The sequence below is a fragment of the Perognathus longimembris genome, chromosome 11, assembly GCF_023159225.1.
Source record: "Perognathus longimembris pacificus isolate PPM17 chromosome 11, ASM2315922v1, whole genome shotgun sequence".
In the NCBI taxonomy this organism is placed as follows: Eukaryota; Metazoa; Chordata; class Mammalia; order Rodentia; family Heteromyidae; genus Perognathus; species Perognathus longimembris.
In genome coordinates, this window is record NC_063171.1 from 37,521,335 (window position 1) to 37,593,423 (window position 72,089).

The 72,089-nt window shown below is 38.3% G+C and overlaps 4 protein-coding genes and 1 non-coding gene across 6 annotated transcripts; 2 read left to right on the forward strand and 3 right to left on the reverse strand.

Annotated features, from left to right (window-relative positions):
* Positions 1–1,378: 1,378 nt before the first annotated feature.
* Fcer1a (Fc epsilon receptor Ia) lies at positions 1,379–17,671 on the reverse strand. Of its 2 annotated transcripts, XR_007212523.1 has the most exons (7): positions 17,594–17,671; positions 16,944–16,964; positions 15,627–15,881; positions 13,567–13,824; positions 11,569–11,855; positions 5,153–5,157; positions 1,379–1,389 (listed from the first exon to the last, which is right to left on the reverse strand). XR_007212523.1 is itself a non-coding variant. In XM_048356918.1 (5 exons), exons 1-5 carry the CDS (start codon positions 17,646–17,648, stop codon positions 11,683–11,685), a joined length of 762 nt encoding a protein of 253 aa, XP_048212875.1. In that variant the 5' UTR covers positions 17,649–17,671; the 3' UTR covers positions 11,295–11,682. The 2 variants fall into 2 exon arrangements, 1 of the variants encoding a protein (XP_048212875.1); XM_048356918.1 differs by lacking the exons at positions 1,379–1,389; positions 5,153–5,157 and having other exon boundaries at positions 11,295–11,855.
* On the forward strand, positions 5,037–5,978 carry LOC125360163 (olfactory receptor 10J3-like). Its single transcript, XM_048358198.1, has one exon. It carries the CDS (start codon positions 5,037–5,039, stop codon positions 5,976–5,978), a length of 942 nt encoding a protein of 313 aa, XP_048214155.1.
* Positions 17,672–20,448: 2,777 nt separating the features above from the next.
* LOC125360345 lies at positions 20,449–20,555 on the reverse strand. Its single transcript, XR_007212730.1, has one exon. It is a non-coding gene; the product is annotated as a U6 spliceosomal RNA (small nuclear RNA).
* Positions 20,556–38,279: 17,724 nt separating this feature from the next.
* LOC125359669 (olfactory receptor 10J1-like) lies at positions 38,280–39,226 on the forward strand. Its single transcript, XM_048357511.1, has one exon. It carries the CDS (start codon positions 38,280–38,282, stop codon positions 39,210–39,212), a length of 933 nt encoding a protein of 310 aa, XP_048213468.1. The 3' UTR covers positions 39,213–39,226.
* Positions 39,227–41,953: 2,727 nt separating this feature from the next.
* Positions 41,954–45,192, reverse strand: LOC125360164 (mucosal pentraxin-like). Its single transcript, XM_048358199.1, has 2 exons — positions 45,129–45,192; positions 41,954–42,549 (listed from the first exon to the last, which is right to left on the reverse strand). The coding sequence occupies exons 1-2, from the start codon at positions 45,190–45,192 to the stop codon at positions 41,954–41,956; spliced, it is 660 nt and encodes a 219-aa protein (XP_048214156.1).
* Between the last annotated feature and the right edge of the window lie 26,897 nt (positions 45,193–72,089).

Here is a 72,089-nt window from a genome sequence, read left to right on the forward strand (position 1 = left end):
CTTTTGTACCCCAGAGATTGTTCCTAATAGCTTAGCAAGCTCCTCTTCCCAAGTGGTTCTCTCAAGATGGGATACCTCTGTAACAAGGTCTCCAGGCACTCTGTTGTTTACGTTGTGTCTTCTGCCATTGGTCATTTGGGAATAATGAATATTATTTTGGAAATAGATGCCCCACATTTGGGACAGAACTTTGATTACCTTATTAAGAATCTCCAATCCAGTTGTTGGTCTTTGACACAAAGAAAGCTTCTTTTAGCAGGTGAGATGATGAAACTCTGGAGGAACTTACTGTGTTATTTTCTGTCCTTCACTTGGGTCCCAGATCCAAGAGGACTGAGATAGTCATTATTCCTTTCCTATCTAAATGGTATGTTTTATATATGGATTTCTGTGTCATGTCTAATTCAGGGATACCTACTTGTAAGGATGCCTATTGCAAGTCTCTGCCCAGGAAGCTTCTATGATCCTGAAATAAGAAAGTTTGTGGACTAGCTCAGGAAAATATCATAGTTCTACAATGTGACCTAAAGTGAAGTTACTACTGGATTTTAAATAATTTTGTGACAGTCTTCTCCAGAATTCTTGGAAATTTTCTATAACTATAGGTCACAACTACAATCTATTGTTTTTTAGAAGCAAATATCTAGGGGGTATACCTATGACTCAGTCTTTAACCTAACGCTTTGTAAGTCATAAGGAACAAAGAGCTGGCTGGTGAGTGTCGCTTCCTTATTGCTAAGGATGGGAGAAGGGGTGTTACTTGAGTATACAGTCAACTATTCCATTCTGTGTGACAATCTGTCCAAGAAGAAAAGTGTGGTCTCTCATAGGAAAGAAAATGACATTAAGGAAATTGGAAATTATGTGAATGTAAAATTAGGTGAATTGGGTCTATACCGAAGGCTGGTCAAGAATCTGTGTTTGCAAACATAATTGCATCTCTGCCATTTTTCTCTTCTCACCTCTAGTATAATACTTAGACTTCATAACTAATGAACACATTAAATAGTGGATGAAATTATCTTCTGGATAAAATAATTTTTCTGGGTAAAAGCAAATAAATTTGGGGGGTTATATCAACCAAATATTAGCTAAAGTTATAAAAGATATGCGAAAAAAAATTTAGGGAAAGATGTAAAAATTCCATTCATCCAGGATTGGGTCAAAGGCAGATCTTTCCTTTGCTTTGCTTTGCTTTCTTTTTTTTCTCCTTCCTTTCCCTTCCTTCCTCTTCCCTTTCCTCTTTCTTTCTTGCTCATCCTGGGGCTTGAACTCTGGACCTGGGCACTGTCCCTAATCCTTTATTATGCCCAAGGCCAGTGCTCTACACTTAAGCCATGGCTACACTTCTGGCTTTTTGTGGTTCACTGGAGATTACAATTGAACAGACTTTCCTTCCCAAGCTGGCTTCAAACTGTGATCCTCAAATCTCAGCCTCCTGAGTAGCTAGGATTACACGTATCAGCCACCAGCAACCAGCTTATATGCTTTCTTTTGTGTGTCATTTATTTGAAAAAACATAAAAGGCAATGAAAATTCTAAACTCAAAGACATTAGCTGAATTTTGTCTATCTTTACATTCTCTATGTCATTCCCTCCTTATTTAATTTCCTAGAGCCTCTGTGAATAACCCTGCTCTCACCACTATTTAAATCTGCCACTACACCCTATCCCTTTACTGTTATTCAGTTAATTATTCCCACATGGTATTGAAGGCAAAAAATAATTTCAGAATGTATATAATTTACAGTTGATAATCCTCTGGAGGAATGAGTCAAAAAGAGTACTTCAGGCCACAGACATGAACAGGAACTCTGGTCAACAGAGTCTAATGAAGTGTTATAAACGATGTGCATGAATTTCTGTATATGAAAGTGCAATGAAACCGTGACTTAACATGAAAAAGGGCTCAAGCCATCAACTATAATATGACAAGGGATCTGGATATCATTTCTGATAAGGTAATATTTTTCTGACCTCAGGGAGGAACAAAATATTGAGCATTACCATGATAGGGATTAGAAGTAAAACTCAAATTTATGTCTACTTAATCTGTACCTATGTCAGAGTAGCATTGTGGAAGTGTATAAATCTGACCCATGCGCATGACTAAAAAGTTCTCAAAGAAAATGAAAAGGCCATATGTAAACATGGGAGGTAAACCAATAAATCTATAAAAACAAATTTGATGTATTCAAAGGCTTACAAATCCAGGAATGTGCCCCTAAATCTCTCATTAACAGTCCTTCTCTTACATATTTAAACTGACTCAGTCATGAAAAATAAAAAGGAAAACAACTAATACCATTTTTATTCATTAACCACTTCCTGCATGTCAAAGTTCAGGTGAAATTCTGCAAGTATATTAGCCTAGCTAATGTTTATGAAGCCTTTGTCTTATGTAACTATTATCAATTAATAAATCTGTGTGAAGGCTGTACTTACCACTTTTGGAGAGCTATTGAAGGAATTTATACAGTGAGCAGAAAGTATAAAAGAACATAATGGCTATATTTAAAAGGAAGACCTGGGTAGGGCCAGTGAAAGGAGGAAAATGGCTTAGGAGCCAATCTTAGTGACATAGGAGCAAGGATAGGTGTGCAATTTGGATGTAGAATGTATAATTAAAACAGGACTCTTTTCTTCTCAGTTTGTCTCACCACATGCTCTCCAGTTCTATCCATTTTCCTAAAAAGGATATAATAATTTCACTCTTCTTTATGACTGAAAAATTCCCCATTGTATATATGTACCATATTTTTTATATAATCATTGGTTGTTGGGTTAATAGTCTAGTTCCATATCTAGTGCTACCATGTGGTGTATGTGATTTACAATCTTACCATTTTTTTGCCTGAACCTGGGGCTTGAGTTCAGAGCCTGGGAGCTGTCCCTGAGCTTCTTTTGCTCAAAGCTAGTGCTCTATCACTTAAGCCACAGTGCTACTTCCAGCTTTTTCTGTCTGGTTTATTGGAGATAAGAGTCTCATGGGGACTTTACTGCCCTGGCTGGCTTTGTACTATGATCCTCAGATCTCAGCCTCCTGAGTAGCTAGGATTGCAGGCATGAGCCACCAGTGCCCAGTGATTTACTAATTTACTAAGTTTTAATTTTAGTTTGTCCAGCATCTTCAAACTGATTTTCATGGTGACTAAAATGTGGCATCCAGTCCTAAAAATATTACCAGTATAACAGAACTGTATAAGGGAAGATGCCATTTGGTTCAGGAAAGGGAAAAAGAAATGATAGCAGGGTAAATATTACAGGTGTATATTAGGTATGTAGGGAAATAACATACTGAAATGCCCCAAACCTGTTTGAATGGAGGGTTTGAAGAGGATGAGGGGGAAAGGTAAGAAAACGTTAACAACATTGGAGAGAATTGGTAAAATATCTTCTATGCATTTTGTAAGTTCACAATGAAGTCTCTTTGTGCATGTACTTGTGCTGATACAAAATGAAAATTAAAATGATATGTAGGAAAAAGAAAACAGGACAAAGAAGAGAGTATAGCAGACACTGACTTTGGGTTGAGTTCAAATGGAAGGGAAACAATTTAATTAATTCTGAGTTCTGTAAATGGAGTAATGGCACAAGGTTAAACCTGCCTGGGAGAGACCCTATGGTGGATTAACTTGGACACTGACAAAAAGTAGATGAGCATATTCCTTCCCATCTCTAACCCAGAGCACAATGTGCAAAAATGAAGCAAATAGCATGTCTGTTTTAGTCTGATGAGATAGCATTTTCTTTGCTGCCATACAAAGAAAAACCATGGCCAACCTGAAGGGACAGCACCCAGACTACTTCAATCCCTTTCTGTAGCAAGAGCCAGGAAAATAAGCTTACTAGCTACACTGTCTTGTGCCATTTTTTTCCCTGGTATTACAGGGTAGTTCTCACACAGTCTATGGGAAGACTAGATAAGGAAAGTTCTGTCTTTGCTAGTCTTTCATATAACAGGGGATGGTAAGTGCCAATCTTAGGAAGGTGATAGTTCCGGGAACTGAATTGAAGGGAACTTCTAGGACATCTGGCATTGAGCAGTGCTGCAGAGTAGAAACAGGGTGTGCTTCAGATCCCTTTCAAACCTTACCAGGTCACAGGTCATTGAAGCCTTGAGGAATTCAATAGGAATTGAGGATCCAAAGAGCAGGGCAATCTCCTTACCTTCCTAGTTCTTCACCCTGATAAATAGCACTCACTTGTTATGTAAGGCAACTATTTTGGGTATCTTATCTAAGGAAAAACATGCGCACATGTTCTTCTGCAATGTGGAGCCTAAGAGCCTCTAGATTTCTCCAAGTTGTTACAAGTGGAAGGATTCTTTTCTTGAAAGTTGCTTTTTATTCTTCTGTATGTCACTCTGTTCTCTGCATAAGCGACATTTTCTTTATTCATTGGTCTATGAAAGTCTAGGTTGTCTTCATAACCTTTGTATAATACTTAGTGCCTCAACACGAATATACAGACACCATTTTAAGGTAATGATTTCAATCTGAAGAAATAATAGCATGCTCAAAATCACTAATGCTTGAGGAAATGGAAATCAAACCACAGGGAGATAATGCTCAACTGTCAGGACCGATTATTTTTAAGGTATTACCAAGTAATAGAAACATTGAAAGGGTTTAAAAACCATTTTAAATACCTTAAAATGTAAACATAGAAGTACAATATAATCTAGAAATCGTAAATCTTGCTTTATAATTGATTTAAAAAAAAGAGATGAGGTCATTTAGCTGTTCTTACAAATGTCTTTCAACTTGTTCCTTATCAGTCTCCAATCTCCTTCGGTATGCTCATCCTTAGCATCCAAAGGTAACCTTTCTACAGTCCCAAAGAAGAGGGTAAGCATAAAAGAAAATGGTAGTATTAGCTAAAAACTGAGCATTGATTTGTCTGGGGTCTGGATCGTTGCTTCAAATGACCATGCTCTGCATGAAAGGCATGGTCCACGCTACTCTGTTTCATGGTTCACACAGCACATCTATTTTTGTTTTTTCCCTAGATCCTTCAAACATGTACCTGCCTCAATGTCAAAACTCAACTCCACTTTCGTGAATGAGTTCCTCTTTGAAGGTTTCTCCAGCTTTCAGTGGCAGCACAGGTTGACCTTCTTTGTGGTATTCCTGACATTGTACCTGCTGACTCTGTCTGGAAACGTGATTATTGTGACCATTATTCGCCTGGATCGTCACCTGCACACTCCCATGTACTTCTTCCTGAGCATGCTCTCCATCTCTGAGACCTGCTACACTGTGACCATCATTCCACGGATGCTCTTTGGCCTCCTCAGCCCTCAACAGACTATTTCTTTCCAGGACTGTGCCACCCAGCTCTTCTTCTATCTGACATTTGGCATCAACAACTGCTTCCTGCTCACAGCCATGGGATATGATCGCTATGTGGCCATCTGCAACCCCCTAAGATATTCAGTCATCATGGGTAAGGCAGCCTGTGTCTACTTGGCGACTGGGTCACTGGGAATTGGCCTGAGTATGGCCATTGTCCAGGTAACTTCTGTGTTTGGTCTGCCCTTTTGTGAGGGCTTTGTCATTTCCCACTTCTTCTGTGATGTAAGACCCCTGCTGAAGCTGTCCTGCACAGACACCACTGTCAATGAGATTATCAACTTCATTGTCAGTGTCTGTGTTCTTGTTCTGCCCATGTGCCTGGTGTTCATCTCCTATGTCCTCATCATCTCCACCATCCTTAAGATTGCTTCAGCTGAGGGGAGAAAGAAGGCCTTTGCCACCTGTGCCTCCCACCTCACCGTGGTCATCATCCACTATGGCTGTGCCTCTATTGTCTACCTCAAACCTAAGTCCCAGAGTTCCGTGGGGCAGGACAGACTCATCTCAGTGACCTACACTGTCATCACCCCCCTGCTGAACCCTGTTGTCTACAGCCTGAGGAATAAGGAGGTCAAAGATGCTGTGCGCAGAGTCCTAGGACTAAAAATCCTCTCACCTTAATTAGGATTGTTTGCTCAGGCACACACACTCACACACACACATACACACACACAATGTATATATATAATGTATATATTTATATTATATATAATTTATATATTTATATCTAATTTATGCTAATTCTATGGTGCCTTTAATTATGCAATCAAGAATTGCAGACTAGATGAGCTGAATTCAAAACAAGAAGCTTCCTGTTGATGCAGCCCCATTTCTCTCTTTTCTGCTCTAGCACAGTGGCAGTGAACAGGCATTCACAGGATTACACACGGATGGATTGCATCTCTGCACTACTCCTCCCTAGGGCACTCAGACACAATGGTGCAAAGCTATACACATTAGGAAAATCATCTTGGTTATTTATACAAATGTAGTGATGCATAGCTTCTGATAGGGTTCTAAAACATCACAACTAATGATTGTTTGACTCAGGATGTGTTTGTGTGCTCCCCAAGTGGTTGTGATGTTTTAGGAAGAACTCTTCATTGTTGATGGGAGTCTCAGAGGAAATACTTCAACCATTGCAGTAGTTGAGGGGGCCCCTGGGCCTCTCTGTCCAAGGCTTGCCTGTGTTTTTGTTTTGATACTATCTAAATCATACCACAACCAATAATCATCAAAGCCTTGGAAGATCATTCTTTTTTTTTTTTTTTTTTTTTTTTTTTTGGCCAGTCCTGGGCCTTGGACTCAGGGCCTGAGCACTTTCCCTGGCTTCTTCCCGCTCAAGGCTAGCACTCTGCCACTTGAGCCACAGCGCCGCTTCTGGCCGTTTTCTGTATATGTGGTGCTGGGGAATCGAACCTAGGGCCTCGTGTATCCGAGGCAGGCACTCTTGCCACTAGGCTATATCCCTAGCCCTGGAAGATCATTCTTGATATGAATAGACCTCACCAACTGCAAGTGTGGAATGAAATGTTGGAAAGCAGCAAGCAAGAAGAGAACATGGAGCAGGACTATCCACAGTTCTGAGATGCCATTATTAGGAAACGAAGGAAAGAGAGCATGCTGAAGAGTTGTCTTTAAAAAAAGGGGGAGGGCAGCTAGGACTATGGCCTAGTGGCAAGAGTGCTTGGCTCATATACATAAAATCCTGGGCTTGATTCCTCAGCACCACATATACAGAAAATGGCACTGTGGCTCAAGTGGCAGAATGCTAGCCTTGAGCAAAAAGAAGCCAAGGACAGTGCTCAGGCCCTGAGTTCAAAGCCCAGGACTGGCAAAAAAAAAAAGCCCCCAAAACCAAAAAAAAAAACAAACCAAAAAACATTTACCACAGTATTCAAGAGAATAGAGGTCTGAAGGAATGAAATGAAAGTAGAGTGCCTTCCGTAAGTTACACCTAAGCTCTCTGAAATAATGTTACAAATATTACAGCATCTACAGTTCTTACTAGTGGACAGAAGACAGACATTTGATTTGCAGATGTAACAGGAATATCCTAAACCAGCTGTAGTGAAATTCTCGAATATTCTTGGGTCCTTTTAACTTTAAATCTGAGTTCAAAACAGCATTTCATGTCTGAGCATCACATAAAATCAAAGTAGATGTTCTGGTGCAAGAAAAGTTCTCTCTCCCATCCTTTGCTCAGTGTGTGGAGCACATGTGCGCATCTGGAGTCAAACAGCTGTGGAGCATCCAGAATCTGCTTGATCCTGTGGCATCAAACTGCAGAGGCAAGCTCTCGTTTGTGAAAGAGTCATCGGTGTGTCTTTGTGTAGATTCATATTAGCTGCTTGGTAGAAAATTTTTTAAAAAGAAAGGAAAAGAAAAAGAACCTGGCATGTAAAAAATAAATAAAAGATAACTTTGCTCTGGTGTCTAAAGATCCATTAAAAAAAATGAAAGTTGGTCAAACCCAATTCAAGATTTTGTTTTTCTTAGTTATTCTTTTGAATCCAATTCAGAGATGTTGAACAAAGGCTTAACGGTTCAATGAAATAACTGAGTCTTTACTGAAAGAAGAGTTCAGTGGGTGTTGAAGTCTACCAGATCACATCTTCAGGCTCCACACATGTTGCCCACATGTGCTGGGAGAAACTTGGCTCCCAGCTCTCAGTGAGTCTCCCTCAGGAAATGTTTGTGCTGATTTTCTTCCATCCATTTCATTTATCTTTTCTCAGAACCTTTTCCTCCCAATGATGGATGCACTTATTTCAGTGTATTTACTGACTTTGAGACAATTAGGAAGAGTTCTTTACTATCTGGACACGTGAAGGGTCTGAGGATTGTGCTGACTGCATCTCATCTCAATTGCCTCCTTCATTCACACCCTAGTAGAATGCTGAGAGCCTCCTGCAATAAAACTTCCATATTCAAGTCTGTGTCTCCATTTTTTCTTGGGGCTCCCAATAATCCCATTTGTAGCACAGTAACTGAAGTGACAACTGGTTAGTTTTTATTCATGATAGATTCAGTAAAAAGAGCCAGTTGTTGCTTATTTTAACTTTTAAAAAGTTATTTAGTTGTTTATTAAGCTCTGCTTACTGTGACTCAATTTAGTTGTGAGTAATAAAATTTTATCTTTTTAGAGATAGTTTTAAAAATTCTGTATTTTTCACAGAATCCATAGAAGTGCACAGTTTTGCACTTATCTGTCCAGTGCTATTACACTGTTGACTGGTGGTGTTCTATTGACCATCTACAATAAAAGGAGATTGACTGTCTATATCTTTCTGATTTTCAAAGAGGGAAATAGTAACTTTTTTTAAAGAAATGATCTAGGACACATGTGTAAAGTCAAAGCTTTTGTATGAAAATGTTGTGGGGGCTGATGAAGAACCATGGACTTAGTAAATGACTGGAAGGAAGGCAGATAACCCAAGGGCAGAGGGTAGAAGAGAGCTCTACTCTCTTAGGCCCTGAAAAGTTCTGGGCTGTCAGTGCCTCTGCCTTTCACAACAGGAAGCTTTGCATAGAAGTTCAAAAGGCTGCTCTTTGTTTACTACTGAATGAGAAGATGAACACAGCTCTCCTTCAATGACTTAGTTCCTTAACATGCTTACCAGATGAATCTTTGTAGTGAATCTGTTCTGGAGTCAGTCTATCAATTTGTATCTTTCATTGGAGACAAGTAGGGAGCTAATGGGAACTCACAAGAAGGTGTAGTCACTAAAATGGAACAACCAAATTACTCTATATTGTAGCCTACACCAGAATTTATGTCTGAGGATAGATCAAAGGTGACAAATGAGGTCACATGGTAAATCAGAGATGACTTTCTGTCATCCCTATAATCCCTATAATATACTCTTTCTCTGGCATAGATTATATATAGTGTATATATGTAAATATATTCCTTATATAATCATATGTATAAGCTTATATAATCTATATGATTTTATACCTTATATATAATCTTGTACATATTCTAGTAAAAAGATCCATTTATGAATGGCATATCGTGCAGAGCCACTTATTTCTTATTTCTTGCTCCACATTCCTCCTGGAATAGAATATGAATTACTATCAAGAAGAAAAAAGCAAAGGTAGGCACAAGTCTGACACAAATTTGGAATTCAGATACACAAGAGAGCACCGTGCAGGAAGTGACCAATGCTTACAGCCTAGACTGCAGCCGGTGTGGCCACTGCTTGAGGGAAGCCTGCTGAGCATCTGTGCCTGGACTGAGACTGTGCATGACCTGGACTGAGACTGAGAGGGCAACGAGTCAACCCTGTCTGCACTGCAGGGACCTCAGAAACCATCTTGTCCAAACCTACCTTTGTAAAAAGAAAGAGTAAAATCTCAGTGGTTGGCAAGTCACCTGGTCCAATACCACCTCTAATTAGTAGCAGCTTGATCTTCCTTATCTCTGCTCTGGCCAAACCCTCCCCAAGCTTGGTCCAGGATGTGGCGGGAATTGGAGGCAGCCATGAACTATGACACCTAAGACCCTCGAAACTCTCAGAAATTGGATCTCAAGTTGTACTTCCTACCCATACTAAGTACTTCTCAGTCCTAATTCCCAGTCTTTTGGCCTCATACCCATGCTTGAGTTTGTTCTCTAGCTTAATGTTTGTGTGCTGATACATGGTAGGAAAGGGTATGGCTAAAGATGTCCTAAATAAGTGTGGTGGCAAGAATGTGATTTCAAAGCTGTGAACTGCTGTCGCCTCAGAGTAGAAGTAGGAGGAAATTTCCTGGCACAACATCAAGGAAGCCTCCTATGGGGTCATTTTCTTTCATACTGTTTCAAGGGTAATCTCTCATTCACCTTTGGGTCTTAATTCAAAAAGCTTCTTTACAAGCTATTGGGAATCTAGCAAAATTTTACCTCTGTGAAGCAAATAGAAAAAAATACAAGAGAATATGAAGGAGCTTTATAAGAGCCACCTGTCTTTAGAAATGGGTAAGAGAAAGCTCAAATAATTATTCCTCTATATTAGTTCCTCAGAACATTCCTTGGAAAAAACTGGAATTGAAAAATGAATTTATCCCTGTGATTTTTCTTCCCCATATATCCTTTTTCTGATACCCACAGTTGTCGAGGCCATCTGATATCAGTGGGTACCAGAAAATCATGCTCACCACTAACAGCATGTTCCTCTCTCCCTCATCCTTCACACACTTCCTAACTCTCCCGTTCAGTTAGTTATGGAAGTGGTAGTAACAGAGGTATATGGGATGACTAACATCACTTGTCTGTTAGAAATGAAGTATTTGACCCATGTTGTTCTAAGATGTTCTCAAATCACAAACCTAGAAAGTAAAAACAGTCCAGACTTGGTATGGCTTAGTCTCTTTCCCATGGTTCTTTTTTGCTTTTGTGGTAAAGGGGTTGTATCTCAGGATCTTACCCTTAGTGATACAGTGCTTTATCACTTGAGCCATATTCCCAGCTCTTTTTGCTTTCATTATTTTTCAGATAAGGTCTGCACTTTTGCTTGGGCTGGTGTCAGACAGCTATCTACCTACCGTAGCCTCCCAAAGGTTTGAATTATAGCCACATGCCAACATGCTCAGCTCTAATGAGTAACTTTTTATTCCATTCATTCTGTAAGACAGACTTGGGCCTTAAATAAATGAAAGAGAAAGTAAACAAACTAAAACTATGTAGAATAACTCATTTGATCCTACACCGTACTCAGAGGTGAGTGTTCTGATGACAACTGTTTGCTGGAAAAATCTCCAAAATGCTTAAGAGGCTCTATTGAGACAGAAGATAAAAGTTTGAGAGTTACTGGAGGGGTAAATCATTCACACACAAGTCCTGGACTGAACTTCATCTCTAGTATCCTGTGGCTCAAGACCAGCCCTATTGCTGTCAAGAACTAAAAGCTTGAAGTAAGTTGAAGATAGAGCAAAGAATTACCCACCTCATTAGTGTCCTCTCATCTTTATTCATTTCCAGCTCATGCTTATAATGGTTAAGAGATGACATTTGAAATCTAGGTCCTGATTGGTTTTTCTTCAAAAAGAAAATGAACTGAAAGTTTTGAATCTCTAAAAATATCTTGTTATGTAGTTTCATGTTTATTTTGTTTAAATTATGCATCTAATTTACAAACATTAATATGAAGCTACTCATTTCCCCACCAATGTTTATTGAGTTCTATTATAAGCCACTAACCAGTTACAGTTGGTTTAATGAAACAGATCTTTGAGTATGGGTGTCTCTGTGCATATTGTGAACTATGTTTGACATTTGCAAAGTTATTGAGTAGGCTGTAATGTATTGCTAGGGCAAACTGTTTCTTTAGTAATGACATTAGCTACTTTGAGGAGTGGACTTGTGTTGGCCACTTTTTCTGGTCTCCCGAATCTTCAGGATTGATTTGAACTGCTCCCGGGTTGAGAACAATATCCCTGTGTCCACAGCAAACAGCATGGCCACTGCCAATGGAATAATAACTTGGAGCCAGGAAAACCTGGATTGGTAAGCTAGAGAAGAATATAGATGAAAAAGAAATGTAATTCATATAAACAATTGAAGAATGAGATGTATATCTTCTTATGAGAGAACCCAAACACAGTCCCCCGTTTTTAGCATGCAATTTCATCTAGGAGCAAAGAGAAAATACCCAGGAGACTGAGTTTTACAGTCTGTCCTTCTTGGAGTGCTGAGGAAAGCTAAGGCTAAGTGTCCCCCAATAACCTCTGTTCAGCTCTTTGTCTATCCATTGTTTCTAAGGGAAGGTTATAGAAAAAAAAATGACTTCTTTCTTGGAGCTGAAATGACTAGCATCCACAGACACTCTAGAAATAAAAACAGGGGAGCCTGGGAGTGAGGGGAAGGAGGCAACCATCGGTGTCTTATTTCTTATCATTTCTTGCATGGCTACCATGTGAAATAAGGACGTTGGAATGGTTATGTTTCTTTTGAGGCAAGCACTCTACCACTAGGCCATATTCCCAGCTTGGTTATGTTTCTTTTGGATGATCCTTATGTGATGCTGTTATTCTAATTACCTAGTACTGATTTTTTTTCCCTTATTGCTCTAGAATTATAGAGTCTAGAAAGTCTCAGTCATAAATCACCTAGGGATGATATAAACTAGTGGTTCTCAACCAAGGTGGGCTTCACTTAACTGTCACTTAAAAGAGTTTTAAAAGGTTCTGATGCCCATGTCTCACCTTGAACCATTTAAACCAGATTCTAGAGAGGTGAATCATAGACAATAATATCTTTTGAAGTTCCTTAGATGATTCTAGTAGGATCTAGAATAACCCCCTCCTTTACTTTATGTATTGGGAGACCAGAGGCAATTAACTAGCAGTTTGGCCTCAAATTAGCAGTCTTGCCATCAGAGCTTAATTCTGACTTCGCTTATGTGCTTTTTCAGAGAATATTAAAAGCAAGACCAAGATAAAACATCTCATTCTTTTCCTTGCAAGGAAAATGCTATAAAGGCCCTTCCTTTTACATGAAGTTTGAATAGAGTAGTTCTTTTTTCTTTTAAGCTATAGAGGCAGCTCACCCACCTGTTCTCTCCTTATCAAGCATGCAGCTTACTGACTGTTTGGTTTCATTCTGCAGCCCCCTAACCAAGAATGGAATCGTCAAGCTTTGCACATCCCTTGTTACAACTTTGAAACTCACTTTCCATTTGATAAATAGGAGTGCTCTCCTCAGGGACAATAGGTAAGTTTGAGATCAAAACAGTAATCACAATCTATTATGCCTGGGCAGTGCTTAATAGTTTACAAAGCCACTTAACAAAATTACCTCATTAATCTTCATAAAATTCCATAGTGTGGGCAGTATTACTATTAGCATTTAACAAATAAGGAATTTACAGTTGAGACAGACACTGGCACCTAGGTCTCCTCATTGTGAGTCGGGCAGCATTTCCAAGCTAGTAGCATAACCCAGCTGGCTCCATTCTAATAGCTGCAAACACAGATGTTCCTTCTGCCTTCCCCACTGTGAACCGTTTTTCCTTAACAATTTCACCTTTTTTGTGCCAGTACTAGAGCTTGAACTCAGGGCCTGGGTGATGTTCCTTGGCTTTTTTTTTTAAGCTCAGGAATGGTACTCATCCATTTGAGTCATATCTCCACTTTCAGCTTTTTGCTGAGTCTTAGGCCCAGGCTACCCAGGATCCTTAGATCTCAGCCTCCTGAAGAGTTGGGATTACACACATAAACTCACCTTTTATCACAGTAATTTTGAGCCTCTCAGAGTGATATTCCAGGCGCCGAACTCTGCCATCACAGTGATAGGTACCACTGTCATTAAGTGAGGCACTGGTAATGGTGATGTTTGGGCTTTGGTACATGTACTTGAAAGCTACATCATCCTTGTAGTAGATCACCTTGTAGACATTCCAGTTCCTCCAGCCATGACACCTGATGAGAAAGGTCTCACCCTCTCTCACCATCTCAGCAGAGGACTGAAGGAGCAGCCAATCTGAAGAGCATTTGTTATGTTATTAATTTAACCATGAATGGAGGGAGGGAAGACAGAGAGGAAATATGGATAAATGATAGGTAGGCAGGTAGGTAGGTAGATGCATGGATAGATAGATAGGTGCATACATACATACATACATACATGCATGCATGCATGCATACAAGAGGTTATGCTTGAAATGTCAGAAATTACAAATTATCACTAATTTATTTCTTGACTCACAAGGGCAGCATTAATGAGCAAAGTAAGGCTTAGAGTCTGTCTCCTACACTAATGAATCTTCTCTCCTGAAGCCATGGAGTCTCTCACATGTTTCTTCTGAGCCTGTGAATGAAAGGCCCTGAGACCAGAATTTCCTTCAAATTTATTACAGTTAATTCTATTCACAAAACTGAGAGTTATAATTTAGGAGAATCTATTTTGTTCTCTCTCACCTCATAGAGGTTTCTTAGGTCTGCTCTTAACTTCAATATTTTCTTAAAACATACACAGAGGGCTGGGGATATGGCCTAGTGGCAAGAGTGCTTGCCTCCCATACATGAAGCCCTGGGTTTGATTCCCCAGCACCACATATATAGAAAATGTCCAGAAGTGGCGCTGTGGCTCAAGTGGCAGAGTTCTAGCCTTGAGCAAAAAGAAGCCAGGGACAGTGCTCAGGCCCTGAGTTCAAGGCCCAGGACTGGCAAAAAACAAAACAAAACAAAAAAACATGCACAGAAATTTTAATCATTTATTTGTTTAATTCTTTATTCAGTTTCCTCTTCTTTCAGGAAGTTGGAGATGATACCTTGCTGGTAATATACCTCCAATGGGTGACAAGATGCCGAGGACTACACAGACACTCAGCAAATACTTGTTATTAATGAGTCAGTAAAAGACAAGAGTCAGGTTCTAAGGCTAAGGTAGTAGTAAGAATTGTAAAACATTGATGATAGGAGAATTTTGTGTAGGGACATCATGGCTGACCTGTGCCAGCGTACTTGAGTTAGGAGACATCTTTGAGGTCTTTGGACTCTATAAAATATATCCATGACTGTTCCACCCAAAGAAATCATTCATTTGCTCCTTCAACATTTACTAATTAACCCCATATGCCTAAGTTTGCTGTGCTCATTGTTCACTGGGGGTAGGGAGGGAGAATATAAAGATGATAGACAAGTAAATATTGGTTTCAATTAGCCGTAGCTAACAAGGGGACCATAATGGGTAGCTTTCCTAATCAACTTAATATTCTGGTCATGGCATGTGGATTGTTCAGAGCAAATCTTTAAATCAGATCTTTTGACCCTATTCCAGAATTATATCTCTCTCAGCAATACCCGCATATCCATCATACCATTTTTCCACATAGCCGACATCTACATTTAAGCAAAAAAGACAGAGGAAATATAGCCAAAAGATATTGAAAGATGACTGGAATATTGAAAGTGGATATAAAAGGAGTGGGTTCTAGAAGACAAAAGAAACTGCACACCTGGTGCAAACCTGTAACTGTACCATATCGAAGGCGGAGGCAGGAGAGTTTTGTTTTAGGCCTTCTACACTACATAGTAAAACACTGTCCAAAAAAACAAACCAAAAAAAAAAAAAACACACAAAAGAGGAGGAGAATAAGAAAAAGGAAGAGGATGAAGAGCAAGATAAAAGGAAAGAAGAAGGATTGAGATGAAGAAGTTTAAATGAGAAGTTCCCAGTCTGCCCCAGGGGCTCTTTGTCTCTGAATAACTTCCTTTCTTCCCATCTGCAGAGGAGGCATTCCTCACATGGGAGACAGGCATTTCCAAATCCTGAGGACTTACCACTGAACACTTCCAGGTGCACAGATTCGCTTTGATAAAGTCCATTGATCTGGCATTTGTATTTCCCACTGTCTTCAAAGTTGGCATTCACGATGTCCAAACGTGAAGTCGTCACCTTAGAAATGGTGCCATTGTGGATCCACGTAAAGGGGCCAGCTTCAAGGGAGGTTTTCCCATGACATATAAGAGTCACATTGTCTCCTTTAAATATTCTATTCCATGGTGGCTCCAAAGTCACTGTAGCTTTCTGAGTGGCTTAAAGAAGATAACATTATGGGAAGAGATAAAGAAGTGAAAATAAAAACTCATAGGAAACCATCTAGGCTCACATGTACAAACATTCCAATAACTAACTAATGATCAGTTTCCCCTTATTGTGCGAATAAGATATAAGATGCTGTTCTAATTACTAGGGGAGGCATTAAAAAATAGAAGCCACAGTGTTGTGTCTCTAGGGAGCTCCCAACCTAGGGAGAGAGAACACAAATTAATTTACTAAATGACTTGGGATATCTCATTATATTTTTCTTCATTTCAACTTTACTATCCATAAGTGGGGACTGAAATCCCTTTGCAAAAAATATTGTCATACTTGATTATTTCTTGGTACAGTGGCAGATCATAGTAAGTGTTCATTAAAAACTTATTGAGGAAAATGGATACAGGAATAGGGGATAATAAACAAACTGAACTATTTGAAAGGTCTACATTTCCAAGATCTAAATTTTTATGGTTACTTAATTGCAAGCACATATAGAATACAAAATTTATATCAGTTCTTGAAGGTAGTAAGAGGTACCAAGAGACCTAGTCTGGAATAGAGCAAAAGGATGTGATGCGAATGTAAGCAGACAAGAGAGTAGCAAGATGGCAAAATGATGATACAGTCAAAGGTAAAATGTATTTAGATCCAAAAATCTTACAGTTGAGTCTAGCTTTTTGTCTTCTATGTTACCTCCATCAAGGCATTTAATGTGTTTTATACTCTGTTATAAAATACCAATATAATAATAATAGTAATAATAAATAATAATAATGTGAACTTGAATGAATATATGAAACCTGAAAGAGATGGTAAGTCATGTAAATGTATGGCTGAGGTGCTGCTGCCTTAAATAGAAGAGAAAGATGACTTGAGGGGGTGGGGGGGGCGGTGTTCAATGGGCTCAATGAACTGGAGGAAAGAAGAAAGACAGCAGGTGGAAATGAAAGGTGAGCACAAGAAGGAGCACAAGCGATGGGATGAAGAGAGGCAGTAAGGAGACAGCAAGGCCAAGACATGGTGAAAGGATGAGGGAACACAGACCGAGGACTTACCTGCCAGCATGCCGTCTGGAGCTGCAAAAGTCCAGAGAGGATAAATTAGCAACTTTGTCAAGTCTCCTGAGACTCTGGACTACTGAGATCTGTATACTGGGATGAATCCATACCTATGGAGTTTAAAGGACTAAATATCTTCTCAAAAAAAAATCGGCTGGGCTGGGGATATAGCCTAGTGGCAAGAGTGCCTGCCTCGGATACACGAGGCCCTAGGTTCAATTCCCCAGCACCACATATACAGAAAACGGCCAGGAGCGGCGCTGTGGCTCAAGTGGCAGAGTGCTAGCCTTGAGCGGGAAGAAGCCAGGGACAGTGCTCAGGCCCTGAGTCCAAGGCCCAGGACTGGCCAAAAAAAAAAAAAAAAAAAAAAATCGGCATAAATAAGAAGGAGCTCCTCCCTTTCCTTGATCCTCCTTCTTTAGCAGAGTTTGCACTCTGGGAGATGCCAGAGGATTGTAAAGAACCAAGCTCCTAGTTTGGCTTCCCCCTTAGGTGTTGTACATCTCTATTTCATCTCTTTCCCCAGAGTTCCTGAGAAATGACCCATGGTGTGCACAAGTAGTCGAAAAAGTCAACACTAAAACTCTCATGGTTACCACCCAGATCCATTTGGTTTTTGCATGATGGGTGACTAAACCTCTACTTACAGAAGAGCAGCGAAGCCATCTGCAGCAGTGCAGGCCATACCCTGGCAGTAGCCATCTCCTCTCTAGCTTTATGTGCCAACTGGGCTAGAAAGACTTATGGCTCCAAAAATAGGCTTGAAACCAAAAAGGGGAAGGAAACATTTTTTGTATCATATCTGGCCAACTCATCAGCCATGCCTCTTTCTCAAGAGACAATATTCAGGGTTGTATAAAATTTAGCATTTTTATATTGACCCCCTTTACTTTGCTCCTCATGTACGCTTGGAACTTGGTAAGGAAAGGAGCATGGTTCTAGACACAACCCCAAGGTTGCAACAATCATTATAACATTGTTAAAACAATCATGAAAAACTGTTTAATTTGCAACTTAGAAAAGTCCTACAAGTGAGAGCAGAGTGAAAGTCTAATTACTGAATACCTTAGCAGAAGCCAGGCACTATGCTAAATAAAACTGACATTTCTCACAAATATTTTTGGTAAATTGTGTTATCGCTATATTTTATAGATAAGAAAACTAGGTCTTAGGAAGGGTTATGAACTTGTTTTATGTTACCGTCTAGAACATGGAAAATTTGATATTCAATACATAAGATCTAACCCAAGTCAAGCTCTTACTCATTCTGACATAGCGTTTATGCATGTCTCATTGTGGCCAATCATCAGTAAAATGCCGTTGGAATTTTACTGATATATTTTAAGTAACAGCCCTCTTGTTGCTTAATTTCCTGCTGATCTACTTGGTTTACAAATGTACACATTTCTGAATGACTAATGATATACTATCTGACTGGTTAAACTGGAGATATTTTCCTAGACTCCTCCTCTACTGTGCCTTCTTTTGTGGGTGTCTGCTTGTGCTAGAACTTAAACTCAGGGCCAAAAGATGATTAGTAAATGTATCATCTTCTTTATTAAAGACATTTAGGAGAAATATGAATTTAATCTGGCTAAAGGGAGTTAGAAATCACCATATGATATTTTATTCAGTAGCTAGTATCTTGCACTAGTTATCTTGCCTAGCCAAACCAAGCAATTTCAATTCTCTCCGTAATCAGGAAGAAAAGAGCAGGATCAGGGAAGAACAGAACACAAATGTCCCAATGGATTGGAGGAAGGACTGAGAGGATATGGGTCTGAGCTGCTGTCTGTGTGACATTTGAATCCCTAGAGTCTGGACAGATCCCTAGACATTGAGACAGATCCTATTTTACTACTTGGTTGAGGATTTGTCCAGAGATGTTTGAATTTCCTTCTTCCTAGGACAGCGGCCCTACAATAAAATTGTCTTTCAGAGATTGACATTGACCAAGATGCATTACACTCACAAATGGATCTGTTGAATGGAAACCCCTTTGTATGACAATTTAAATAACAACAATTAGATATAATAAATATTTTAAGCTTTCAAAATAAAATAAAATTGTCCTTCAGAGACTGTCAGTTTTCTGTAGCTCACATCACTGACTGACTTCATTCAGGCTTTCCCTGAAGTCTGCACACTGTCCAAGTAGCTCCTACTTAGATGAGAACTGGGGAGAGCTCATGAAGAGGTACTAGCTCTGGTTTGAAGAATACGCTTTAGAGTTAGAGATTGCTTTGATTTTCTTTACCATTCTAAAGCTTTTGCAGAAGTGTTTAGCATTGAAATGAAGAAAATGTTTTGGTAACAATGACACCAAAGGCTTCACAAGTTCAGCAAAAGCAATCATTAAAAAAAATTCCAAATAAACAAGCCCTAGCACTTACTTGCCCAACCCTGAAAAGAAATCATCCCAAAACAATGGCCAACTACATGAACCTCAGAAAGAATAATATATGATTCCCAAAGTGCATAACTAACTACAGATACTCAAACAAAACTCAAATACAAAAGAACATGTAAACATTAAGACTAAACAAGAGCTCTACACTGCCCTAGCAGAATGGATTGACAAACTGGTTGAATTCTACAAGTTTTATGTGTAATTCCTAAAACATTTTACATCCTTCAAGTTTTATAACTACTATATGGATAGAATAATCTCATTTCTTATAGTTACCCTGCCTACAACAAGAATATGAGTTCATTCCAATTTACTTCCAAAGAGTTGGAAAGTACAGCTGTGATTCAAGTGGTAGATGGTTAGCCTTGAGCAGAAAAGCTCACAGACAGCACTCAGGCCCTGTGTTTGGCACAAAAGAAGGAAAAGACTATGAGTTTACTAAACTGAATAGGATATGTCTTTACCTCATTTCTAACTACAGGCTTTTGAATCCAGGTACACATGTACTCAATGCATCACAGCATTGCTATGACCAGTGGTGAAATTGAACTTAAATAGCCATGCACAAACAGGGACATGTAGACTAAGAAGTGTCTTTGTAGCTGAATTCAGAGTGAGAAGCTTTTGACAGGGACATTTGTGTTTTTGGATATATCTGGTAAAGGAGGCATCTGAACTCAGTTCATATAAATGCTTTGGTCTTTGTGGCCTTCTCCAAACTAGGGAAGCAGAAGGGCCAATCTGATGAGTGCTTGTTCTCTAAGTTATAGAACTTACTCTAATTGCATAGCAATTAGTAATATTAAATATGAAATAGTGAAAGAACAAAATAGCTATCTGTTCATGATATATACCTAATAAATCTCTCCCTAAGGTGTCTCCCTATGGAATAGGGATAAAGCTAAGTATGCCATGTATCTTATCTATTTTGGGATTTGGTCTGGTGAGGAAAGAGGAAACTAAATGATGAAGAAGATAAGCACCTGGTTGAAGACTTGTAGATATTAATCAAAGCACTAAGATTTGTATCCAGGAAATCTGGCTAAAGAGTTCACAGTCATGACTAGATAATATACAGATACATAAGATTTTAAAAATATATAGAATGCTACATAAATTGCATGTCATCCTTGCACAAGGGCCATGCTAATTTTTTTCATACCATCTAGTTTTAGTATATGTGAGACCAAAGTGAGCACCTGAGATACTTTCTTTTGTTGTGAGTTGTGATTGAATTACACAAGGACTCATAGTACCCATTCAAAACCTTTAGATTCCCAGGAGTCTATGATCTACAAATGGGAAATATTAATTTAGTTAATTCTAAGTCTTGTGATATAAGTTCCTTTTCTCAGCTTAAGGAGATGTGTACTTAATTCACAGCCACTGAGGCCTTCTCAAGCCACTTTTGTGGATGTTACCATTACTGTGTGCATTTTGCAAACATTTCTAAAAGGAAGACAGGGAAATCCTTGGCTTTGTTCCCCTTCTAGGCTAAAAGGGCACTAAGGCCTGGTCATCTTCCTTCTACTGCTAGCAACAGGAATGTGTTCAAGAAAGAGCTCTCACTAGCAGGTCCTGATTTTCAGGTAGATTTTCACATTAAATGCAATGGCTTTAGTACTTTTTACTTCTTGTCTTGACCTGAATGGTTGCCTTCATTTTAGGTCCAAAAGAATAATAATAATAAATCTGAGGGAAATAAATAGCAACTCCCAGAGACTGCCAAAGTAAATGTCACTAGGAAAGAGATGAAGACAGGAATTACACAGCTATAGCCTTGGGAGTATGTAGAGATTCTTCCCGCCGGAGAAGAAAAATGAGACTTCAAGAAATATTGCCAAGGATGATACTTTCCCTTCCATTTTTGGAGACTAATTTCTTTCTAACACAAAGGGAGAATCAGATGGGCTTTCTTTCCCCAGAAATTGTATTCAAATGGAGAAAAACTATAAAACACACTGCTAGCACTTGATTTCTTTTTTAAATACAAAATGATATTGTCACTCAAATCTAAAAGTGATCACACTACTTTCAATATTACAGACACATATAGCAGGTGCAAATATACTAGGGGCTTTTTATAGGCAGATCCTATCAGAGTTAGCAATTGAACACTGTCAATGAAACCAAACCATTCAGGTGTGTCTTCATGGCCATGAAAACTCAGTAAATTGGGGAAAGCTTTCCAACCTAGTGTTACAGTTCTTGGGCAACCTTCTAAACTGCTAAATATGGAGACAATTCTTCAATAGGCTCCCTTGATTTTTTTTCCCTCAGAGTAACACTGAGCATAGTCTATTTCACATCACAATCTGTTTTGTATCATGTATGGTGTGAACATCCATTAAATCAAGTTGTTTGACTTCAAGATGTGTGACCAGTTATTCACATGTTGTAGCTGAATGATCTTGTGGCATCTTGTTGTTAATGAAGGAATCTGAACATAATATGTTCTCAAATAAATTGACAATGACTTTGGCCTTATAAACACCATATTCCAGTGAAAAGACCGAATGGGCTTCAGACTTGCCTTCATGTCATCTAACAGACTTAGACATTAAGTGAGATGATCTTTCCTTGAAGATAGGAAGAATTGTCTTATGAGTCTGCTGAGGAAGATGCTCAAGGGATGTGTTGGTAGGAGAAAGTACTTTTAAATGCTAGCGTATTATAATTAAATTGCAAAAGAAAAAGGAAAGGAAAACGGAATCATTATCTGTGCAGATTTCAAAGAAATTAAGTGTAAGATTAATTGAGAGTCCAGGCTTTATAAACAGGGTCTTAGGTTTGTTTCTCAGCTTAGATCTCTTATTGGGACTATCTGGTGGTACTGAATTTCTCTTTGCCTCAGTCTGCTTAACTATAAAATGGAACCAATTGTACAAGAAATGTACCCACTGCCTTGCGTATGAAACTATAACCCCTCTGTATATAACTTTGACAATAAATAAGTAATTATTTTTTAAAAAAATGGAGGTTGCAATGGAACTCACTTTCAGCTTAAGTTCATATAATGAAGCTCTTAGAACAAAGCACAGCAGACAGGATGTGCTGTTTACATTAGCAGTTGCTGGGATAATAATTATTTTCAGAGTAGCAGAGAAGACAATTTCTCCACATTCATGCCAGTGAGAAAAATCCCTTCTCATACTCACAGGCCTGCGGGGGCAAGGGTAGAGAGCCAGAAGTTCACTGGCAGGTATGATTCTAGGCAGAAAAAATCCAGTTTTGCAGTTAACCCTCCAGTCAAATGTAGTACAGACTAGGTTTATTTTATGCATCCTAACAGAATTGCAGTTGAAAAAAAAAAATGAAACTAGCCTTCTCTTAGAAAAATTCCCTTAGGCTGTTAGCAGATAAGGACCTGAGGTCTTAGCCCAGCCCAAAACATTTACATTTTAATAGGTAACTGCTGAAGCCTTAATCTCTCAGCACCATGTCTAAACTGTATGGTGATGTGTTTCTAAGGAGGGGAAGGAAGTGGATATGAACTGGGTTTGAGGAAAAAGCTGAGAAGGGAAGAGTTCATTTGGAATCTTTTTTGTTTGTTTGTTTGTTCAGTCAGGGCAGGGCCTAAGTGCGGTCCCTGAGCTTTTTTGAACCATAGCTCTACTTTCCATTTTCTGGTGGTTAATTGGAAAATAGAGTCCTACAGACTTTTCTGCCAGAGCTGGTTTTGAACAGTGATTCTCAGTTCTCAGCCTCCTAAGTAGCTAGGAATTACAGGCATAAGCCACATGCTCCCAGCTTCAATCTGAATGTTCATCAATCATACTCCCTAAGGGAAGACTGGCAGGAAGTGTGTGTTTGTGTTTGTGTGTGTGTGTGTGTGTGTGTGTGTGTGTGTGTGTGTGTGTTGGAGATTGTTTGTCTCAGTGATGATTATATGAGAGACAGTCAAATGTTCTTGACTATCCCAGACAGCATTATATGCTGGTTCACCTTGGTTTTATACATTTGAGTGTCCAGTTTGATATTTTATAATTATTTGACTCTTGAAACTGACTTTGACAAATAAGTGCAAAGCATGTTGGGGACTTTTTTCATATAGAGTGGATTTTGCAGTAAATAGATTACCATGCATGTTGAAGGAAGATGATTCCTCACTTCTCCTGCAAAAGTATCCTTGAATCTTCCAATTTCCAAGAACCAGATCCCCAGCAGCTGTAGTGCTCTCCACACTGGGGCAGCCTCATCTCAGGCTAGCTTGTAGTGCTCACCATGGTCATATTTTCTTGTTGTAAAGTTTTCTCACTTTATTGCTTCTTTATATTAAAACTGCAAGTCATACTGATTTAAAAATATATTTCTATGTAGGTAACACAGAGACAGATCCAGAGTCAAGGACTCATCTTTAAAAATAAAATAAGGAATTTTAAACACAGTATGAAAAATTGAAATTTAAATTATATGAATTTGAGCACAAAAAGTCCTAACAAGTTATAAAGGACAAAAGCTAACAGATGAGATAAATATGAAATGCAGAAAACAACCGTCACTCATATACCTCACTACTCATATACCTCACTATTCCTTTTCTACAAATCTTTGCTACATACTATTTGATCTATTTATCAGAGTAATATTAGACCTTGATAGGGAAACTAGAAATACAGTTCATTCTACTAGGAATGATTGTTCAGCATTTATTTCCTCTTATTAGGGTAGCTGGGATGCATATAAAATGTCCTTCCATATGTGATATCCTCATTGTTTGTAGTCCTGCTTTAGAAGCACAGGCATGCCCTCAGTGCTATGAGACTTCTCTAGTACTAATCCCAATCACAATCCCCCCCGCCCCCAGCTCTCTTTCTCTCTCTCTGCTTCCTAGACACCATGAGATGTGCAATATCCTCTATACCTCATACACTTATAATTTTGTATTCTACATCATTGAATAGATTCCTGGTAGCTTACATTCTTTGTGGACTTGAAAAAGTACAAGTTCTCTACTAGTAAGATTCCACATACTTGTTACTTCAGAAAAACTATGGTAAGATTAGCTTCTCTCTATAGATATTCCATCTTTGGTTCTCCTTTGTCCAGTGCTCAGCTTTGGAAGATGTGTTCACACTACACTGTGACTGTTCCATTTTCCTGGAATCATACCTATACTAGGACACCATGCAACAGACTAACATTCATAGTAGTCACCTTGAACTACATACAGATAGTATGTTAAATCAGAATGAAACTGATCAAATAAAGTTCTTCTTACCTGGAGCCCCAAGTGGCCTGCAGCTACTTTCATGCCACCCATAGGAGAGAGAAATGTAATGGAGGAGGGAAGTGTGTGTGAAGTAAGGCAGTGGTAATACCCCAATGCAGCTGAAGTGTTGCTCAGGGTGGCATAAGTGTCTACTAAAGGCCCTTACATTAAAAGCTTTATATTTGGCCTATGGTACTATTGCAGGGGGAGGGGGAAGGGTGGTGATGGATCCTTTAAGAGTTGAGTCCAGGAGTGATCTCAGGTCGCTGGGATATATACCTGAAAGGAATATTGGGATCCTGGCTTCTCTCCCTCCTCCTCCACCTCCTCTTCCTTCTCTTCATTTTCTTCCTTGTCTTCCTCTTTGTCCTTCTCCTACTCTTCCTCCTCCCTTCTCTCTGTTTCCCTACGCCACATGAGGTGAGCAGTTTCCTCCACCACGGTGTTCTATACTGCCTTTTCATATGCCCTAAACCAGGACAACAGGGCCAACTGACCATGGAACAAAACCTCCAAAACTGGATGCCAAAACAATTTATTTTTCTCTTTTTGAGTTGATTATCTCAGGTTATTTTATTATAGTAACAAAATACTGACTAACACAGAGATCTTAGTTTTGTAAATTTTATAGAAATAGATAACTTATTCAGAGCCTTAGAGGGGCTCTTGCATGTGAGGGGTCATGACACCTAACTTTCCTAACTCCATCACTTACAGGTAAGCTCATCATTGACCAATGTTCTATCAGGAGAGTGTGAAGACATGCACAATGTCAAATGAAATATGATTACTAGTGTACATTTTTGAAGAAGGGGAAAGGGACAGAGAAAGGAGGAATGGAGTCCTTCACACTGTCACTTCCCAATAGTGTTCATTACAGTTTTCCTTTACTTCTCCCCAACAGGCAACATCTACAGGTTATTAGAGGTTTAAGAAAATGAATGAATTGAGGCTGTAATCAAAAACTAAAAGTTAGGGCTTGGCTTGTGACTTGAAAATTGAACTGAGTATTAGAGATGGGTGCACTATGAGAAAACTGAGGACATTTTGGTAAACAGTCTTACAGGCCAGTATTTCTCATAATTAGGGACTTGCAAATATGTTAATGAGAAAAGATGTAAATTTGTATTGGTAATGAAATAAATTAATATCCAAGTGTTATGGATTATTATGATGGCTTTTCTAACCCAAACTTGCCACTTTTAGTTCCTACATTTTGACTTTTTGCTAACAATTTACAGCTGTGACTGTCAAATTATCTGTTGCACCCATGAATGTGGTTTCTAGGGTTTTTCAAAGGCAGAAAACGGATAGAAGAATAAATCACCATAAAGTGTACTGTGTAATAGGCTTCGAAACACAACCTACCTTTTTAAATCATAGTTAATGGTGTAGTCACAGTACAAAAAGGACTACAGGGAAATTTTCTCTTCTTATGGTCCAAGGAGCTATAGTTAATTAGAAGGAATGCAAAATAGTAAATATATAATTATTTTGTGGTCTCATTTCCTAAACTGGATCTAGAGCAATTTGCTATGTATTTTAATATTGTCACAATTACTAACATTTCTTTAAGAGAAGGAGGAAGCTATTTTAGATTTATCAATGGCTATTTCCTTAAAGTTAGCACTTGAATATAGCTAACAAACTTACCAACAGGTCACTTTTTTGGTTAATTAAGTACTCTAATTTCAATGTTTCCAAAGTGAGAGTGTCTGTGGAAAACTCTAGGAATTGAGACTGAAGCTAAGTAAGCAAGAGGGAAAAGGATTAAAATGAATATAGAAATGTGTGTATGGGCAAAATCATGAAGGCCAGGAAGAGCTTTGTCAGGATATTTCCTGAAGGATAATGGAAAGCACTTAAAAAAAAACCCACCTATTTAAAGCAGGGGAACACACAGACACACACATAGTACACACTCATATGTATGTGCATGTACATATATGTATATGTACATATACATATTCATATTCCCTTGTTTATAACAATTGGAAGGCTTTACCTATATGTCAATATTTTATCTCTACACATACAAACAGGTATATATGCAGTTGTCCGGACTATAGACTTGGGAAGAAAGTTTAAATAAGATTTCAATGACAGTAAAATAGGATGATTAATCTAGAAAAGTGGTAGAGTTGAAGTATTTGAGCTATATTGACAGATTGGAATGTGAAGCAAGTATAAAACCCAGCCCCTCTTTCTGCTTTACTAAATAGGTGAGTGGTAATACTGCTTATCACATGGCAAAGGCTTAAGAAGGCTTTATCTAGGAAGGTACCAGATTTAGAGGAAAATCAAGTATCTCAGTTTGAAGGTGTTCTGGATTTCGATGTGTTTATTATATGTGTTTATACCAAATAGGCAGCTATAAAAGTTATGAGAACAGGAAAAAAGACAAGGACTAGAGACTTAAATTTGAGACTTATTAGCCTATGTCTAAAGTCCCTGTGTAAGATGAGGTCAACTAAAAGTAGAGAGAGGAGCTGAAGAACAAAGCATGTTCCAGAACACAGCCCTAAGGAATTCCAAAATTTTAAAGAGAATAGAAAGAAAAGAGCTGGAAAAGAGACTAGCGTGAGACTAGAGAACAATTAGCAAGTTAAGAGAACTCTCAGGAAACTGTATCATTACAGCTCAGAGGAGAGCACACTTCTGGAAAAATAGTCCATGACTAAATCTGTAGAGAGGTGAAGTAAGGTAAGAAAATAAAATGATTCTTTGGATCCAGCAGCAATACAGAAATCTCTGGGACTTCAGCAATGGCAGTGGAGTGGTACATGTGGAAATTAGGCTGAGTGGGCAGGAAACAGGTAGGAAGGGTGGAGTGGTACACATCTTTAGTCCTAACTTCTCAAGAGCCTGAGATCTGGTAGGTCAACTTTCAAACCCACCCAAGGCAGTGAATTTAGTGAGAGTCCATCTCCAAATTAAACATCAGGACTGGAGACATGGTTCACATGGTTGAACACCAGGCATGCAAGTGTGAGGCCTGGAATTCAAATCTGTGGTAGCAACAAAAAACTTTAAAATAAAAAATATTGCTGGATGCCAGTGCTCATGTCTGTAATCTGTGATACTCAGGAGGCTGAGATCTGAGGCTCACAGTTCAAAGCCAGCCCAGGTAGGAAAGTCCATGAGACTCTTCTATCCAATTAACTACAAAAAGGCTGTTGTGGTCTGTTGAGGTCTCTACCTTCTTTCTCTCCTTTTGTCCACTTAATCTTTCCTAGCACTCATGACTCGGTTTCCTAACAATGTCTAAGCCAAGAAAACTTGGCAGTGAAGAGCCTGTGTATAGCAAACTTTATCTTTCTGTGTCCCATTGTGCAAGTAACATCTCTGCTCGGTTGCTGTTCCTTGGTAGTACAAAACAAAAACATAGTAGGAAAATGGTGTTTGAACTAACTTCTCTGTTATAATGGCATTAATTCATGATTTGTGGATAATATAGGGACTAACTTCCTTCTCAGAAATGTACATTGGATCAAATTATACTCTATTGTTCGCTATTAGGCAGCTACCATGTGCATGATAATATTTTGAATACATATTTTGTAAAGTACAGAGGGATTCTCCTAAACATAGTAACTTTGTCAACAACTTGATTTCCAGAGGCAGAAATAATAATGAAGAAACTGGGATATATTCCAAACAATCACAAATAGAGAATATTAACAGTAATTGTTAATGTTCCAACTACTGGACACTGCACATTGTTCCAATGACTACTCAGAGGAATCCATGTAGTAGCTATAGCTAGCACCCCTTGTTTTCATGAAGCAGTGCATGACACAGTCAGGGTTTGAAATGAGGTTTGAATGGCCAGTAGTTTCAGACATGAGAAAGAAGGCTCTCAGCATAGTGTTCCAGCAGTATTGCCACAACATTTTGGATGATTGAACCATTCATTCCACTTGCGATAAGTTGAGAATTCATGTCTATATTTTTGGTGCCACGATTTATAAGACATTACACCAGTAGAGAACCTAATGGTAGGTAAAAAAAGAAAGAAGTGAAGGATATGAGAGAAGTATGCTAGGGTTTGCCTATGTTGCCCCATTTTAAGTGGCATTTACTTATGTGTCCCATGGTTTCAGTATACACAGACACTGAAAACAACTTCAGCCATTTTGCCCATGTTCCTGAAAAAGACCCCTCTTCCAGTGATGGAGACTCAAACAACAAGATGTTAGTAAGTAAGTTTTGTGCAATGAGGGCTGAGGAAACCTCAGGTAGATAGCTCCTTTTATTTTTTGAGGTACTGGGTGTTGAACTCAGGGTCTTGTGCTTGATCAGTAAGCGCTCTTCAACCTGAGCCACACCCTTTCTACAATGAAGAATCCACAAAGATATTCTACAACAATGCCTACTGACAAATGAGAAAGTATGATCAATCAGACAAATGGTGACAGCTATTAACAAGGGGACGGGGTGACATTGATCAAGATGCACTGTACTCACAAACTAACATGTTGGACTGAAACCCCTTTGTACAAGTACTTAAGGATAACTTTAAAGAGGTGGCACATCACAATCTTATGTTCACTTACAAGGCAGTAGTTACAACAAAATGAGGAGCTGACAGCGAATCATTACAATAGTTGTCTTTTTTCCCCTTTCATCCTTTGTCCTCTCCTCTAAGTGAAGAAGTAGATGCATTTGGAAGACAGAAGCATAGGTGGTGTGGTCACCAACCTTTACCTCCCAACACATATCAAGTGTTAATGATTTCATGTTTGTACCTCACAAGTTAAGCCTCCTTTCAAGACAGTTTTGTCTATGAAATGCAAAGTTTTGACTACATGTGCTCTAAGGTTATTTGTAGGTCTGACATCAAAACATTTTCTGGCAAGTAAGAATGTAAGAGTTCAAGAGGATAACAGCTAGTTACTTAGACAATATGGCCTTATGAGAGTGCCCCAAAAAGCACTAACACCTGCTGACTGCTAGATAAGTCTTATTCTCCTCTCTGGCCTCCAGGCTGACAGTACAGGACACACAGGAACCTCGCCTTCTGTGCCTGTGTCTCAAAGCTGACAGAGGTGAAAAGGAAAAGCAGCAGGCGGTGGTGACAGATTTGAAAGTGGAAGTTGAAGAAAGAAAGAAGTTGAAAGTGGAATAGCTAAAGGTAGTAGGAGTGATGTGAGTGGGGGACATTTGTTAAAAGTGACTGTAGAGGGGGTGTTATCCCCAGTTTCCTAATCAGTTTTTTTTTAATCATGTCTTGAAAATGTCATCAGTGTTGAAATAGAAAGAACTTTAGCTATAATCAATTTAAATTTCTTCATTTTATGGATTGAGAAGCCTGAACCCCACAGAATAGTTTGTATGAGCTACATACGTGAGCAATTAATCTGTGGCAGAGAACTAAAGTATGATGCTGCTGCCGTTTTGGTAGTGGTTGGTGTTTATGTTGCTGTTTAAGGGGAAGATTGAAGACTGAGGAAAGAACAAAGGACCAAGTACTCTTAAGAATTCTGTAGTCCAAGGAGGGAAAAAAAGCAATAAAAAAAAGAGTACATGTATCAACAAACAGAGTAATGAGTAGGTAATTAAATCAGCTTAGTGCAACAGAGAGCAGGTGGTTACTTTTGTTATTTAGGCTAATCACTTGTTGAAATGATGGGACAATGATGCTCTCTTGACAGTCTGAATTCACCAAGTCACCAGATTCAGTGGCTCTCGTGGGTCCCTTTGCAAAACAGATGTATACTATGTTCAAAATGCCCACACCTGCAAGCTCCTTCCCAGTAGAAATCACAGATGTAGTAATGTTTTGAACAGTAAATATTCTAGGCTGGTCATCTCCATATACTTTTCACTTCCTGGTGGATGTAAGCAATTAGTATGATGTATACCAGAAAGTTGCTTATTTTTCTTATATTACTTTATTCTTACCTATAAAAGCATGTATCATGGCATATGAAATAAGCATCTTTCCTTATCTGACTCCTCATCACATACTCATTGAAGTCAGTGGCTATATGAATTTGATTCATTGCCCCTTACCTGGTGCTTATCATGGGGTAAAGCATGTGTAAATCTTCAATAAGCATTAATTAGAGGGAATAAATGAGCAATTAACTCATTGATTATTCTATCAAGGTGTTGCAATACAGTAAGTCATCCTTACCTTCCTTAGAGGTAAATATATATATATGTGTGTGTGTGTGTGTGTGTTTCTGTGTGTCTGTGTGTATACCAAAGAACACTAAACTGTGCTGGACAATTCTTTATCTCCAAATGTTCATTCTTTGTGGGAATCACCAATTTCACATTTGCATCTGTACTTAGAAAGACCGGTCCCCAATACATAAGCTTTAGTTAACTCTAATGGTAATTCATATCATAGAATATTTTCCTTTATGACTGATGGCCTGTCAGCCCTCCTCAGAATATGTAAAATATGGGAAAGATACTACGGTTTTTGCAATCCTCTTTCCACTGTTCTAACCACAGGGTATTTAACTATAAATTTAATTAAGTGGAAATACAACATAATGAAGTGAATAAATGAAAAGGAAGATGGAATTCCTAGTGCTGCCAAGTCACCATCTGTAGATAAGTTTCCGCCCAGTCATGTGACTGAGGGAGGTTCTCCTTTGCTCTGACTTTTAAGATGTCCTTAGGGACAACAAAAAAAAATCCTAGTCCTCCCAAAAAAGACAATTTAGTTCTGCATGGAACATGCATGAAGAGATACTTGAAAAGTTTATTTTAAGTACTTGCAAAATTTATTTTAAGTACTTAAAATTTGTGGCTAGGTTGAAAGGAAATCATAGATTTATTAGCTGTAGACCCTCTCTGTCTCTCTCTGTCTCTCTGTCTCTCTCTGTCTCTCTGTCTCTGTCTCTGTCTCTGTCTCTGTCTCTCTCTCTCTCTCTCTCTCTCTCTCTCTCTCTGTCCCTCACCATCATCTAACCCTTACTTACAGGACTTTAATTTTTTCTGCTTTCGTTAAGTACTTATTTGCTCCAGTTTATAGGTAGCTCTTCCCACCCATGGCGTATTCCTGCCACTCCCCATCCCTGTAAAACTTTAGGCCTAATTATACTAGAGTAAGACTATTTTCTAGTCTGGCATCACTAACAAATCAAAAGTGAATTATTTTCCCCAATTCACCATCTTGGAAGTCATACTAGTCTCAGAGTTTGTGAACTAGGAGTTGCTTATTCCTAGCTTATTCTGCTGACCTAATTGATGCAAGAAATTCTTTCTGTCCAAAGGAATTCTGTTGAATAATGTAAAAGAAATGACATAATGAAGCAGTTTTATAACCCATAATAAAAATTAGTTGAGACAAAGTTATCAATAAATTAAAAGATAAATGGTTATGTGATTCCTTTGAATGGAAGATCCAGTTATTGACACCCAAAATGCTAGTTAGTAGTGTGTATTCAGATTTTATTGTTTAACAAATAAAAGTTGTTTCCATCGACCAGGTACAGTATGATGTATTGACATTAGATTTGTTTGAATGAGGATATGAGAAAACATGAGTTTCCTGATTGGGGTTGCATTTGGATTTCAGATAAACAACCATAGGTTTTTCTGTAATATGTCTTTTTGTGTATTTTGATCTGATAAATCTGAAGCCTATGTGTCTGTAAGCTTTATAATGTGTGTGTATGGTAAACTTATATATAGTAACGCACCGCTTAATGACAGGGATACATCCTGAAAGATATTTAACACTGTGAAAATGGAACTTGCACAAACTAAGATGGCTATGAGTCACTAGGTGATGTGGTCTTCTCTGACCCCATCACATATGCTGTTCACTGTTAACAATACTACTCTTATGTAGTAAATGACTAGGTGTTTCTGGACGCATTTTAATAGTCCACAGTTTAGCATACTCATAAACAGCTAATAGTGTATCCAGTATCATGTAACTTAATAAATTTAACCTGAATCTAATCAAGCCTTTAGAATTACCTTCCAAGAAATATAGAAGAGATGACATTAATGACACAATAAATAAATGACATCTAGGACTTGGTTTTTAATTAGGCAATGAAATAAAATTGACAATCAGTATTATAGAATAATGTTTGCCTTCCATGAAATCTTTGATAATATAGAGATATGAAAGACATTTTAATTTGTTTTTCTCCAAGCTGGGAAGCCTGCAGTTCACACCTGTAACCTAACTACTAAGGAGGTTGAAGATCATGGTTCAAAGCCAGCTGCAGTAAAACAAACCTGAGAGATTTCTGTCTCCAATTAACCATCAAAACAAACAAACAGAAGTGAAACTGCAGCATAAGTGGTAGAGGACTAGCCTTGAGCAAAAACCTAAGGGCCAATGCCCAGGCCCTGAGTTCAAGCCCCAACCCAGCACACACACACACACACACACACACACACACACACACACACACACACACACACACACACTTTCTCCAGTGCAGTGGAAGAAGGAGGAAGGATGTCACAAACATAAGACATCTCATGAGTAAGGCCATGCATCTTGCCAAACATGTTGAAATATACAGTACAACCTGTCATCACTGCTACTATCCACATCCACAATCGTCAAAGAGTTGTCAGTTCCCAAATGCCAACAGTGCCACTGTTTGAGAAACAGTAGTCTAGAGGAAAAGAGACTTTAAAGACTTACCAATTAAATGCAATGTGTGGATGAAGCTGGATCCAAAGCATAGTGTAATGTAATCCTATTTTATGAACGAAAATTGTAATGTAGAAAAAATGTTTATTGATGTGAGAAGGATTCACAATATATTAAGAGAAAAGCCCAAATAGATGCAAAGAAATGTGTATAGCATGCTCTCATATTGTTCTAAGAGAAAGGGGAGAACTGGAGGCCTGACTCAGGTGGTAGAGCACCAGATAGAAGAGAAAAAGGAGAGGGGCTACTGTCTTAAGTCAAATTTTTTTGTTACTATAGCAGAGTATGAAAGACTGGATCTTTTGTTTTTTCTTAAAGGTTTATTTAGCTTGCACTTCCAGATCTGGGGAATTTCAAGAACATGGTGCCAGCATCTGGTGAGGGCCTTCATACTTCATCATAATGTAAGAAAGGACCTTAGAGGGCAAAACAGTAAACGGGTGTTAGTTCTGGTCTCCTTTCCCCTCCTTACAAGGTCCAGAATACCATCATGAGTTTCCATCCTATTGACCTAACTTAAAACATTAGTTATCTTCCAAAGGCTCCACCAATAAATGCCATTAATATGAGACTCAGTTATCAGCACATGAAGTTTGAAGGACCCATTCAAACTCTAGCAGCTTCAAAAGTAATAATGGTCCCTGGTGTTGTTTTCTTTTCCATAAATCCAAATTGATGTCCTTGTAAACCAGTACACTTGTGTAATATCATAAGAAAACAGTATTTAAAATATTTACCAAAATGTTGGTGATGGTTGATTCCTGTTAGTGATAATAAGTGACTTATTTCCCTTTCTTTGTATTTTCTGTGCCCAATATGCATTCGTTTTCAAAATCAGAGAGGAAATAATGTTGTTCCAAAAGTAAAATGCTTCACCTGGACAGAAAAATTTCACAGCCTTTTATGGGGAGAGCTGAGGCAGCTCAACAGCTTGGGGTGAGGGTCAAAATGAAGCAGAAACTAAATTTCTTAGGAATCTATACTGTTTCACCCTGTCCAGATCAGAGCATGAACAAAGGTAGTCTTCCGCCCTTTTCAAGTGTAAGATGGGTGGATCTCATCCAAATGGGACAGTAAGGCTAGGATGTTCATCAGTGAGATACTGGCTGAAGATTGAAGCTGGACAGAAGACACCTTTAACCCAGATCACCATTTGCTTGTTTGCCCTGATCTTACTTATTCAAAAAAAGTTCTTAGAAAGCTAGGTGCTTTTTAATTCTGAGATTAAAATGCAGTGTCTTTCCTTGGTAGTTTATACAGTACTCATAATTTACTTAGATACTTGTCACATTGATAGCTGAAACCCAAACAATTTCCCCAAATCAGTAAACAAATGAAAGCATCTCTTTCATCAGTTACCAAAGTTCCTAATGAAGCCCATGAGACTAGCTCTTGGTTTGCATCATTTTTACCTGTAAGTATCAGAGGAATTTTCAATAGGATGGTCCCAGGAGATTTAGGGCACAGGGTTTGACTCCTTTTCGGAGAAAATAAACAAAAAAAAAATAAACAAAATAAGCTGAAATTTTCAGCTTAAAAATTGCTGCTCCTCCCCCAGCTCCCTCACGGGGCCAGTCTCTAGGCCGTGGGCTCACGAAGTCCAGGAGTCCATTGGTTCCTATTGGGTTGGAGAAGGATTACAAGGTAGAATGATGTGGGAGGTGAGAAGTAGCCAGGAGACAGATGTCACAGCAGAAGAAAGTAACATAGTCTAAGAATTAAAGGTAATCAAGGGTAGAATTCATAACAGGACTTCTGTATAATGGAATCGTATGCATAATGGAATTATATGCATCACTGGAAATAAAAGGAGTAAGATATATAGTATTGTTACAGAAAGTATTAAAGATGTAATCGTCAGTGGGAAAAAAATAAGAAACCTATACATGAATCGGTATGTACAGTCTAATTCCATTTGTATAACACAGAAATGACATAGGAATAGGTATGGTCAAATGTAGAAAACTTCTAGCCAGCATAAATAACAACAAAACCAAAATCATTATTTCTAGACCAGGGAATGTGAAAGAAGGAGAAAACTGGGTTTTCTGTGTATGCTCTTCTGTTTGGTTGATTCCTCCCCACACTGACTATGAGCACTTTTATAATCTGAAAAGTCTGGTTTGGATTTTCTATGTAAATTTAGTATTTTACCAAAAAAAAAAAAAGAGAAGATTATACTAACTTGTAAGGTAATGAATTTGTAATCACCAGAGGCACTGATGCAGAATTTGGGGGGCTATTTTGGGGGATTGCTGTGCTTTTAAAATTGCCTCCCTATCCAGAGCCCTGCCATTTGGTTCTATGTGATGGGGTCAAAACTACGACGCACAGACTTTCTTTTTCAACATGCTTCCAATGCGAAAGACTTACATAATAAAATGAAAAAGATTAACTTCTTGCCTAGAATTGGTTTCTAGGTCTAGGAAGAAAATCACTTCTCTAGAAGAAAATATTTTGAAGTGTTTATTTTATTTTATTTTTAGGGACGCAGAGGCATGTGAGGCCAAACAGGGAACAGAAATTGGAATTAAATAAACTCTGCTTTCTCTGTGACTGGGATTCCCCAGAAAGAGGCTGACATTTTGCTTTGACTGTCCCCATCCCCCACTTTCCTTAGCACTCATCTGCTTCTGTCATCCTTTTCCTGAGGGATGATGAGACAGGCAACAGAAGTGCAGAGATGCCTCTGCTCAATCCATCTTTTCCATAACTGAACATATGTATTTATTTTCATCCCCCAAGTATAGGCAGAATTGATATTCCAGTTACCTAAATATTTGTTTTTACCTTGTTCAGCAATATATCATATCTTGGATATACGGGAGTGGTAAAGGCTCTCTTATCCTCACATCTGCAAGGAAAATTAGCACCGATTTGGCTTTATACTTTCCTTCATATTGGAAAACGGTATTGGATTTTTCTCTTCTTCAGAATCTTAGGAAGGATTTCCAAAATTTGCTTTCAAGTACTTGCCTCCATTCCCACGTTTGTAATATAATAGCCTAAGTCCTGGCTAATAGTATCTGGTTAATCATGACATTTTACTTTAATTTGTAAATTTTTAATATTGAAATGTTATTCATCTTGGTTGCTGAGGGTTTTTGTTGTGGTTGTTGTTGTTTTCCACTAAATTTTGTGTCTGTGATAAGTGTCTCACTTGCCAATTTAAACTGCTGGAACTCTCTATAGTCTTTCATTTTACTAGTTACAAACTTTAAAAACTTGAAGTTTATTTCCCCTGGATCTGGACCTTGGGTACTCAAAATTTTTATATACTGCCTTTTCAGAGACTTTCATCTTCTCATGAATTACACTGCCAGCCCTCCTTTCTCCAAGGTAAATTAACATACTATTTGCTCCTTTTCTCTCAGCCCTTGAGCTAATGATGTATTTCCACCTTGGAGAAATATCTGCAATTTTGTTTTTGTGTTCATGAGGGAATAATTAAGTATGAAAATCTGTATTACATAGAGAACATAAAGGAAAAATTATGTTCAGATTCCCCACATATTACTCTGAAAATTATTTTTAGCATTTTGATATACTAACTTCTTAAATGGCCTTTTTGCCATTAAATGTTTCTTTCCTTTGATAATTACTTCTTTGCTTTCCTTTTTTTTTCTTCTTATTTTTTGCCAAACTGTAGTCCATGGTCTACATAGCTACCTACCTTCCTTCTATCATATTTTTCCATGTCAGCTTTTCATAAAGTTATGATGGCCACTTAGCTATTCTAACATGGATATGTTAGAGTTAATTTCATTATTCCTTTATTAACTTACATTATTTCTGGTCTCCACTCTTGAAAATAAATACCAAGAAAAGGTTTTCATACATACATGCCTTAAAATAGGCAACTGGAACTCAAAATATTAAAGTCACAGGAATGGGTAGAGGACACTTACATACTAATACTCCATCAACTGATCTAGATATAACATTACTAAACCTTTTCACTTGTCCTGAATTTTTCCCATATTTTCCTTTTTATCCCAGTGTGTAATTTCATTCAAAATGAAGAGAAAATAAATTACTTCTCAGTAAAACAGAAAAACGTCTTCTTTCTTATCTATTTTGTGGTCATGATGCTTCTTAGGTAATGGTGGTATAAGACAAACCACTCTAGCACTAGAACTAAAATGTGAAATGTATTATATGGAATATCTTTTGTATAAATGCCAAAAGATGCTATGAGACTATGAGGATGATAATTAAACCAGCTTTGAAAATGAGAGCTTTGTGATTCTCAGTAACTCCTCAGAGAATAAAGGTAAGAAACTAAGTTTCTCCACAGCTACCAAGTTTATAATTCCAAAGAAATTAGGAAATAAAATTTAGTAATGGGGCAAACTACCTGTGAACTTTCAGTTCAAAGCACAGGCTAGAAAATGCATGACATTTCACACTGCCCCAAAACAAGAAACTGGATCATGCTTAGTTAGCAGCATGGCTTGGACTTAGAGGCTGGGTTCCATCCTGAGATTTTCTGAGGAACAGGATGCTTGAGTTGAGTATTGAAGAAACAGGATCATTTCCTTTTGAAAAAAAATGTGGAGACTGTCAGGCATTTGCAGCTGCTGAATAGTTTGGAAAATGGTTCATAAAATACACAGACAAGCATAGAAAACAAGCACATATGATGTTGGAAGAGACGTTGTTTTGTTTGCCAACCCAGAGAGGAAGATTATTAAGAAGATAATCAAAACTCTGATTTCAACACATTTCTCTGAAATATGAATCTATAATATTAAGAAGTTCTTTCCAAGTTTCCCTTTAACATCTACAGCCCAAATCACCAGGCCATCTTTTCCACACTTGCCCTGGGTGTCTTCTTTTCTTCCACCTGGTGCCATCCCTGTTTGTTCTTCCATAACTTTATGCATGGTCTATTTAGGTTGTGTCCTGAATGTTTTGCTGGCTTTTACCGGTAGAGAAACCAATTCCCTTATTAATTTGGCATTATCAAGGAATACACTTCTTGTCACTTCTTTCTCCTAGAATCCCCTGCTCAAAGCACTGATGTGTTCTGATTGATTGGCTTAAGTCTACTATTTCTGGATGTTCTACTCAATGAAGAGAGAGAATGACACACTGGTGAGTGAGTTTCTTTTCCAAAGTTTCTCCAGCTTTCATGAACACAAACTTACCCTCTTTGTGCTATTTCTTACTTTGTACCTTTTAACTCTGACTGGAAATGTCATCATTGTGACAATCATCAGCATTGATCATCACCTTCATACTCCCATGTACTTCTTTCTTAGCATGCTTTCTACTTCAGAGACTGTATACACATTAGTGATCGTCCCACAGATGCTTGCCAGCCTTGTAGGTTCAAGCCAAACCATCTCCTTGGCTGGATGTGCCACCCAGATGTTCTTCTTTATCACTCTGGCTATCAACAACTGCTTTCTGCTCACAGCAATGGGGTATGACCGCTATGTGGCCATCTGTAATCCTTTGAGGTACATGGTCATTATGAACAAGAGGGTGTGTATTCAGCTAGTGTGGGGGGCCTGTAGCATTGGGCTGTTGGTTGCCATCATTCAGATTTCGTCTGTGTTCAGGCTGCCATTTTGTGGTAGGGAGGTGGCACATTATTTCTGTGATATCCGTCCGGTTATGAAACTCTCCTGTGCTGATACCAGTCTACATGACCTAATTAATTTCTTCATCAGTTCACTGGTTATTGTGGTGCCTATGGGTTTGGTTTTCATCTCTTACATCCTCATCATCTCCACCATCCTCAAGATTGCCTCTGCTGAGGGGCGGAAGAAGGCATTTGCAACTTGTGCCTCCCACCTCACTGTGGTCATCATCCACTATGGCTGTGCCTCCATTGCCTACCTAAAGCCGAAGTCAGAGAACACGAGGGATCAGGACCAGCTGATCTCAGTGACTTATACCATCTTTACCCCGCTTCTTAACCCAGTGGTGTATACTTTGAGGAACAAGGAGGTCAAGGATGCCCTTTGCCGTGTTATTAGCAAAAAATCTCTTGCCTAGAATCTTTGGCAGTTGGCTGTCAGCACATTCTCCTGATCTGAAGTTTCAGTTATCTGTGGACAGCTGTGTTCTAAAATATTAAGTGGCAAGTTCCAGAAACATAGAATTCCTGCTTTCAATTGTGCACATCTCTGAGCAGCATAGTGAAATCTAGCATGGTCCTGCTTTATATCACATGAGACATAATTCATCCCTTTGTCCAGGGTATCTATGTTGTGTATGCTATCCACCCATTGGTATACATGATATAAATTAAACTTTCTAAGTGCAATGTATGGTGGGTAGGTTAAACAGCATATAGGCAGGTCAGTACTACCTATAGTTTTATACACCCCTGGCAATCTTGGAACATATCTGCCACAGATAAAGAGACCTACCATATCATCTACCATAGTGCAGCTGGTTCTTTGCCTAATCTAAAAAGTGATAGATCTTATCATTTGTCCTCTACCCAGAGTGCACTGCAAAACTTGGTGGTATGATTGCATAAAGGAATTCCACTTGGATGTATTAAAGGTTAACTTCTTAATTTGATTTCTAAAAGAAATATTAACTTTTTTAATCTTGTGGTGATGGGTGTTAAACTCCATTGCCTTATGCATGTGGGACAAGTGTTCTGACAATGAGTTATAGCTACACCATCTTGGTTTTAATAATCAGTCTCTTAGGTCGCCTACTAGTCTCACCGGCTACCACTAGAGTGGTGACTAGATGCCACTCACTCAAAGGGAAGTGGGTAGAAATCATAAGCAAAGGGGTACCTCATTGACATTGAGTGGTTTATGGCAGAGAATAGGGCTGCACAGTGACTGTAATGGGTAGAAAGATCAACCCAAATGTCAGGAAGATCAAGGAGGATGTGGTTGGTACACAGGATGTTTCGGGAACACAATGAAAACTACCTTTTCACACTCATCATTTCCTTCTTTGGGGAGTGACAAGGCTAACAGACCCTGACACTCCATAAGAAATATCAGCATCTCTAAACATTCTCACCTGCCTTAGAGACTCATAAATATTTCCCCCAATTTTGTTGAGGTTCACATAAGAACTGCTCCCTCATGAAGTCTGGATTTACTTTCAGTGTTTGTAAACAACTTGGCCACATCTTGCTCTGAATTACCTATTTTTGCTTTCTAGGATAGGTTATATTATATTTAAGACCATAGCAATAGCCAAAGATATTTTAAAATTAATTTTATTAATACCCTGAGTATTAACTTTGGCTGTTTCAGATACAAAAATTAGCCTATGACGTTTCCTTCTTGTATATACAGAACATGACCTGATACTCATGTTTTCTTACCTCTTTCATTGTAACATTGATGATCTTGTATTGTGTGAATTTTTAGGTACTTAATTTAAACTTTAGATTTGAATGCTTTTCCATGCAAGAGTCTGAGAGTTTGCAGACTCTTATCACCTTAAACTTATGTTGCTTTTTTATGAAAAAAAATTGAGATTTGGAAATTATATGGGAAGGAGGGAGAAAAAAGTCACACATTTGCCAAAAGTTTTCTCGTCTACAAAAGAATGATGGAAAAAAATCTATCTCCTATCTACCATGATTGCCCAAGTATCTCTGTTGAAAATAAGTTGGGGCCTAGGAATCCCTGGTGGGAAAACAGACAAGAAAGGAAATTTGCATTGATGGGGGCCTAAAAGAATAAAAGATTTTGATTCCTCAGAACAGCTTTACTTCTAAGAGAACAACTTTGAGAGTGGGTATGAAGAGGAATCTCTGGGGCTTAACTTTGCCTTTATTTGTGATTCTCTAAGGCTAACTCTGATTTTTCTGAGATGGTACAGGGAAACACTTTCACAACTTTGCTCTTAAGAAAGCCCCTTTTGAGACTTTCCTTTTGGAAGTCCCACACTCTAAAATAACGCATTTATAAGATCTTGTCCCAGAAGACACATCATTTTTATAGGTTGTTGAATCTTCCACAGGTGCACAGAATTCTGCAAGATTGTCGACAGGTGGAGAGAGGAAGTATAGTCGAATGCAGTCACAATATTCAATGTCCATATGTGAAAAGGGAACCAGGTAAATTGAGGAGATGGATGGCGGTTGAGAGGTGGGTGAGAATGATGAAAAGGGAGATACTAATCAAGATTTATTGCACCCCAAAACTGACATGTTGGCTGGGCGCTGGTGGCATGATCACACCTATAAGCCTAGCTACTCAGGAGGCTGAGATATGAGGACGGCAGTTTGAAGCCAACCTGAGCAAGAAAATCCATGAAACACTTATCACCCCCCCAAAAAAAAAAAACTACTTAGGAAAAGCTGGAAGTGATGCTGTGGCTCAAGTGGCAGAGCTCTGGCCTTAAGAAAAATAATCTCAGGGACAGCACCCAGGCCCTGAGTTCAAGTCCCAGTAACAGCACACACACACACACACACACACACACACACACACACACACACACACACACACACACTGAACTGAAACCTCTTTGTACAACTAAAGATAAATAAATAAATTGGTGTCCAGTACTAAAAGTGTGCTTCCCCTGAGTTGTTATAGGTTTGTGCTGAGAACAATTATGATACCACTCATCCAAAGTTACTTTTTTGTAACAATAATTAGTAGGTATCAAAGGCCTTTGCATTGATATTTATTTTTCAAAAAATGCAGATTGCACCATCTTAAAGAGCCAGAATAAAATTCAATTGACTTAATCTTGGAGCTTATGTGATTATCACTGAACATGGTGCATGATGGAGAGAATGAAGCCTAAACCCACAGCTTGGGCTTAGTCACCACATAGCTACTTTCTTCGTTACTCAGGGCCTGCCAGTTCAGGATGTTACCACTGTAACACCATTCACACATCTCTGTCAGGGGCAGAACATGGTCCCATAACAACACCTCCCATATCTCCCCAACAAAGGATTGTTTTGCCTCAAAACGACCCCCAAAGGAATCCTGCTCTTGTCCCAAGATGATCTTTGCTTGGGCCCCCACTGAATACCCCTTCCTCAAACCCTTTCTCCCACAGGGCTTCCCATTCACCCAGAATTCAGCAATCCCAGAGGCAGATTCCCAGCTCACACAGACATGGACAGGGATATAAGGAGTCACTGGGGCTTTGAAAGTGACATCCAAATTCCCAATAGTCAGTATGTACTCTCCCATTTTGTTAACAAAGAGAAGCAGCCCGTTGTCCCTGGATGGAGTGCTGTAGGAGAAGAGGCTGTATGGGCAGATGTGGTCTGTGAAGGCCTTCAGACACAAGGTGAAGTTGTGCAGAGGCTTCCTCACCAGAGGCATCAGGGATACGTGGGCAGTAGCTGATTCTTGAGGGAAAATAAATACCTTCCCTGTCATGTCTGGAGAAAAGACAATGCGATTAAAAAACAATTCTATCAACTCTGTGGTTTGGTTTGCTCCTACTGTGGACTGCAACTGCCTCCTGACAGTATATATAGTATACTGATAGAGCTCCCCTAACGGCATTACCTCAATAACTATGAGCCCAAATGCCAGTATTAAAGGCATGTTTGGGTTAAGTTGTCTTGTTATGAAAGTAAATTAAGGAGGTCCATTATCAACTCCACCTACACCTGCTTTACTGACTTCTACTGGATAAAAGAGGAAAGGCCAGTCACAGAAAATGAAACAGAGCCAACTTGCTGGCTGATCATTAGGAATAATGCACATCCCTCTCCAAATTCTCCCACCATTGACCAGACCCTGAGATGTCTCCTAGGGAACACTGATGGCTAGGGTTAGATATATTTGGAAGTACTGGAGTTTGAACTCAGAGACTATTGTTTATTTGGCTTGATTACTTGGGGGTACTCTATCAACTTGAGGGATACCTCCCTCCAACCTTGTTCTCTTTTGGAGATGGAATCTTCACAGACACTTATGATCAGGCTAGCTTTAAATTCTAGTCCTCCAGATCTCAGTCTTCCTGACTATCTGGGTGGGATCACAGGCATGACTCACTGATACTCCATTAGATAGAACTTTCATGGCTTATCTTAAGCCTTGGCTTCACTCTGATGGTCCAACACTCACAGTTAGCACAAAGCCTGAGACACAAAACAGTGTGCCACAGTGTGCAAACCACCTAGCTCTGACCCTTCCAGGACCCTTCCATACCCTCCAGCCCTCTCCCTTTGGCAGTTTCCTGCATTCAAGGGCAAGACTAGGATTCTGTTTCCTTGGCAGCAACATACAAACACAGAATTACTTATCATTGACTTATTGTTTCCTCTAAAGGCCCACAAGAAAATAGGAGAGTGTAATCCTTATAAAAACCCATTCTTTTTCTTGCTTAAAAAGTAAATTTAACAAATACTATATGCTGGAAAATAAATTAGAGAATTATAACTAACTGAATCAAGGGAGACATAGCCTAGAAATCATATGAAGTCTTGAAGTGAGCTAGTTTTGCTTCATTGTAGGAAATGGAAAAACAGCATGAATTCCCATTTCCTTAGGTACTGGCTTGTTTAAAAAAACCTAGACAAAGAATAGGAACACAGCACAGAGCACTTAGAGAGAGGTGGGGGGTGGAGGGAGTCAGACAACAGGAGGAAGAGAGAGAGAGACAGAGAAAGAGACAGAGGGAAGGAGAGAGAATTCCAAACTTTCACTGATACAAAGGAGAATTAGGAGGCTCAATTATGCCCTGTGATCTAATTACCTCCTGCTGGGTAGCCTAGTCATTATATGAACCTGTTGCAAAATAGAACCACTAGCCAGAAAATGAGATGTTGGATAACTTATTACTGATAATAATAAAATAGAGAAGTAAAAGTCTCAAAGTTGAGATGAAGTTGTCCTTAGTGGATGTAAGAAAAAGCGGAAGCCAAGGGGAGTATCAAACACTAAAGCTGTTCGCTGGTTATAAAAAGCTAATATTGCAAAACATCAGTACATTTTTGCCTGTCACTGAACTCACCCTTTAGAACAACTCTTTGCTAGCTAGATGTTGTTTGTGATTCCACTGTACAGATGGAGAAATTGAGGCTCAGAGTTCAACCACTTCACAAGGCTCCTTTAATTGTCTAGGAGAAAATCTGCAGTCCAACCCCTTTCTAAGATCTCTTACTTCCTCTCATGTTACCCAGATGAAGTGCTTAAGAAGGATCAGGAGCTCCCACTCCAACTTGTTTATCAGCTTTCTTTTCTAGAAAAGATCAACTTTCCCATCCCTTTTTATCCTTACTGGCATTGGTGTTCCCATATAATGAATAAAGGCCTTTCTCCTGTCTCTAGTCCTGGGACTTCCTTCTATCAGGCATATCTTTATCTATCAACATCTGTGGTGGTTCAAAACTACATCCTAAAATAATTTTCTCTGTAGGTATGGGCGGACTCACATCTAAGGAATAGAATACAGCAGGAACGAGGGATGTGATTTTTAAGCTCTAGCTATGCAAAGGCTGTGGCTCTTCTGTTGCACACTTTCTCTCTTGGCAAGAGAAGTCAGCTGCAAGTCATGAGCTGCTCTGCAGAAAAGGCAAGAAAGCTAAAAGGGGGTTGTAGCCAATAGGCACTAAGAAACTGAGGCCCTCAGCCAAACACACTGTCAAGAGGTGATACTGACTAACCACACAAGTGGTTTTGAGAGCAGATCCTCCCTTCCTGCAGCCTTGAGAGGAGACTATAGCCCTGCTCCACGGACTGCAAACTCAGGAGAGACGTTTAATCTGCAGCATCAGCTCAGCCTCATGCTGTGTTCTGACCCACAGAAAAATATGAGCCAGTAAATGTTTGTTGTTTCAAGCTGCTAAGTTTTGAGGTCAAATCTCAGACTGCAATAGGTCACTTTGACACCACCTCTGATTCATACCTTCCTGAACAGAAGGTATTTTTGTGGTGGACACAGCAAAAGGCACCACACCCTGTTCCCTCAGAGACCTGGAAGAATTTCCCAGCTGGGCTCCAGACCTACCTGCTTGTGTCATGACCCCTGCAAGGACAGAGAGGAGCAGGGTCCCCACAAAGAGCTTCTCCATCCCTATCTCCTTGGCCTTCCCCTGTAAGGAGAGGTAGCAGTAGTCATCTCAGTAGAGAATGCTCACTATTTGGCTTTTTATATTTCACTCATAGAGGCAAGGCCCTCTGTCCCAACAATAGGAGGTGAAGTTATAAATGGTAACTATTAACTGAGCCAAGTGATCATTTTAAAAGTAACCTGTTTACTTTTTGATCTATAGTTTCCATTTGAGATCTGTCTTGTCTCTTTCAATGATTCTATTTATTTCCTTCTAAGTTGTCCTGTTCATCTTTCTCTCCCCTGCCATGCGGGAAAGAGTTACTCTGTCCTGCTGAAAGGACTTTAACTACCTTCTATGCTAAGTAAATTCTGGCAGTGGGCTCCAGTTTGAATCTTAAGTGTTCCCTAAAGGCCAATGTGTTAAATGCTTGTTCCCCAGATTGGTGCTATTGGCTGGTGATGGAAACCTTCAAGAGATGGGGCCCAGTGGGAGGCTTTAGGCCATTGTGGAGCCTGGGGCTAGAAAATGCCCCAGAAGGGGACTGTAGGATGCCAATCTCTTCTTCTTTCTCTTTGTTTGCAGGCTGCTACAAGGTTAGCAGTTTGCTCCACAACCTGCACAGATATTCAGTCTCTCTGCCATTCAGCTTTATCAGGGCCCCAAAACAGCAAAACAGTTTCATTATGGGATAGAACCGCTGAAACTATGAACCCCAATAAACCTTTCCTCTTTTTAAATTGATAATCCTATGCATTCTCTCATAGTAATAGAAAACTGATTAGCACACATTCTATTGTCAGGACTATGCTATATGATGAGCATACTTCATCTGCTTGAGGAAGCATTCCGCACCCAACAAGGTTTGAGATATGATCAGTAGAACATTTGCTGACTAAAGTAGTTGTGGAGTTCCACAGAGCTGTGAAATGAAAACTCCTTGGCTGTGGCAGAGTGTAGATCAAGTTCTTGTGGTCTTGGTGATGACATTGCTAACATCTCTAGAAAGGAACTCTCATTTGCTGGGTGTTTGAGTGGCTCTCTTCCCAGGGAATCTAACCATTATCAGGAAATAGAGGGTTCTTGTAAGGTGTCCAGGAAGTTGTCTCAATAAGACACCGACTAATGCTCAGGCTCCAGGAACAGTCTAGCTATTCTATGACCCAAATCTATGATTTATAAACCTATTTTTATTGTCATCCACTGTCTGTTTCTTCATCGCCAGTAAAATTTGTTGAGATTTGCTTTATTGATTCTCCCCTTGTTACACATCACAGATTGTAAGATTCTAAAATCCATGTGAATCAGGTATGGTATGTTTTCTACCACAGTTCAATCTCCTGTACCAATCACTGTGGTTAAACTTGTAGTATAAGCTTTAAGACTATCTAGGGAATGAATTGCTGTGGAGTTTCTAGGTTAATGAGAAGCACTAACGGAAACTGTATGAGTTAAGGCTTTCAGTTGCAAACAACAAAAGCCACTATGGTTGTGGCAGTCTATTTTTCCTTAATTATGCTGTGCAGCAAGCCACATTAAAATTCAGTTTTTAAAAACAACAAATATTTATTTTATTTATGAGTCTGTGCAGTCGTGATTTGGCTTAGTGATTCTTTTGGTCTCAGTTAGGTGATTAGCAAATGAGTAAGTTGTTGAACAATAATAGCATATGAGTCAGAATAAGGCTGACTAGAATTACAGCATGCTAAGATCTTGGAATTATTCGTGTAACTTTAGATTGTCCTAAATTGATCTTGCTTTCTCAGTCTATGAATGCTAAAATGACATGTTATATCATAGTGCCATCTAACATGAATTCCCTAAGGAATTTTGAAAATAATTCTTGCAGTCTATTTTTTGCACAATACAAAATTATTTTCACAAAATACATTACTTTGTGTCAATATGTTACAACTTTTAAATCTGATGTTGGTTTTATCAGTGTTTAATTACACCCATAATACATGTCTAAAAAGGCAAATTTGACTTATCTACGTTAAGTAAATGCTTTACATTATTGAACTAAGTTTAAATTAGTTATGAAAAAAGGACATAATTGATGGACCCATTCAAAATGATACTTTATATATCATATTTAATTCAGTGATAAAAATCTACATTAAAATGAAGATTGAAATGACTTTACTATATGCAAAAATATATAACACTTGATTTTGATTTTTTCTGACATAGACTAGAAATAACTTTTATTTTTAAATTTTTATTTTAATTTGTATTATCTTTAAGTACTTATTCACAGGGATTTCAATTCAACATGGGAATTTATGAACACAATGCATCTTGATCAGGGTCACAACTTCCATTATGTTTTGTTCATTCTTTTAAAATCATGCTTAGTTTTCAAATGCTTACTTTCCCAGTATTTGATTGTTAAAAACATCTCAATGTCCTATAGAATATTTTGTGGATTAGGGTATTTCTGTCTATAATATGAATAATTTTTAAAGGATGCATGCACAAATTGAAAACAATACATATATACACTATATAATACAATGTATGTTACCATATGTAATATATAGTGCATATATACTATATATATGTTTTATATACTTAATATACATAGTAGTTATGTATACTTTAGTGTGTATATATACTATATACTTATATACAAAGTATAAAAACTTTTATATATATATAGAGAGAGAGAGTGTGTGTAGGGGGTCAGAAGGAATAACAAGAATGCATTTCTGACTACATCCTTAAATATTACTGCCTATAGAAAAATATAGGAACAACTGTGACCAATATGGCATAGTAAATTTATTTCTTATCTACCTTTTATTAATGTAGGCTTTTCAGTTACTATCTTTAATTTCAAAGTTAATTTTTGCGTGAGTTTCTCATGTTTCAATATGAATGTTTCTCCTGATCTATAAATTTAACCAATGACTTATGAATATATATTAATCAAATGCATGGTTATGAGTAAAAACCATGTAAAACAGTAGAATGGTCAAAAATCACCCCTCATCTTGCAATGATAAACTCTCGGAGTTTAACAAAACAGAATAAACCAACAAAAAAAAAACCACACAAGGTCTTCCCTTTGCCTACATGTCAAGCCTATAGTTGGCCTATGAAATGAAAGGTATCTGTTTTCTGAGGAGACACCCATTCTTTTTTTTTTTTGTCAGTCGTGGGCCTTGGACTCTGGGCCTGAGCACTGTCCCTGGCTTCTTCCAGCTCAAGGCTAGCACTACTGCCACTTGAGCCACAGCGCCGCTTCTGGCCGTTTTCTGGATATGTGGTGCTGGGGAATCGAACCTAGGGCCTCGTGTATCCGAGGCAGGCACTCTTGCCGCTAGGCTATATCCCCAGCCCCGAGACACCCATTCTTTATCTTTCCACATTGTCCTAAGACCTGGAAAATAAATAATAAAAGTATTAAAGGCACAGGGCCTGTTTCATAGTTTGACATGTTACATTCTCTCTTAGAAAATCATTAATGGAACATGAGGCATTAAAGAAGGGAGGACCATCACTCATCCTGAAGCAAGTGCTCAAGGAGGAAAATCACTTTCATTCATTTCTGTTTGTGTTTTTATCATTTGCATCTGACCCCTGTGATCTGGGGTAGGGGAGAAGAGTTGGTCTGTGAAAGAACAGTAGGCAAATGGTAGACATGTCCCTGGCCAGGAGTGCCATGGGCCCTGAGAAGGGCTCTTCCTGTCCATATTAACCTGGCAGAAAGGTTTGGGGGTGGGGTGGGGCTCTCAGCTTAGAAAAGTTTAGGCATTTACATTGGAAGGATTTTTGTGGAGGAAGATAATTAGAATGGGGATAGAGAGGTGTGGTGGAAAATGGGAGGAATGATTTTGTGATAGCAGAAGGGTAAAACAGCTTGATGGTTGGAGACCACGTTTCCAAAAAAATAGAAATAAAAATTGAAGATGCTATGGGGAAGAAAATACTCCTTTATAACTGTGTGACCCTCAGGAAGTTTTATACTTCCATAACCCTGTTTTTCATTACTAAACAAATGATTTTAAAAATACTACCTATAGTTATTATAAATATTGTATAAGATTATAAAATTAGATATTTAAAACCTATGCAAATGCTCATAGTTAAAATGTTTAATGAAAAATTTAAATTTCTATACTACTACACAGGATTGAGGGCTCTCTTTTCTCCTAATAGGTTTCTGAAAACAATCATATTTTCTGTATGTGTGACTTCTGATCAAAGGAGATTCTATACAGAAACCATTAATGATAAAGAAAAATAACTGAGATGTTCTGAAAATCCAATTTATGATCTGGTTGGGGAGGTAAAGAAAGAAGACCTGAGCCAGGCACCAGTGAATTGCACCTGTAATCCTTGCTTCTCTTCTAGGTAAGCCGAGTCAGGAGGATTGTGGCTCCAGACCAGCGTGAAGAGTCCATGAGACTTCATGTGAAGAGATGTAGGGGAGCATGCCAGTCTTCCAAGATATGATGAAAAGCAAGAAAAATGAGGATCATGGTCCAGATATACACCTGGGCGCAAATAGAGCCTATTTCAAAAATAACTAGTGCAAAAAAAAAGGGGGATGGAGATAGAACTCAGTGGTAGAACACCTGTCTAGCAAGCATGAAACCATGCATGAGCTCAAACATTAGTACTGCCAGCAATGATCACAGGAGTGACACTGATGGAGATGCATTGTACTCATCAACTAGTATGTTGAATTGAGACCTCTTAAGCTTATTAATGAAAAAAATAGTAAATCAGTAAGAAAAAAAGATCTTGGTCCATCCTTATATGTGGAATATCTTTAAGAAACTTATCATGAATAGGGCTGGGGAATTTGGCTATTCATACGTAGAGGAATGAAATTAGCCCCTTATCTTACACCCTACATAAAAATCAACCCCAAATGGATTAAAGATCTAAATGTAAGACTTGACACTATAAAAATTCTAGAACAAGTCATAAGAGAAAAGCTCCTCAATATTGGCCATGCCAATTAATTATTTTTTATCAAACACTAAAATGGATAACAAAAGCAAAACAAAGCAAATGGGGCTGCCACAAACAAACAGAAAACTTTGTTTAGACCAGAAAGAATCAAGAAAATGAAAAAAGTGGCTCATGAAGTGAGGGAAAGTATTTGCAAACCATACATCTGATAAAGAGCTGATATGCAAAATATATCAGAAGCTCAGTAGCAAGCAAACAAATAACCTCATTAAAAACTTGGCAAAGGATGTGAATAGACATTCTTCCAAAGATGACAGAAAAGTGGGCCACAGACATGAGAACCACAGAGATGTTCAATATGGCTGAATATCAGGAAAATAAAAATCAAAACCACAGTTCATATCATCTCATGCTCAATAAGAAGGTTCATAATAATGACCACCCACCAAAAAGATAAGCATTGAAGAGCATATGGAGAAAGGGAATCAATCCTTGTACACTGAGGGTGGGGATGTAAATTAGTACAGCCATTATGGAAAAAAGCAACAAAGTTCCACAAAAAAAAAATTAAAAACAAAACTTCCATCTGATGCAGCAGTCCCTTTCTCTGTATATATTCAAGGGAAATAAAAACATCTCCAAAAGTTACCTGCCCTCTTGGTTATCCAAGCTATCAAAATTATCTGTTGACAGATGAAGGATTTATTGAGTTACCTTCCCTTCTCCCACCCCCCGCATGTGTACATGGGAATATTATTCAGCCTTAACAAAGGAGATTGTCCTGTGCAGAAGTCTTGCAAGACATTATACTAAGTGAAATAAATTAGATACATAAATAGTTGATGTCATTTTTTTTCCTGGCAGTACCAAGTTTTGAACTCAAGGCCTTATGCTTGTTAGGCAGGCACTCTACCACTTAAGCCACACTACTAGATCCGAATTTCATTTATAGGTAGAGTCTTAAAATGAACTATATACACACACGTGTGTGTGTGTGTGTGTGTATAAATACAAAGAGAGTAGAATGGTGGTTACTGGGGCAGACAGGAGAAAATCACAGAGCACAAAATTGCATATGGATGATAAGTAAGTCTGAGCTCTTATTACAACAGGAAGCTGTACTTAATATTATGTTGTATACTGAAAATTTTCAGAGAGTAGATATTAAATGCTTTAGTCACACTCAAACACATACACAAAAGACACAATTATGGATGGTGATGAATAAGTTACATTATTTACCTGTAGAAATTATTTCACTATGCATGCGTGTATCAAATCATTTCATCAACCTTCAATTTGTACTATAAAACAATGGAACTTCTGGGGATGTGATTCATGGCTGGAGTGTTTGTCTAACATAGCAAGGGCCTGGGTTTGATCCCCAACAGAGCAAAGCAAAACCCACAAATAAACAATAATGAAAAGATTTGGCACCAGTGGCTCATGCCTCTGCCTAGCTACTCAGGATATGGAGACTGGAAGAACTACAGTCTGAGGCCAGTACTGGGAGAAAGAGTTCATGAGACCCCCATCTCAAATAACAGCTGAACATAGTCATGTGTGCCTGTCATCCTAGCTACGGCTAGGAAGTGCAAATAAGACCATAAATAAGGCCAACCTGCTTAAAGAATGAACCCCAAAATTATCAGAATCAAAAGAATTGGAGGCATGACTCAAGTGATAGTGAATCTGCCTAGCAACCAGAAATCCCTGAGTTCAAACCTTAGTGCCACCAAAGAAAGGATGAGAAAGGGGGAAAAACAATTCAAGTAGAGAGGCTAAGAGCATGCACCTTCTATATTACATGCATTATGTTTTCAGCCCTTCCTCTGACTTTAAATGAGATACGGCATTTTGTATCTCTGTGTCCATTTTCTTCTTTGTTAAGTAGAACAACTACAGCTTTTCAAAAAATACCTTAATATCTCATCTTAGTAAGAGACAAGTCAAAAGTCTCCCTGGAAACTGGACACGCTTCTTCACACGTGTAATGCCAGCACCCAAGGACACTGAGGCATGAGGAGTGCTAAAATTTGAGGCTAACCTTGGTTCTGAGCGAGAGCTGGTGTAGAAAAGAAAAAAAATCTCACTAGCTGTACTTCACTGGGAAGATAACATTTTGGTTTTGAAAAATTACAGCTAAAGGGATCCTTCAATCATGTCTGACAAGAAGATTTTATTCCCTCTATTACTTCTAAACAAAATAAGCAGCAAAATACATAATGATTCACTCCTGCCTCTGCCTTCGATGAGGCTAAGGCTGTGAGAAGTGCCATCAGCCTGTGAGATGACAGCTTCAGGCATGTTGAACCCATGAAGTTAGGCTCTTCACTCGTGAACATGAAAGAGTCAGGATAGTAGGAAGCCAGCATGGGAAGCAGTCTGTTCAAGTCTTCTACTTCTCAGCCAAAAAGGAATGAGAGAGGTGTGGGAGAATTCATTCATGGTCCAATAGAAAAACTGATAACAAATTTCTTTAACACCAGCCACATCCTATCATCCAGGGAAAAGTTTTTCTGACACAAAAATGAACTGCTCAGGGACTAGGTATCCCTGGAGAAAAAGTGGTCAGATGGGGCCCCACAAACTTCATTCATTACACTGAATAAAACATCCTTCTTTTTAATGACACTGGAGTTTGAGTATACAGACCAAATAAGCAAGTTAAGGAAAATAATTTACAAGATGTTTAATTCCTCTATCATATATAAGTACGATAACAAACCTTTTTAGGTCCTATGTAAACTGCATTATGTAATAAAATCTACATGAAAATAATCAGAAATTAACATATGGTCAATATAAAGTTGGTAGGACAGGCTTTATCTTATCTCTTCTCTATAGATATTGGCTATATGCCCTGATTCTAGGGAAATTTGACTCAATAACCCCACCTGTGGATAAAGCCTGTTATACAATACCCCATATTTATATAGAGAATATGTATCTGGATATTGATACTCTAAATAGATGTATCTATCTAAATAGATGTTTTATCTTTTTTAGAGAAATATATAAGTACTTCACTCACCTTTTACTTGTTTCTTTGTTAGGTGTAAAACTTCTTCACATATCCTGGATAATAGCCCAACATTATATTGTGATACATTATTCACAAACATTTTCATATTAAAGCTGTCTTTTCACTCCCTTGATAGTGTTCTTTGGTATTCAAATGTTTTAATTGATGGCATTCAAGTTATTTACTTTTCCTTTTGTGCATGTCTATAAATTTAATGCCAAATCCAACATGCAAAAAACTCTCCTTATTCCTTATTTTTAAAGTTGTACAGTTTTAACTTTTACATTATGTCTTTGATCATTTCAAGTTAATGTTTGTATATGGCTGTGTTGACACTTTCTGTTGATATAGCTGAACATCACAGATTAACTTCAAAGGCTAGGAATTTATGGCTCTGAAATGCTGAAGAGAGCAGGTGCGAGGGCTAGTCTCTGCCCAGCTTCTGTGAGGGCCTTCTTACTGGATCATGGCCTGGAGACAGCATTGCATGGTAAGACACTCAGAGAGCACTCACTCAGTTTTACAACAAAGCCTCACCCAGATTCTCAGGAACTTCAGAAGGACATTCCAACCATGATTATGTTAAGGGTAAAACTTCATTCTTTTTCAGGTAGATACCCAATTTTCCCTGTTGTGGAAGACACTATCCTTTCTCTTGATAAGTTCTTACATATGCAGGACCATCTGGTACTCTCTTCCACTAGTCTCCATGTTGTCCTTAGTCCTCATATGTCTGTCACACCAAATTTCCAAATAATGCTATCTTCTTTTGAATTTCTTTTCTTTTTTCTTTTTTTGTCTTTTTTTTGCCAGTCCTGGGGCTTGGACTCAAGGCCTGAGCACTGTCCCTAGCTTATTTTTGCTCAAGGCTAGTACTCCACCACTTGAGCCACAGCTCCACTTCTGGCTTTTTCTATATATGTGGTGCTAAGGAATTGAACCCAGGGCTTCATGTATATGAGACAAGCACTTTTACCACTAGGCCATATTCCCAGCACTATCTTCTTTTATTTGCTTCATATCTTCCTTCTGATATGTCCTCTCTATCCTCTCTTATCACACTCACCTCTTCTCCATGTTCTTCTTTCATTCTTCCTTCCTTCCTTTCTTCTCCCCCTTTCCTCCCTTTTTCCTTGTCTACCTTTAGTAGTAATTTTTGAGACATGAAGTCATTACAGACATGACAGTTAACTGTAAGTACTTTAGAGTACAATTTCCTTCCTCCTTCTTTCCTTCTTCCCTCCCTCCCTCCCTTCCTTCCTCTTTCTTTTGCTTGAACTCCGGGACTGGGCACTGTCCCTGAGGTCTTTTGCTCAAGGCTAGTGCTCTACCATATAAGCCACAGCTCCACTTCCAACTTTTTGTGATTAATTGAAGGTAAGAGTCTCATAGACTTCTCCTGCCTGGACTGGCTTCAAATTGCAATCCTCATATCTCAGGCTCCTCAGTAGCTAGGATTTCAGGTATGAGTCACCAGTGCCCCGCAATGTGCAATTTCTTAAAAGTGAAGAAATTCTGTTAATGCATTTTCAGTAGGGATGCTATCATCCCTACAGGGGCAAAAATTGCTGCTATGCACAAAAAGTCTCAGGTATTACAATGTTCTATGGCCTGCCAAAGCTCAACCCTACCTAATAAAAATTTTAATTCTTAGTATGTAATTTCTTTTACAGGAAGAAATTAATTTCATCTAAATACCACTTAATCTCCTTGGAGAGTCAATAATGAAAAATAGTTTGGAAATATCCTCTTATGTAATCACACAATAACTTCTCAAATCAGGAAATTAATATTGATATAATGGTCTAATATAACCTGCAGACTCTTTTTTTTTTTAACATTTCAACAGTTTTCCCATTCGTATCAAAAGAAATACAAACTAAAACCCCAGATCTTTGGGGACATGCTACTGCAGTGGTTCTTTGCAATTTTTCTTCTAGAGTAGTTCCCCAATCATTCATTGTATTTCATGACACTGGTGTTTCAAAGAGTATACATAAACTAGATGTTTTGTAGTGTTTCTTTGCTTACATTTACATGATGGGTCTTTAAGACCAGATTGTGTCCCTTTGGCAGGAATTTTGTTTTTAGCTGCGTATTTTTCTTCCTTTATTGAGATTAAGTAACTACATAAATTTCACAGTACACATTTTAACCTTCCCAATCATGGACATCATCATTCTAATCTACAAAGCTTATGAACTCTATGAACATTAACAATAAAACAACTACTTCCAGATTGGGTGATATGTACAGTTCTTTCCTTCTGCTTAGTATCAACCGTTCCCTCTTTTTCTCTCATTTCCTCCCTCTCATCACTGCCCTTGAGTTTCTTAGTTCACTTTCATCAATGCCCATTGCAGCTGTTGGGCCCCTCTGCTGTGTGTGTGTGTGTGTGTGTGTGTGTGTGTGTGTGTGTGTGTGTGTTTTACCCCCTTTCCACTCATTCTGTGCCCTCCTTCCAGCTTCCATCAAATGTGCACATGTATACACCATATGTGAGGTAAAGAATATAGAGTCCTCTAAAAACTATAAGACAAATTAGGAAGAGGTCCTTTGTTTCCTTAGGATTCTTTTCAGGCTATGTATTATTTTATGTACATATGAAGTCATGCTTGGGTTTTACTATTTGATGCTTTTCTCCCAAGACTGTCCTTTTTTGGTCTCACCGTGTGTTGGCATATTGAGTCCTGTTTACTTTGTCATATCTCATTGTGTTTTAGATCTAACACCGCATATCAGGGAAACCATGCACCATTTGTCTCTCTAGAAGTATACTTCTTAGCTTTCCTTCCCTCAGATAGAAACATGAGTCCAAGAACTAGGAATTCGTAGAAAAGATGATAAGGGCAGAGTTCTATAATAATCAGCATTTGACCCTTGCCATCACACATCACTTTGTAAAGAACTGATTCATTCTTTTTGGTCTTTGGGAAAATAATAATTCAATAAGTCTTAATATCTACAATGAGTCTTAATATCTACTATCTACAAAATAGACAGTAAAAACAGTACATATATCAGAGAGCTGTTGTAAACACTTAAATGTGATCACAAACAAAAAATTCCCAGAGCAGACCTTAGCATTTCCTAAGAGTTAAATGAGTACTTTTTTAATTTTACAGGTATTTTATTTTTAGTTATTTACATTTAATTTTAAGAAGATAAGTTTAGTGAGATTTCTCCTTTTAAAATTTTATTTATTTATTATCTTTAAGTAGTTTGCAAAGGAGTTTCCATTTAGCAAAGCAGTTTATGAATACAATGCATTTGATCAATGTCACCCCTTTGAACATTCTCTCCCCCACCTATCCTTTCCCTTACTCTTCTTACTTTTGTAAGCTACACATTGACTTCTTCACCACATTCTCCCCCTCTTTTCCTCTTCATTCTTCTCCACCTTTCCGTTTGACCTCACCTCATCCCTTTTACGTACTCACTTGTAGGTGTTTATTTTGTTGAACCTTGTCTTTGCCTTCCTAAGGAATTAACACTATTGGAGTGTTCCCTTGATTCTAACATATTTTAGTTAATACATTTGTATACACTTGCATACCACCCAGTTTATAAACTAAATCCAGCTTCCATATATTAGGGGTGGTGGTGCATCCTTTGTTTCTCTGGGTCTGACTTACTTTTTTCTCCAGATCTTACCATTTCTTTACAAATTCTTTCTAAGGGATGAATAAGATAACATTGAGTGTATGTGCCACATTTTCTTGATCCACTCGTCCACTGAGGAGCATCTGGGCTTATTCCCAGCATTGTTCGTCATAATTTTTAAAGAAAAGACTGGCTAATTTGTTGTTTTTAAAAGCCAATCATTAAATAATGTTTTTTAAAGTAAGACCAATTGTGGGGCTCAGCCCCGGGGTAGGCTGTTCACCTGTCATGTGCTGAGCCACTGTGCTGAATCTTCAGCAATGAACAAAAACAACAACAGAAGAAAAGCAAGACAAGGATGTCAAGGAAGTTGACAATAGAACTCGTATTAGTTCTATTCCAGCTCTTACAATTTTTCATTTGTCATTATTTTGTTCATTCAAATTAGTATATACAATAGTTTTTTTTTTCTAAAGTGCACCTGAGTGATCTGGGTTAGGCCAACTTAGAAGATGGTTTCATTCTATTATAATTAAGTTTGCAGAGCTGGCTGAGCCGCAGGTGAACGAGGAAGAGCTTACAGCGTTAAGATTCTGGCTGGGCTCAAAGTGGATTTACTGAGTAGCTAATGAGACTTAAGCTTCTCTCTCATTTGCACAAACCTTTTATAAGGAACCATCTTCTTTCATTCTAGCTAAAGATTTATTTTCATGCTTTCAAGCCCTAAATCCATACCTTGTTGGATACCTGTTCAGAGAACTGAAGTCAAACTCTAGTCGACCTATTTTATTTGAGGAGGGAAAACAAAAAAATTCTCTTTTATCTCAGGCTCTTGTCTCCGAATTTTATGATGTAACATATAGAAAATAAAACATAAAAGCATAAAAAACAGTGCCATTTAAAACAATTGCTTTGGTGACTATTCTCTTCTTTCTGGAGCAAATGGTCTTTTCCATGGTGTCACAGTGGTTTTGGTTTGTAGAAGGATTAATAAGCACGGAGATTTTAAATTGCTCTGCATAAAAACTAACCTGATTATGGCAATCCTCTGGAACAGAGAAGTGGATAGAGAAGAAGGTGCTGAGAGAAATTAGGGAATGTGACATACACCACAACCTATGGAGAAAGGCAGTACAATGGGCAATTGTAATGAAGGCAGATGGTTGAAGAACTTAAAGCATTATCAGATTAGCATTGTAAAAATTTGCAGTATGGGCTTTTAAGAAAGGATTTCTCCATTCACCACAGCTATAAATTCTAGTATTAAGAGTTAAGAAAAGACAATAGGCAGCCAGGCACCAGTGGCTTACAACTGTGCTCCTATCTACTCAGGAGGCTGAGATCTAAGAATCACAGTCCCAAGGCAGCCCAGGCAGGTAAGGCCATGAGATTCTTTTTTTTTTTTTTTGGCCAGTCCTGGGCCTTGGACTCAGGGCCTGAGCACTGTCCCTGGCTTCTTCCCGCTCAAGGCTAGCACTCTGCCACTTGAGCCACAGCGCCGCTTCTGGCCGTTTTCTGTATATGTGGTGCTGGGGAATCGAACCTAGGGCCTCGTGTATCCGAGGCAGGCACTCTTGCCACTAGGCTATATCCCCAGCCCCATGAGATTCTTATCTCCAATAAGCTACTCAGAGAAAGCCAGAAGTGGCACCCTGGCTCAAGTGGTAGAACACTAGCCTTCAGCAAAAGAAGCTCAGGGACAGTGACCAGGCCCTGAGTTCAAGCCACAGACCTGAAAAGAAAAAAACACAAAGACAATAGGCACAGGAAGCAAGAGAAAAGGAAGTGAAAGGGATTCAAGAAATCAAAGACATGCATAAAATTAATTCTAATAAATTTTCCAAAATTAGAAGATGCTTTTAGACTCCAAGGGTATATTGAGCCCAACATACATGTGGTATGATTTTATGTACAAAGAATCAGCAGAAATATACAAGCAGAATTGTGTGTAGAAAACATTGAAATTATCTTCTTTGAAGTATTAGGAGGGAAGAACCTTGTAATTCTCAACCTTTGTATGTTCATCATTGGTCTTCCTTTGGGGCAAGTCAGAAAGTGGTCCCCAGAATGGAAAGACAGAAGGGCAGTAGAAGGTGAATCAAGTTAGGACTTGAGGGCTTTGGTTCAGGAACTTATCTCTTCAACAATCCTCAGTGACTCTGGGCAAATAGTTTCTTTTTGTAATTTTTTTACTCACAAACTCTTCAAAACACTCAAACAGTTTAGGACTGGACCCCTTCTGTTTCTCTTATACAATTCCAGTTTTGTTTGTTTTGCCTTGGGAAGGTGGTCTATTATTTCTCAGTCATCAATAAGTGGTTTGAATGATAGTTATGGCTTAGGGGCTACATATAATGCTATCATTTCCTTTGCCATTTACTCAGTATTGTTGTGCGCATCTCCTGAAATTCTCCCTGAATTATCCTCTCTTGTCTATTGAGACAGTATACTCATTCTCCAGGTTTTCTCTTCTTTCTTCATCTTGGTTTATTCTTAAGCAGAAATTTCTGTTCTCAGAAACTTCCATTGGAAGAGAGAAATATGTACCTTGGGTGATGATAATTTTTCTCAAATATCCAGGAATTCCTTCCCCACTCTTTGTTTCAAAGGACTTCAATAGCTTGAGGGAGGGGATTGGGTGGGGTGAATAGGCATCAGAGAATATCCAAAATGAAGTTTGGCAAAGGCTAAACAAGCTCACTGCTGAGGGCTTCCCATCCAGAAGAGCAAAATTTGTGGGAACTGTTACTTAAACAAATATTTCCCACAAGCTTTTATAGTTGAGACAAAGTGGCTCCCATTGTTTGGGGTAGCTGGTTTTATTTTACTAGGAATTTCCTGCTGTTTGTTTTCCTTGATAACAAGAGTTATGTGTTAAATGCTGGTAGTAAACACAGAGGGCCTGCTTCCCAGATTGGGCTCTTAAGTTTATCACCTTCAGAAAAAAAAAAACAAAAAAAAAACAAAAAAAAAACTTTTGCACATTCCTCTTGAAATTCCCTGTCTTTAAAAGTTTGGGAATTTTTTTTCCAAAATGGGTTACTTTTCTTAAATAACTGAAAACAAAAAGAAATCAAGAGTTTCTGAACAAGGGCTGCTAAATTTAATTGAATAATTCTAAATAAAATCAGTAAAAGTCAACAGCGAGTTTGCCAAGGTTTTTTAAAAGAAGATCAAAACTCTCATATCTTTTTTAGGACATTTGGCATAAAGAAAAACATTTAGAGATCCTTATCAGGTAAAACTTCTGAGCACTGGGTCAGAGCAAGAACTTAGAATACTACTATAGTGTTTCAGACTGTCTTTGGCTAAAAGAGTGACTGACCCAAAACAGAACATGCCTCATTTGGAACAAGGGGTTTTAGAGATATAATTAAAGTAAGAATACTAAAATGAGATTTACTTACCCTGAATTAAGGTAAGGATTTAATCTAATAACAAATGTCTTCATAAGAGACAGAAAAAGTGTCTTTATAAGAGACAAAAAAGAAATTACAGACACACATAGGAAGGCTATATGAAGACAGAGAGAGACATTAATGCCATGTTTCAGAAAGTCAAGGAGCACTAGAAATCGAGGCAAAGAAGGAACATCTTCTGGCACCTTCTGTAGGAGCCATATATTATAAGAACCTTGATTTAATACTTCTAACCGCCACTAAGTATAAAAGAATACATTTCGCTTGTTTTAAAACTGTGATGAGTTGTTATGAAAAGTTTAGAAAATGAAAAGGATTTCTTCACTGGAATGTTCTAGCAACAACTTTACAGATTAAGGAATGAAAGTGCTTTAAGAACCACGGGGCTGGGGATATAGCCTAGTGGCAAGAGTGCCTGCCTCGGATACACGAGGCCCTAGGTTCGATTCCCCAGCACCACATATGCAGAAAACGGCCAGAAGCGGCGCTGTGGCTCAAGTGGCAGAGTGCTAGCCTTGAGCGGGAAGAAGCCAGGGACAGTGCTCGGGCCCTGAGTCCAAGGCCCAGGACTGGCCAAAAAAAAAAAAAGAACCTAGAATCCTTTGGTGATTTGAGGGTAGCTGGTATGATTCTAGACATACAAGTACAGGTGAGCGTTTCAGCTTGGAGTAGGATGTGTTATAGGGTGAGGTTGTCTGAGATGAGTGCTCTTGTGTCATGACTTTTTCTTAGCCTTTCTCAGAATACCAAAATGAAAGGAGCTCCCTGCTTAGACTTCTCAGAAAAATCAGGATCACAATAATAACAATTAGAAGATTTTGCATAAACCGGGCCCTGGTGCCTCATTCCTGTAATCTTAGCTACTCAGGAGGCTGAGATCTGAGGCTCACACTTCAAAGCCAGTCCATGAGACTCTTATCTCCAATGAACCACCAGAGAAGTGAAAGTGGTGCTGTGGCTCAAAGTGGTACAGCACTAGCCTAAAGTGAAAAAGCTCAGGGACAGCAGCCAGGCCCTGAATTCAAGCTCTACAACCAACAACAACAACAACAACAAAAAGCATAATTATTTCCCGAGAATCCAGAAATATTTAAGTAACTTGATCTTACTAGATTAGGCACCTTGTATGCTCAATGGTCCTATTTCCCTATAAGAATGCCAAGCCTTGAATTCTAGGAACAAACAGAAACTTTCTAGTAACAACCACATCACACTGTTAAGTAATCTAATTTTTCCATGTTCTTTGGTTTGATTGGAACATTTTATTTGATTCCATTTATCTCTTCTCTTCCTATACTAATGATTTTAAAAATATTTTAGTGGTTGCCAATAGATTTGATAAAATACATGTTCACTAATCTAAGTCCATCTGCAAATAATACTATATCACTTTACATGCAGTGTGGCACCTTGTAGCTACATATTATTTTATCTTTTTTCCCATCTTTTCATCTCTTATGATATTGCTGTCAGGTGTTTCAGTCATATACTAGAATCACACAAAATATTGTTATCATCATTACTTTTTAAGTAGTTATCTTTTAGAAATTTAAAAATAACAAAATAAAAGATTTTGTATTTTATTTACTTATTCCTTTCCTGGTATCCTTCCTTTCTTTATGAAAATCCCAGTTGCTGAACCATCATTTCCCTTATGCCTAAAAATACTTAAAAATGCTGTCAAGGGCAATTTCTTGTCAATGAATTCCTGTGTTATCTCTGAACCTCTCATTCTTGTTTCACCTCTATAAAGTGAGCTTATATTTCATCTGCCTTTTAACATACTTTGCATGTTTTTTATTTTGGTTACACCTTGACATAATACATTGGTTAGTTAAAGTGAAGTAAATTGTCATTTCATGTGACATTTAAGCTAATTTAAGAGACAGATTTGCTTTGTTTTATTTTTATGCTGTACTGAAGCTTCAACTCAGTGTCTGAGCCCTGTTGTTGAACTTTTTTTATGCTCTAGGCTAACACTCTACCACTTGAACCAAAGCTCTATTTCTGGCATTTTTTTGGTAATTTATTAGAGATAATAGTATCACAGACTTTCCTGCCTAGGCTGGCTTTGAACCATTATCCTCAGATGTCAGGCTCTCAGGAGCTAGGATTATAGGCAGGGGCCATCAGCACCCTGCTAATAGCCAGTTTTTAATCACAGAGTTTCTCTAGTAGTAAGTAATCTATCTACAAATGACTGTCTAAAATTACCTGTTTATATAATCATGGTGGAAGTTTGTCTAGCAATCTCATTTCACTGGTATATCTGTAAAAAGTTAATTCTGTTTATTTACTTCTGTTTATTTATTTGCTGTTGTCAAAATGAGTGTTTCCCAAATCTTGGGAAGGTGAAAACATCCAGGTATAGGTAAGTCAAAAATCTCCAATGAAGTTCAACCCAAAAGGCATATAATAGTCAATATATCAAAAGCTAAGGGGAAAAAATCTGAAAGCAGCAAGAGAGAGTAAGCATGTTACATACAGGTAGTTTTAATAGAACTAGTAATAGATTTCTCAGCAGAAACCTTTCTGGCCAGGAAATTGTGTGAAAGAAAATAATTGCCAATCAATAATCCTTTACTCACCTAAACCATCCTTCAGAAATAAGGGAGTTCATAATACTGTGCCTACCTCATGGAACTTACTGGAGGAAGTTTTTTAAGCTGTGTAAAAGGCCTTGATAACACATGAAAGCTCAAAACTCAGTGATATAAGTAAAAGAGTAGTATATTAAAATGCACTGGGATGAAATTGTGTAGTTATGTGTGCTTTATCTCTAGTATAATGGTTAAAATAAAAAAGTATATTAAAACAAGAATAGCTAAGATTAATTGTCAAGAGATACAAATTACTACTGCACTGGCCTAGTTAATGATGTAAGGATTTGAGTTCAATGCCAGTACTGAGACAGAGAGAGAGAGAGAGACAGAGACAGAGAAATTATGAAATGATATTAATTTTGATATCAAAAGCATAAAGTATAGGAGGACAGGGTAGTAAAGGTATAGTGCATCATGCAGTCATCTTTAAGTTGTTACTGACTATAAATAGCTGATGTGACCTCATGTTAGCCAGAAAACAAAAATGTGTAGCAAGTATGAAAAATGTAACTGTAAATGTATTGAAAGCACAGAAAAAAACTCATTATACTGAATAGAAAATTCCAGTGTAGGAAGACTAAAACAAAGTATATATACAACACCAGAAAAAAAAATTAATGGTAGTAAATCCTTATCTGTCAATATTTACTTCGAATAAAATTTAAGTTCTCTGAACAAAAAGACATAGCTAAGTACATATAAAAGCCAAGACATAACTATATACTATCTCTGAAAAACTCATCACCCTTCTGAGAACAAACAGACTGAAAGTGAAGGAATGGAAAAAGAAAAAGATATTCCATGCAATTAGAAATCAAAAGAAAGCAAGCACGGGGCACTAGTGGCTTCTAGTTACTCAGGAGGCTGAGATCTGAGGATCACAGATTGAAGCCAGCTTGAGAAGGAAAATACACAAGACTTTTATCTCCAACTAACCACCAAAAAAACAGAAACTGAAGCTGTGGCTCAACTGATAGATTGCTAGCCTTGAGCAAAAAGGCTGAGGGATAACACCCAGGTCCTAAGTTCAAGCCTTAGCACTGAGGTATGTAAGCATGTGTGCATGTGTGCATGCGCGCAAGCATATCTAGATCATACAAAATCAACTTTATGTCAAAAATGAGCAAGAGACAAAGTGGTCATTCCTTAATCATTTATGGATATGATAATTATACAAATCATATTCACCAAACATTGGAGCACATAAATACATAAAGAAAAATAATGAAGCCTATAAACCTAGCTACATGGGAGGCTTAGATCTGAGGATCAAGGTTCAAAGCCAACCAAACAGGAAAGGTTTAGATATTGTTATCTCCAATTGACCAGGAAAAAAAACAAACCTGCAAGTGGAGCTGTGGCTCAAATGGTAGAGGTAGATATTGCCAGGTTGGCAATATCATGGGTATGGAAAATATTTCAGATATATTCTATAACATTCCACCTCTCAGCCGCCAAAGAGTCATGTCCATCTCACTGTGCACAATGACTTCAGTTCATCTCCAAGAATCACCAAAGCCAACAGTTTAGCATTGCTAGGAAGCCCAAGTTCAAGGTCTCTTGGTCCCCACAGGAAACTCCCAGCTATAAGCACTGTAAAATTCAAAGAAAAACAAAGCCCAGATACATACATTCGAGATGCAATAGCACAGGACATAGAAATATAGGAATGGGAAAATAGCAAGGAGAAAACAGACTAAAGCTACACTGAAAACCAGCAGGGTAAACACTGAATCCTTTCCCTTCAACTCCATGTCTGGAACCCAAGGTATCTGGTCAACAGGAAGACAAATATTGTATGCATTCCTTTACAGGAGGGAGTTAAAAAATATCAAACACAGAAAAGCTAGGAGCACAATGTGATTATCAGAGACTAGGGAAGGGGGACAGGGAGTTGGAGAGAGTGTGTCAAGTGAATGTTGGTCAGAGAGAATAATGAACCTGTTAGGCAGAAAAAATGAATGATAACTACTTAAGGCCATGGATATTTTAATTATTTTGACTCAATTATTCCACATTATACCCATCTATCACAGCATCATTTTGTACCCAATACATACACACTATTACAAGACGTCATCATCCAAGAAAAAGGGGGCAAACTGGCATTACAGAACTTGCAGCTGAGAAAAAAGAGGTAATTAGGAGAACACAGGTTGCTATTTAATCCCATCTAGGACACCAAGAAAAGCTTCTGGTAGGACATAATACACTAAAAGGGAAGTAACTGAAAAGGGAGGATTTAGCAGGGCATAAGTGGCTCGCACTTATAATCCTAGTTACTCTGGAGGCTGAGACCTGGGGGATCACAATTTGAAGCTCTTTTAGGCAGAAAAATAGGTGAGACTTATCTCCAATTAACCAGAAAACATAAAATAAAATAAATCCAGGCTGTAGATGTGGCTCAAGTAGTAGAGACACAACCTTGAGTGAGTTACTTACTAACCCAAAACCCTGAATTCAATTCCAGTAACAAAGAATATAAAACAAAAGAATTGAGCATCAGAGGAGTGAGTGTTTGTTACAGGCAATGCAAAAGGATGGTATGGATGGTATGGACTTAGAAAGATACCACGGTGTTTACCAAACAAAACCATTTGTGCTATAGCTGTGGGAGAAAGTAGCAGAGTGCAGAGAAAGACAGGGACATGAAGATAAACAGGGTCCTGCTTATTAAGACATTTTTATCATGTCAGGATGTGTGAACTTTATCCTTGATGCCTCTGGAGGGAAGACACTGGAGGCTTTCAACCATGGAAATGACATGATGCAATTGGCATTTGGGAAATATCACTCTGTTAGTGGCTGGAGGAAGGGGATTAACCCTTGACACAATGTTACTAGCTGTGGAGCTGTTCTAATAATCCAAGCAAGAGATGATAGGGTGATAAGACAGAAGGGAGGGAGAAAGATTTTTTTTTTTTAATGGAATTGTGGGGTCTCAAGAAGTGTGTGTGGAGCGTGATGGATTGGGTAGCCATTTGATGGGACATCTGTGTCAGCATCTCAAGGCCCAATCAGCTGTGCTCAGAATCACAAGCCTTAGAGTACAAAACATAGCAGCAGCAGTGAATAGGGAACTCCTCCAAAGGGAGCTGCAGCTACTTCTTCCTAAGGTCTTGTTTGGAATCCTGGCTTCTGGGGTCATAAGGAACCAGAAGATTCCAGAATGAATATCTGCCAAAGATTTTCCAAGTCAAGACAAAGGACTCTAGGAGTAAGTCTGCCTTATTTGAGGATGTACTGCACACAGTGTTGACCAGGGATCAAATAAATAAAGGAATGCATAAATAAATAATCCAGAGAAACTGCAATGACAAAACTTTTTTTTTTTTTAATCAGTCCTGGGTCTTGAACTCAGGGCCTGGAAACTGTCCCTGAGCTTCTTTTGCTCAAGGCTAGCACTCTACCACTTGAACCACAATGCCACTCCCAGCTTTTTCTGTGTATGTGGTACTGAGGAATTGAACCTAGGGCTCCATGCATGCTAGACAAACACTCTACCACTAAGCCATATTCTGAGCCAATGAGTACATTGCTCAGCTCAGTCCCTATAGAGAAGGCCTGAGTTTCACATGACTGTCAGTTGTGTTTAAACCAGTGTGATATGGCTGGGGATATGGCCTAGTGGCAAGAGTGCCTGCCTCGTATACATGAGGCCCTGGGTTCGATTCCCCAGCACCACATATATAGAAAACGGCCAGAAGTGGCGCTGTGGCTCAAGTGGCAGAGTGCTAGCCTTGAGCAAAAAGAAGCCAGGGACAGTGCTCAGGCCCTGAGTCCAAGCCCCAGGACTGGCCAAAAAAATAAAAAATAAACCAGTGTGATATACTTTGCTTTACAAAAGGCAAAACAGGGCCCACAAAAACAAGGTAAGAGTTACTGTGCTTCTGTATATCACCTTTACAGCAAAATAAAACTAAAAAAAGAAAAGAACATGAAAAAGAAGAATTTCCTCTGTTTTAACATTTACAGGAAACCAGGTAGATTAATGGAAGATTGATTTACAATTAGAAGTCTGAGTTTTAGAAGTAATTTGTCTTTAATTATGATCAAAGCAAGTTAGTTGATGGCAATTTAAGTTTCTGTTTGAAAAAGTGTTTAACGCTAAAAAAGTTACACAAAATAAAAATCATATTAATTTTTTTAAAGTTACTGTGTGCTTAAGTAATAAAGCAAAGACAAAAACCAGATTTGTTGAAAGGCAGAATGCCTTTAGTGGATGTTGGGCAATGTTCTAGGAAAACTGAGTCAAGCATCTGCAAAACAGTACAGAACACTTCGTATCTTTGTATCCTACACATTTGTGGGTTTTCCTCCTTGGAACCTTATGCTGACAGTACAGACAAGTGTGTTCTGTTGAGAATGAAAGGTGGTCCCCAGTTAGTTCTTACCTTCCCTGCAGATGATATGAGCAGGTGGGGAAGACCTAGCAGATCCAAAAAGAACATTTCTGCCAGTAGGTAATTATCCTTCATGGAGAACCGAGTGGTAAACTGAGGCAATTATCCCCCCTCCCTACACACACACACACACACACACACACACACACACACACATACAGAGAGAGAGAGAGAGAGAGAGAGAGAGAGAGAGAGAGAGAGAGAGAGATCTTAATCCTTAAGAAAAACGCATATCCACCCTGCTTTCTCAACGGCATTCTGACTCGAGTCAGCATCCTTTCTCAGAGTCGTTATCCCCCATTCACTGGCCCATGAAAGCTTATTCTTCACACCCAGAATATTCCTTCTCTTTTACCTTTGTTCACGCTTCTATGAAGGGTAGTTTTCTTCCAAATAAAGCTATGTTGCCAGTGTAATTATTGTTTGATTCTGAATGGATACAACACCCACCTGCAGCAGCCGTGCTGTTGTGCTAGGCCCTAATGGGTCACAGGTCTATATTCTTGTGCTATTATGAAACTATTTTTGTTGGATGTGAAAAGAAGAAAGAAATATTGCTATTTATAACGTTAGCTACCTTTTAAAGGACAGAGGGGGAGGAGTCCTGGTTAAAAAAAATAATCTTAGGGGACTCTGTTTGTCTTTTGTGCTACTAATGTAGTATGTCTGCCCCTTCGGCAAAACACTTCCTTAGTGCAGCCACAGTGGGCCTAGAGGTACGTTTGGGAGTAAAGACGATAAGAGATTTTTTTTTCCTGTGTTACAGAATTAAAAAAAAAAACCAATGAGGAAGAGATGGGTAGAAAAATGGAAGAAAGAAGGGGCCAATAAGACAATGAGAAGCTGTGTAAAGCATGCAGGTGCCACTGATTTGAAATACCTGACAGAAGTGAATTTAGAGAAGACATCACTGATTCAATATGAGAATGACTGAAATGACTTTTGTGCTTCATCCCTCTCCCCATTATCGTCTCAAACGGTTAGCAAAGTGTTACAGTGTATGTGGGACGTTTGAGGCAGAAATTAGATATGTGGAAGAATTCTCCAGGTAGAATACAGAAAGGGGGAATTGTGCTTTGAAGGTAAAGCTCTCTCCACAGAGGGAAGGAACTCGCTCTTCCATATGTTCTGAATAGGGGTTGAGAAGGAGTGGGAGAAGGATCATCCCAACTAAGCCCTTTGTTATGAAAGCCTTGACTGGCCCTAACTCATGAGAGTTGTGGATGAATACTAATAGAGTATATTTGTATAAACATATAACTGTTGTAAACTAAATGAAGAATTATTGGTGAATAAAATGTACTCTAAAGTATTATATAGAAAATCCACCTTTGTAGAGTCGACATTAAAAGTTATAAATAAAATTATAGTTTTAATATGTCTGAAAGTAACTTTGCTAAAAGTAAGATATCACAAAGGTCTGAAATTGTTGTTGCATGTTTGAGTGTTGCTTTTATGGACAGGCTATGTTTAGGTAAGAATAAAATAGATACACAATTCTTAAAATATATGTTTGTACCCAGAAATTTATTTTCCTCACCTTCATCCCAGAAAAATCACTAATTATGTTCTTCTAATCAATATTCTCATGTAATATTTGCCTTCTGGAGAGGGATGTCAGATAGCTTTCATTGACTTTGGTCTTTGGATAGATTTCAATGTGTAGAAATTTTCCATTTCTGAGGCTTTGTAATAATTGGAGCTGACAAGAAAATATTCAGAGTGAAATAAAGTCAGAAACAAACCATGTATTTTACATATTGTGTTAAAACATTGTAATGGGGTTAGTGTAATAAGTTATCCTTATCACAGTTATGTTGCAAATTTTCAAGTTTCATAGTATAAATTACTGTCATGTGCATGGCAATACTATCTCTAGAAATAATATCTATATCTACACGCCATTATGAAAGTTCTTTCAAAATTTCAATGCTAACATATTATATATAAAAAACAAACACAAAAATGGCAATACCTACCTATTACTTTCTGAGACAATATCATTACTTCTAACAGACTTCCTAATAGTCTCTATGGAAATTAATGCTGGGATTTCGTTGTGTGAATCCTTTTTAGCAGAGTTGTGATACTGTTCTTCTGATTCCTTTTCAAAATTTATTTTGTAGCATTGGACTATACATTTACTACATGTGGGTAATTTCTCTTTTCCCTCCTTTTTAGAATTCAGGGCCTAGTGCTTGGCAAGTCAGGTGCACTATCACTTGAGCAATACTCCCCAAGGGTTTTGCTTTATTTATTTCTAAATAGTTACACCTATTGATGCCTAGACTATGATCTTCCTCTATATGATTTCTGTGTAGCTGAAAAGACAAGTGGATGCCACCATGTCCAGCTTTTATTAGTTGAGATCAAGTTTCACAAACTTTTCATTTCAGCTGAACCTAAGCCATGATCTTCCTGATACCTTTCTCCCAAGTAGCTAGGATTATAGACACTAACTACCAGGCCCAGCCTACATATATAATTTCTTTTTATTTAAAAAGAACATTTTGACTAGAAAAAAATATTGTGAACAATAGTTCTCTACTCTTTTTTTTTTTCAATAGTGAGGTTCAAACCCAAAGCCTGTGCATGCTAGGAAGCATGCTTACATCAACCTACATCTCCAGTCCCTCTGACTTTTTTCTTTCTTGCTGGTCCTGAAGCTAGAACTCAGGGCTTGGGCCCTGTCCCTAAGCTTTTGAGCTCAAGACTACCACTCTAACACTGAGTCACAGCCCCACTTCCAGCTTTTTGGTAGTTAATTGGAGATTAGAGTCTCATGGACTTTCCTTCCCAGACTGGCTTTAAATCATGATCCTTAGATCTAAGCCTTCTGGGTAGTTAGGATTGTAGGTGTGGCCACTGGTGCCCTGTTTCCTCTTTCATAAAGAACTATTAATGTGATATAAGTGGTGGTGCTTATAAGCTTTGCTAATAGTAGTGAAAAAATAGAACCCTACTATACTCTTGGTGGGAGTGTAAACTTGTTCAACCACTCTGGAAAGCAGTATGGAGGTTCCTCAAAAGGCTAAGCATAGAACTCCCCTATGAGCCGGCAGCCCTGCTTTTGGGCATCTACCCAAAAGATTGCAAGCAAGACCACACTAAAGCCACCAGCATGACTATGTTCATCACAGCACAATTCGCCATCACTAAAATATGGAACCAACCCAGATGCCCCTCAGTAGATGAATGGATCAAGAAAATGTGGTACATATACACAATAGAATTCTATGCCTCTATCAGAAAGAACGACATTGACCCATTGGTAAGGAAATGGAAGGACTTGGAAAAAAATCATACTAAATGAAATGAGCCAGACCCAAAGAAACATAGACTCTATGGTTTCCCTTGTTTGTAATAATTAGTACATGTCCAAGATAACCCTAGCAGAAGATCACAATAGCTCAATAGCAATGTACATATGAACACATAAGATGATGCTAAGTGAAATGAACACCATGTTATGGAAATAAGTGGTCATTGTTATTTTCAACGAACCATGTGAAATTATGCCATTTTATTTTGTCTTTCTTCCCCAGGGTTTTACCCCTTATGTCACCGTTATTGATTTTGGTACTGGGTATTATATATACACTTATTGAAACTAGGGAAGGGAAGGGGAACATCAAAATGGAGAGACAAAGGAGAAAAGGCAAACCAACTTACTTACAAAACTATATGCTGCAAACCAACTTTACAACTCATGGGGAGGAGGGAGGGGGGAGGGGGGAGAAAAATGAAGGAAGAGGTTACAAGTTGGGTAAGAAATGTACTCACTGCCTTACATATGAAACTGTAACCTCTCTGTACATCACTTCAACAATAAATAAATTATTTTTTTAAAAACCCAAAATAATAGTGAACAATATTTATTTTTAGATTAATGGAGATAAAATAAATTAAAATAATTAAACTTAATTCTATTTTGTGCTGATGATTATAATTCACCATTTATTTAAGGATCTTTTCTTACCCTGTTTATTCTAAGCTTTGTAACAGCATTTGATTGACATTTGCACCAGATGCCTTAACAATGATTATAAAATTAAATTTTATAAAAATTTCATCAAGGGGCTGGGAATATGGCCTAGTGGCAAGAGCGCTTGCCTCCTCCTACACATGAAGCTCTCTGTTCGATTCCCCAGCACCACATATATGGAAAACGGCCAGAAGGGGCGCTGTGGCTCAGGTGGTAGAGTGCTAGCCTTGAGCGGGAAGAAGCCAGGGACAGTGCTCAGGCCCTGAGTCCAAGGCCCAGGACTGGCCAAAAAAAAAAAAAATTCATCAAAATAATTGTCCAGTAATTATTGCATATAATCTTTGGGTTATAAGTCCAAAAATATTATACATAACCATAGAGCACTCTTTGGAATGTCCTACACATAGGCACAAATGGGAGCCATAGAATCTAGCAACAAATTTAATTTATGGAATGAATCTGGAATAAAAATTCTGCTGAATTTGTGGCTGAAATTCTTATGTAGGTACATTTATTTGAATCGCATCTTATTTTGCTAAAGATATTTATTTGGTGTCAAAAGAATATGATGGCCATTTTATAATATTTTCTCCTCATAATGCTCAAGAAGTTTATTCTTCATTAATTATGAATATGTCCAGTTTCATGAAGGAGACTTTTCTCACCTTCCAACAGGCAGGTCAAGATTGTACTTGATGTTTCCACGCTGAAAATTTGAGTAATTCTCTCTTACTCCTTCTCATTGTTTTTATTAGTATTTATGTTCTTATTTAGAGAAGTGTTGGCAGTTATGGAAGCCTTCCTTCATCTGTCCAGGGTGTGAGTTTGGTAAGAATAATTTTCTTGTTCATGTGCCTTTATGATATTAAACCCTTATGATATTAAAAGTATGTCTTATTCATAATTTTATGTAGGTCTTGCAGGTCAGAAGTATGCTCATCTTCATTGTTTCAC

Bases quoted from the DNA above. Each gene is read 5' to 3' on its own strand.
- LOC125360163 (XM_048358198.1), top strand. From the start codon at position 5,037: ATGTCAAAACTCAACTCCACTTTCGTGAATGAGTTCCTCTTTGAAGGT.
- Fcer1a (XM_048356918.1), bottom strand. From the start codon at position 17,648: ATGGCTACTGCCAGGGTATGGCCTGCACTGCTGCAGATGGCTTCGCTG. The intron at 16,965-17,593 runs GTAAGTAGAGGT...GGACTTTTGCAG, and splicing joins GATGGCTTCGCTGCTCTTCT to CTCCAGACGGCATGCTGGCA. The intron at 11,856-13,566 runs GTGAGTTTATGT...ATTCTTCTCTAG, and splicing joins CAAAATTACTGTGATAAAAG to CTTACCAATCCAGGTTTTCC.
- LOC125359669 (XM_048357511.1), top strand. From the start codon at position 38,280: ATGAAGAGAGAGAATGACACACTGGTGAGTGAGTTTCTTTTCCAAAGT.
- LOC125360164 (XM_048358199.1), bottom strand. From the start codon at position 45,192: ATGGAGAAGCTCTTTGTGGGGACCCTGCTCCTCTCTGTCCTTGCAGGG. The intron at 42,550-45,128 runs GTAGGTCTGGAG...TCTTTTCTCCAG, and splicing joins AGGGGTCATGACACAAGCAG to ACATGACAGGGAAGGTATTT.